Below are 72,089 nucleotides of genomic sequence, written 5' to 3'. Positions count from 1 at the left end.
GATCTAATGCAGGGAAGCCTAAAATAGCACCAAATTCTTCCGGCAAAGGGCTAATTTAATCATACCCTAATCTAAAGCAATGAGTATCCACATCCCAATATTCTAGAGCGATATGAATAAAGTCTAAATCAAGATCTACCCCTTTGACACCATAGATACCCCCCATATGAAAATCATCTAACTCTTTTCTCTCCCTTTAGTTAGAGACTGACAACAATCATGAGTGAAGTTGGTAAAACTTTTAGAGACTAGAGACATGATTGTTATTTTTTTTTTAAAAAAAAAAGAGCTAAGAATATAATTAATCTGCTGAAATTATGAAGAAATCGGCTGGGCAGGGGGCTATTTATACACAAAATCGGCGCAGTTTTAATCCAGGAAGGATTCGAAAACAGCGCTCATCAGCGCCAGACGTCAAATATTGGCGCCTGACGCCAGAGCCTGGCGCCAAACGCTAAGCGTAGCGCCTGGCGCTATACCAAAACGCGTGGCGCCAGGTGGCGCTAACGTGTCTTATTATACGCGCTTTCCAAAACTGCGTTTTTGGCCTGATTCGAGTCTGACCAATGACTTTACGGTCTTTTATTCTTTTTATACCTTTTTTCTAAATTTTATTTATTTCTTCTTCTTTAATATAACTATTATATTAATTTATATTATTTTTTGAATTTTATTTTGACTTCACTTCCAAGTTTTTATAAATCCAATATTTTTTGACTTTTATTTTTTCATTTTTTCTTTTTGGGGGAGAAAGTTTGATACCCTCCATCAATAATAAAAATGACGGAATTTATGCGCAAAATTAATTTTCACAATTCTTTGCACACACATACATGCACATTAAAAAATGAAAAAAATAATAATAAAATACTGAATAAACTCATAAGTAATATGTATATACAAGCATGTCTAAATAATGAGTCTAAATAAAGGCAAATTTCTATACAAAGTCAAAATAAAATGAAAAGCACAGGAACAAACTACGGCGCCGGGGGACGTACACCCATCATCTCATAAAACTGCGTCGTACGAGGAGTAACCTCTCCACTAGCTCCAGCTCCAGCTCCAGCTCCGGTCTCCTCTGGAGGTGGAAAACTCAGCACAGGACCCGCCCACCCAAGATCAACCTGAGGCTGCGGAGGATGCTGCGATGACGAGCCAACCTCGTACATCCCACCACCTCTAAGAGCCGAGGTAGCCTCTCCCTGGCCTACCGGCGCAACATGTGCACCCTCAGATGAAGAGCCTGAGCCCTCTACCGCCTCGGTGCGGGCAACCTCAGAACGACCGCCTCGAGCTAGACCTCGCCGGCTCCCTCCGCACCTCAGGTATCGTACGGTTACGAGAAGGAATGGGCTGACCCTGCAAAAGAAACTAAAATCAGAAACATGTAAAATAGAAGCAGTAATGAAAAAACGTAAGATGGGAAACTACCTCCTGGACGGCGTCGTCACGATGACATGTAGCCACGTTCCTCATCCGAACGAGCTTGCTCCAGAAGGCATCTATGCACCGTGCCATCGCCGTGACCACCTCGTGCGAGAACTGTCAAGAAAATAAGGTTAGTAAACATGCATAACACATATGGACAAAAGTTGCAAATAACTAAGTTTACCCGAGTCTGATGGCGAGGGATCGACCGCTCCACGAAGCGCTCACCCTCAGGAGCTGGAGGAATTATCTCCTCAATCGGCCCGTATGTCCCCTGATAATGAATAGACATACGAGGTGGCACGAACTCAGTAGGTTCATCCTGACAAAAGCAAATCGAAGTCAGTAAAGCATTACTTGGGGGCTACTTAACGAAAGGTAAAAGTTGAACATCATACCGCCATCTCCTCAGCCAGTACAGGGACTGGAGCTAACAACGGCAGTAGATCCTCCTCATAGCACCGCCCAGGGATCGTATAAGATTGCCAAGGGGTACCAGCTTCCTCTGACATGCTCACCAACCTCGCGGCATTGAACATATGATGCGGTGGAGGGGCAGGAACGACAAAGGTGTCCGAGGAATGCTAAATAGCAACCTTCTCTCCAAGATACGCGATCGCTCCATATGTCCCCAAGAAGTAGCGATGCTCAGCAGTATACTGCGCGGCTAGCCCAGGGACAACCAAGCCGACCCACGGCCGGTACAGCACATCAGGCTCCTACAAAGAACGCCTATCAGATAAGAATCTATCGAAGGTGTTACAAAATGCTCAAATATATAAAGAACCATACCGAGATGATCCAATCTCGGACATAAGCAGTGGACATCCCAACACGGCGGCTCCCCCAAGAAGCACTCACTGGAAACCTGCTCGGCGACGGTCTCGTCGGCGCAACTAAGGGAAAGTACTCGTAGAACCAAATCTATAAAAGGCAAAAATTATCAGCAAGTGTTAATCAAAGTTTAGAGCTAAACTTTATGGGAGATAAAGTATACCTCTACGACCCTCAAAAAGCCGGATAGAGCGACGTTCCCCATGAAGGACCGGTGTCGACACGAGTCTCGTAACGCTCAGACGAAGTCAGCATAGGCCAGATGGCCCAATCATAAGTCCCGATCAAGTGTAGATCACGGATTGCAGGCAGGTAGTAAAGCAACACTCTACTATCCTTGTCAGGGGAGAACGTCCCTGATAGCAAGATAAGTACAAAGATGCGCACCCGCTGCTCTAGGGTGGTCGCATCATCATCAAAAGCCGCTGCTAGAGTCGAACGACGAATCCCCTTCTCGCTGAACTGAGTCGACTCTACCTCAGCACGAGCCCGAACAGCGATCGGACCCAAGAGCTCCTCAACCTTGGGGGAAAATACGCTGATCTCGTTATCAAACGGCAGCGCAACAGAACTAAACTCCAGTCCCGTAATGAGACTGAAGTCGATCGGGGTGACCATCATCTCACCCCAAGGAAAGTGGAAAGTGTTGGTGGTGTCCCAAAAGAACTCCACCAGAGCTCGAACCACATGGTGAACCCCGCTAGAGGCAATTATAGCCTCTGAGGTCTCGTAAAGCGCAGTCAATCCGCAAGACTCCCATAGAAGTGTCGCCTCGTCGTCATTGCCAATGTACATCTTGTACAGGTCGCTCAAAATGTCGCAACCTGAACCATGGCAGCGCGTCCTACCACCAGTGATACCTTGTCACACCCTCTCAGAAATGTGAGAACAGGAGAAAAGTACAGAGTCCGCTCGTCCCACTCAGGGAGTCGGCCGAGTGAAGTGGTCGGGTCAGCATCGTCCTCTATGGGCTCGTGCTCCCGTCGAACGTCTCGCGACCGTGAACCCGAACCTTGCTGTCTAGCCATGCTACATTGTGCAGAATTATCATAAATTAAGGTTCTATAGTATCTAAGGTTTGCCTAGCCGCATGATACTATGTTCGCAAAAAAAAAAACAGAGTACGTAGTACTAAAACAGAGCACAAATTCAAATTGAGCATATACGACATTTTTCAAGCATTCAAACAATTTCTTGCAATACTACAGTAATTATTGTGGCAAATTGGACAAGAATTGCTAGCAAAAACATCAAGAACAAGCCACATTGTCTTCCCGACCTCAAGAGGTCCAACAATGGTTATTTGTTCATTTCTTCACCAAATTGAGTCAAACAAGTCTCAAATTACTCCCAAGGCAATATATAAATATAATCGAGCAATTTCATGGCATAAAATTTGACACACAAAAAGAATTAAGCAATCTAAGTTTCGAATTTTTAAGAAATTCGTGAACATACTTGTGTGAAATTCATTAAAACCGGAATAAGTTTGGAGAAAACTTACATAGATTGGGAAAATGGATGGAATAAGATTTGATTTGAAACAAATTTGAGAGAATTCGGTTGAGAAACGAGAAAGAACGAGCCAAATGAAGTTCAAAGCGAATTCTCAAGCAAAACACGAGCAGCGGCAGCGAAAATGAAGAAGAGAAGGGTATTTATGGAAAACTCGACTCTAGCACCAAGCGACAGACCTTAGCGCCAGTCGATAAGGCTTAGCGCCTGCCGCTAGTGCCAGCGTCTGGCGCTACAGCTAAATATGCGGCGCTAGCAATATTTCAGTGGCGCCAGATTGTCTAGCCACTCAGTGCGGTTATTCCAACCTCTTGCAATATATTTTGGGTTCCTTGGTACGCTAGTTAGCCCCTCTAAGCAATTTGACATGATTTTAGTAATCGCCTTGATAACAATTACATAAAGAGATCGACCTGATGAATGATCGTCTCACTTAGCTTAAAGCGCCTAAGCATTGGCTCATTGTAAAGCATCGACATAATGGTTCATTGCAAAGCCTCGACATAATGGTTCATTGTAAAGCACCAACATAATGGGTCATTCAGTAAAGCACCGACATACTGGTTCAAAATTCAGTAAAAGACACCGACATACTGGTTCGTTTAGCAAAAGGCACTGACATACAGGTTCAAAAGCAGCAGAAGCGTCGATGTACTGGCATAGCGGAAGCAAAGTTCAAGCGAACTTTTAAAGATCGACAAGCGTGGGTCTTTGGTAATTTTCCTTGGAATATTATCGCAACAAATAAGGATAGCTTCAAGCGAGGATATCTTCGGCAGTGTTCCCTAGCTTGCGGAGAGTTGTCACAAACAACTGAAGGTGATTTCAAGCGAAGTTGTCTTCTATCATGTTCCCTGGCTTGCGGAAGATGGTCACAAAATGCTAGAAGGTGGTTTCAAGCGAAGCAATCTTCGATGGGGTTCTCTAGCTTGTAGAAGTCTATCATAGCGGAATTGGAGGCAGTTACAAGCGTAGCAGTCTTCAGGCGGCATTCTCTAGCTTGCAGGAGGTGGTCAAAAATACAGAAATACATCAATACGGCAGCAAAATCAGTTACTTTCAGAGACGTGTGCTCGACGGTGCAAGATACGCGTTTCTTAACTCTTTTATCTGTTTAACTAACGCTAGTTTGAAGGTATCGGCGTTACAAGAATGATTTAGGATTGCAGAACATTCTGAATCATTCTCCGTCCCTATCGATACTTTGACTTTTGTTTTCGAAACTTGCGTTTTTCCAAACTCAGTCAAAGTGGGGGCTTCTGTAGACACCCATTTGTGTCTCCCCAAAACCAAACCCGGTGATGAGTACTTTTCACGTCGAATCATAATCGAATGAGGTGAAAGTGTGGAAAGTCTAGTGTTGCAGATAGTTTTAATTTCTTTTCTCTTCTCTCTGTTTTTGAAAACCTATTTTAAGAAAATAGCCAATCCAGTTTGGTTGGTCCATGATATGGGTCCAATAATAGTGTAGTTGGATAGGTCTTGAAAAGACTTTCCAACGATATATTATAAGCCCAATTCCGATGAATATTGAGGAAGTTATGGCCAAATTACTAAACTGGGCCCGATTTGAGCCTTATATGCGGCCCAATGATCTAGGGGAGGACCTAATATGGATTTATCATTCCTAATGCAATTAGGAATGGTTTAAGTCTTCTAGATTCTTCTAGACGGTTCTTTTCATTCCTAATTCAATTAGCATTGATAAATTGACTTTTTGTTGACTTTTTAGAATTTTAATCAGAATAAAAGAGTGTTTTTAAGGAAAATACGATTTTATCCTCCTGTACGGTTAAATTTTATCTAAATTTAGAAAAAACGCGTAAAAATTTCGATTAGCGCCTGGCGCTAGCGTTAGCGTATGGCGCTAATGTTAGTGTCTGGCGCTAATTTCGTTTTTTCACGTCAGAATTCTGGTTTATTTTTCTATCTTTTTGGCTGATTTTCTCTATAAATAGCCTCCTAAAATCTCCGTCTACAATCATGAATTCTCAAGAATTCTCTAATATTCTCTTCTCTCTAAGATAAAGCTTTCTTTCTCTCTTTTCTAAACCAACCTTCATACAAAATTCCGCATTCACAAGACCTAGAAACACCTAGCATAATTCGAAGTTGCCTTCGCCCTAGACGTGAAAGGTTTTAATTTCTGAGGGTTTGGTCCCAAATCTCTCTTTCAATTATTTAATTTAATTGTTGTTTATTATTTTCCTTGAAGTTACTAACGCGTGTACTTTGTTATTAGAAAGAGGTACGAGGCATCCAAGTAAGTGTTTTATTTATTTGCATTGATATTATGATGCAGAAATCATGTTTAGGTTGTTATTATGATTCCTAATGTTATGTTAGGGCGTTTTGATTTTCCTAGAATCATGTTTAGGGTAAAGAATATAATGTCAATTATGATTTCTATGATGCCCTTTATTGTCCTTCCTAGTATCATGTTAGGGTTAAAGCTTTGATCTTTATTGTTTAGTGACATGCTAGGGTTGGTTATTAATCTTGTTAGTATCATGCCTAGGATCTTGCTATTATTATGCTTTAACATGAATATTATAATTGTTATTATTATGATTATTATTGTTGTTGTTTATTATTATGTTGCTTGATTATATTTATTTTTATTGTTTGATCACATCTTTTATGCATGTTTAAAGGGAATTGGTACTTGTAATCACGCTTAATAAGATAATTAATAATCTTGTTTAGGGTTAATATGATTATAATTCAAGTGATCGCCAATAATAGTTTTATTTGTGCATTAATATTCAACCAATATAGATAAACAGGTTTAGGGTAAACCTATTGATTACATGTTAGTCAGAAAGCGCACATGAATACGATCAGAATAAAGTAGAGGCCTATTATTAGGGCAGGTTCAATCTCTTTTAGGTTGGATTTGTACCTTCATCCCCGAACTACCAGTCATGGTTCCAGACCTATTGGAGTTGACGATCTCTTGGATCGTTAAGGGATGTAACCTTCACCTCGTGAACGGTTTACAAGTTCCTAAAACTTGTTGGCGACTCTTTTGCTCTATCTTCTTTCCCTTTGGACGCCACCGTACTTAAGTGTATGATCACAGTGGTGTTCAAGCTAGGGGTAATGCTTGAAATATTTCCTACAGATTCATGGCTACATAAAGTGAAATTTATAATACCTTCGAGGATGCAATGGTAAACAAATATATAACTAAGGTTGGAGATAGAAAAAAATTAATCTTGTCACCGTCATTGATCGGATGTACAAGAAATATGTACCCGAATTATAAAGAAACGATATACTCTACACACTACATATTTAGGGATGAAAAACGGAATAGGATAATCTTGTCAGCGTTATTCACAGGAGACACACGATACATATATCAGAACTACAAAAAAAGAATAGAGTACTCTGCATAGATGGGTAGAAGAGAGAATTCTATTTGAAGCACACATTTTTTTTTTAATTTATAATTTTTGTTGATATAATAATAATAATAATAATAATAATAATAATAATAATAATAATAATAATAATAATAATAACAATAATAATAATAATAATAATAATAATAATAATTTATGATTTTAACAATTTTTAATAATTATTATTATTATTATATAATAAGACACAAATCTAAAATAATATTAAAAATAAAGTCGTGCAACGCACGAGCTTCACACCTAGTGTAATGGAATTTTATATAAAAAGTTACCATCATAATTTTAAATATCTACATATTTAGCACCGAGTTATTATTACGGATAAAATTATGTACAATATATATCAAAATACTTAATATTACAATCAAATAAAATAAGTCACATTAATAAGAAATTACTAATTTTCTTCACGGACAAATTTTATTCCATACCATTGACTGTTCTTAACCAATTTTTTATGAGAGTTATTTTATCGAAATTATTTGATTTGTACATAAATGTAAGAAAAGTGATTTTTTCAAAAAAAATAAAAATAAACAGAGACATAGAATTGAACCGGAAAAAAATGGGGGGAGGGGGGAGATTTGAACCTTGGACCCAAACTACACTAGAAAGTATTATTCACCTACTTAGTAACCGCTGAAACACCTTCAATTATCTTATTAGGTTTGTATTGTTTAAGCTTTATACCTTAATTAACAGGAGCCCTTTTTTGTAAATAGTTTTTTTTTAAAGGGTAGCACGTGCCCCCGAGTTACTACGTGGATCAGGGCCTTCAGGGGCGAAGCTAAGATTTTCAAATCTCGGGGGGCCGGACTTATTAGACAACAAATTGATTAAATAGGTAAAACATTATAAATATGAGTATATGACGTACTAAATTCAACAAATATAAAACAACATTGGTGAGATTCTACTCAACAAAAATCTACAATTTAAATCAAATTGAACAACGACAATGGAACTTTTAGAGACGGAGGGAGTAATTAAACACCTTAAAAGAATCAAACCATCGAATAGCCGAAAGAGACTAAACGGAGTCAGACTTAAAGGGGAAGCAGTGGAAATGGTGCCATTTAGTGGCGTCAAACCCTCTTTGTTTGGCTTTGGTGACAACACCCAACCTCAATGCATTAGCAACAATTTTGTCAAGTAGAGCGATTTGATTTTGCGTACTCGGTGACAAAGGAGGTCGCCATTGGAGGCCGAGCTTGGAGGTGGAGGTGGAGGAAGGAGGGTTTAGAGGTAGGGTTTTTGAAGAGGAGATGAGGGGGAGAAGATAGGAGAGGAGAGAGAAGTAGACGGTGAGGAGAGAGAAAGGTTAAGGTAGTAGTGATGGTGGTGGAGACGGCGACGATGAGCATTCAGGGTCCTGGGTTTGTGGAATTTGGGTCTGGGGGTTTTAGTAACCCGCCAAAGTTTTGACTATTACGGAAAACAGTATGAGTACTTTACGATGTTACTCCGTCCGTTTTTTTTTTTTTAAGTATCCCATTTGGGGATTTTGACACTATTCATTAAATATAGATCAATGTTTGTGAATTAAACATTTATATATAAAAAAAAATAAAATTTTGTGGGTAATGGTTGGAATCGTGTCAATGAATGGATTATTAAATATTCAATTGTTATAATTTATATTTAATAATAAATTTTTTTTTTTTGAAAAAAGGTAAAAAAATATTAATATTTAACTTCAAAAACGAGAAATGTACACCAAAGGGCAGAACAGCCCCGAGGAATCAAGCTACAACAAAACCAGCCTATAAAAAGCAAGAAAACTAAGTAGACAAAACAAACTATCTTGCTACCTAACAGGTTCTTGAACCAGTCCTGATTTCTTCTGCTGGTCTTAATCGGCATTGCAAAAGATATTTTGTGAAAGAGCTCAGACCAAAGGTTCGGAATCACCTTCTCTGGTTGCATAATGAATCTATCCCAGATGGCTTTATTTATCTATTTCCTAATCACATAGAGTAAACCAGCATAACAACTATACACTACCTGTCTTTGAAATCTGCCTTTGATAACTCTCATCTTGTCATTACAGTATTCAATGTTATAAGGCTCTAGCTTTATATTCATATTTCTTTGCACCAAATTAATACATTTGTTGTTGTAATCACATTTGAAGAATAAATGATCTATGGTTTCTTCACCATTCTCACAAAGAGGGCAGGAGGCATCAATGATCATGTTAGGAATACAGGAAAATATATTATTATGAGGAATCCTAACAGATCACCTCTATCTTAGAAAGATGAGCTCTAACTCGAATCCTTCTCCACATAATCATCCATCATACAAACTGACATGGTAAAGTCGTATCCCCTAATCAAAAGTAATACCTAAATCCTCTAACTAATGTAGATAGGGAAGTGGGTCGAACTCCACAGGGAAACAAGTCTTTTTACTCCTAATTATTTATTATAATCTAAATTATCTAAGTAACCAATAATTTTGGGAATAAATTCTATACTACGAAGAATAAGTTTAGGGAGAAAAGAAACAATAATAAGGAAGCCTAGGGTCACAGGTTCACCAATAATTAATATTCCGAGATAAAACAAAGTAATTAATAATTAATATTGCACAAATAACATGATTAACAGGCTCTCACAATTTATTAATCAACATAGATCTAACAGGCTCTCGCAATTTACTAGATCTAAGTTCCTATTGAAAATAGCCTTTAATATTAAATTAACATCTGCTCGATTCATCAATTCAATATTGCTAAACATTCACAATCAAATTACATCTGCTCGATTCATAATCTAATTGCAAAGAATTAAAACAATTCAATAAGAAATTATCATGCAATATCAATAATAACAAATTATCCCTTCATATTAATTATGGATCCCCATAAACCCTAGAATGAAACTACTCACACATAATCATAGCTAAACTAATCAAATAAGTAAAACAAAGCATAATCAAAGAAGTAAGTAAAATAGCTGAAATTAAAAGAGAAGAAATTGTTACCAAAAGAAAACTGGATTAATGGAAGTAATTAAGAACAAAAGTTGAGAGAGAATTTAAGAGAGAGAAAATATTCTAAGTAGAGAGAGAAAGTCTAAGAAAGAAGGTAATCAAAAATTACGTACAAATCTCGTACTTAAACAATCCCAAAAACAAAAATTACAACTAACTAATCAGGTCTTGAGAAAACACGCGCCCGATCGGGCTAGAGGCCGCCCGATCGGGCGCGCCTTTTTCCTTGCGTTCCTTCTCAGCAGTGTCGCCCGATCGTGCTAGACGCTCGCACGATCGGGCGCGCTATAGGCCACGCACCAGCACCAAGCATGTCGCGCCCGATCGTGCTAATCCTTGCCCGATCGGGCCCTTGCTTCACTTTGAGGCTCGGACTTCGATTAGGCTTGATTTCTCGGCCCAATCCGGATTTCCTCTTCGGGTCTTGAATACTCGGTCCAAATACCTCGGAATCCCGATTACCGAGCCCTTAATCACCGGCTCGATGACTCCAACCGGCCTTGGGCTTCAAAGATGGTCGTGCTCTTCTAATTCCCGTAGTCGCTCCATGAAAAACCCGAGAAAATGCTCCAAAGGCGCAATTTCCTACAAAACTCAATAAAGACTACGAAAACACTAGAAAACACAAATTAGTAATAAAAGTGCCTAGAAAGAGCCAAAAACACTACTAATTATGACCTAGGGACGGGGGTAAATTACTATATAAAATGGACATATCAAACTCTCCCAAGCCAAACCTTTGTTTGTCCCTAAGCAAAGAGCTCATCAATGAACATACAAAACATGCTTCACCCCAATAATCAAATCAAGCATAAACTATTCAAGGCAAATCTAATGAACATGATTCAACATCAATCAATCTTATTCATCTAATCACCCTTCCTCCCCAACAATTGTCAAATAGAGCAAACCACAAGAGCATATAGAATTCAAGACTAGTGCTCACACACTCAACTCTCATTTATGTGGCGAGTAAAAGATGTACTCGATCGCTCTCCAACCAACCCCTTTAATGTGAACAATGCCCTCCCAACTCACACTCTCGAGTGTATAAGAACAATGAACGCTCAACCTACTAGTCGACTCGAAATATGTCAAGTCATAACTTGCATTGATAAACAACACTTTCACATTTACACAACTTCTATGCACAAGGTCGGAAGGTCTTTAAAGCTTGTAATGTAAGGCTAGGGTAAAGGGTAGGAAATATTTGGGAGTATGTGAGAGAAAAGCTATGCATTAAGGGAGCCAAATCCTAATAAACTCATGATCACAAATAAATGATGATCATACATCTCCAACAACATAACTAACTCCAACAAGAACCACCAAATACAACTCCAAACAATATAAACAATCCCATTACTTACAAAATTCACTCATAAAAATATGATAATGTAGACCTTGAGTGAAAAACAAACTTTGAACTCATTCTTTTTTTTTTCTTTTCAAACTTGAATTTTTTTTCTTTTTTTTTTTCTTAAACAACCTTCAAATAGAACACTTGAGCATTAATTTTTTTTTCTTTTGCTCTTTTTTTTTTCTTTTTAACTCATATTGGAAATTTCAACCTTGAAACACAACATATCAATATTTTCCAATCAAAAATCAAAGAACAACCACTCTTCTTTTATTCCCACATTGTGCAAATAATGTGCACACCACAACTCCCTCACCTCACCAACTAATAGCTCCCCCAAGCCAAGCTTGGGACTAGTAACCAATGGGGCTCATATAGGCTTGTAATGTGGCTAAATAAACAATAAAAGGGCACAAGCAACAACATGGGTAACAAAAAGGGAACAAATGTATCTATATACTCCGAAGGCTACCTAAAAGAATGAACGCCTTCGTCCTCCTCATGTGCATAATAATAAGTCATGAAACACTACTCATAGTTGCAAATCAATACTCAAATTCATTAACATACCAGGAATTATGGAACTATCACACATTTCCTAACCAAATCAACTAGTCAAGCACTATATTCACAAGTAGTTGGGCAAAATTGACTCATGTTTAGGAATCCAAACAATTAAACTTCAAATCATGACCAACAAATCTACAATGCTCATTATCAATAACCAAGAATCAAAACAAATTTTCTCAAGTAAGGGGCACAGGGAAGCATGATTTATAATTCATTGGAACGTATTTTTGAATTTTTTTATTTTTCAATTTTGTTGTATTTTTCATATATAAGAAAGAAAATAAAAAACTACACTAGGAAAGCAATAAAAACTATACTAGAAAGTAAATAAAAAGAGAAAAGGAAGAGAATTACCAATCGAAAGATCACCCCCCCCCCCCAAGCCAAATCAAGCAATGCCCTCATTGACTTGGGAGTGTAGCCTACTCCTCATCCTCATCCATCCTCGAATAGCCCCCTCTGTGGCTAGAATCGGCTCCTCCATGGCTAGAGCCACCACCTCCATAACCCGAACCACCTGCAAAGTAGTTAGGGTCCACACTCCCCCCAAGCCCACCAAAAGGTACATCGGTCCCATAACCATGGACTGATGAGTAGTCTACATAGGTACCGTAGGCACTTGGGTCCGTATATCCACCTTGCGGATATTGGAACCAATCGAGAACAAGTGAATCGGGGTGAATAGCCCCCCGACAGGCATAATCATCATACATGGGGTACAAACCCTTCCCGAGGTTCCTCTCCACATACCCCACCCGTCTATCTAGAGACCCTACTGTAGTGTCCAAGTCCCTAACCATACCCTCAACTCTCCCTTGCCCCATCTCAATCCTATCTAATTGGCTCCTAAAAGCCGAAAAGTCATAAGGGGCGTTAGGGTCAATGTTGTAGTTGGTTGAGGAAGTGGGAATATCATATGTAAAGGGTGGAGGTGTTGGGTAGTGTGGTGAATGGTGATGAGGTGAGTGGTCTATGGGAGATTGGTGGGGTTGAGGTGAAGGGTGAGGTGGTTGAACCTCACCTTGACCGTTAATCTCGAAGGTATAAGAAGGCTTCCCCTTCTCAAATTTGGTCAAGGTGGGATTGGGCAAAGTGAAAGCATTGTCCCTTCTACCCGATTCCTGTTGAATCACCCACCAAGTCTCACCTCCCATGACATTAATCCAATTAATGCCACCTAAATAGGGTAGGTCCATAATAGTTGGGCCGGCTACCTTACCGTCGTTGTTAGGGACAAAGTTAAGGTGTTTGACCGCTATATGAGTTACTAGGCCACCAAAATAAATGGGTACCCTAGACCAACCCGCCTCGGCCGCATTGGCCACCCTTTGGAAGTGGTTGGCCATCTTGTGGAATATGTTGAGCTTATCACTCCTAGGTATCATATATGACCCTAACAATTCTAGCTCATCCCGCCTAACATTGGCGGGTTCATGCCTTCCAAAGATGGTAAGGTCAACAAACCGTTGCCAAAACTTTGGCACGGGATATTGTATCCAAGTGCCCTTGGCATGTTGGAGGTTCAAATTAGCATCCCCCGTAAGGGATTGATAGACAACGACAATGTTGTCTTGGGGAGGTTCAATTGGCATATCCGATTTTAACTAAAAAATTTTGCCAAATTCTTTCAATGACAATCTAACATCATTATTAAGTAATCTAAATTGAACATGAGAAATTAAAGCATTAGATTTTATGACATTAAAACTAGAAATGAATTCCAAGGTTAAGTAATCATAAGTATCGTAATGCATGTTAAACAAACCACTCATGACAATTCCCTTAAACAACTTTTCTACAGATTTATCAATTCCTAATTTAATAAGGGTGGGGTGATGAACAAAACGAGTAGGAATTACCTGCCTCGAAGTGAGGTTGATCATCCTTTGTTTTTGCTCTTGGGTGGTGATGACCACTGTAGACACCCATTTGTGTCTCCCCAAAACCAAACCCGGTGATGAGTACCTTTCACGTCGAATCATAATCGAATGAAGCGAAAGTGTGGAAAGTTTAGTGTTGCGGATAGTTTTTTTTATTTCTTTTCTCTTCTCTCTGTTTTTGAAAACTTATTTTAAGAAAACAGCCAATCCAGTTTGGTTGGTCCATGATATGGGTCCATTAGTAGTGTAGTTGGATGGGGCTTGACAAGAGCTTTCCAACGATATATTATAAGCCCAATTCCGATGAATATTGAGGAAGTTATGGCCAATTTACTAAACTGGGCCCGGTTTGAGCCTTATATGCGGCCCAATGATCTTGGGGAGGGCCTAATATGATTTATCATTCCTAATGCAATTAGGAATGGTTTTAGTCTTCTAGATTCTTCTAGAAGGTTCTTTTCATTCCTTATTCAATTAGCATTGATAAATTGACTTTTATTGACTTTTCAGAGTTTTAATTAAAATCAAAAAGCATTTTCGAGGAAAAGATACGATTTTATCCTCCAGTACAGCAAACTTATCTGATTTTCGAAAACGCGTTAAAAACAAGCTTGGCGCCTGACTCCAGGCATTGGCGCCTGGAACCAGGCCTGGCGCCTGGTGCCAGCCATTGGCGCCTGGTGCTAGCCATTGGCGCCTGGCGCCAATTAGCCAGGGTTGGCGCCAGCTCTGTTTTGCGTGCGCCAATCTCGTTTTGCGTGCGCCAAGTGCTTTGTTTTGATATTTTATGTTTTTGGCTGATTTCTCTATAAATTACGTATTAAAAACTCCGTTTTCATTAACCAATTCTCACGAATATTTACCTACAACCAGTTTTCAATTCTCTTTCATTCTCTTTAATCATTCGCTAATTCTCATCAAAATTCTCTCCAATCATTCATCCATCTCTTTCTTTCTTTCTTCTTTTTCAAACCTTGCTTTTTGCATACAAAATTCCGCATTCGCAAGATCTAGAAACACCTAGCCATATTCGAAGTTGCCTTCGCCCTAGACGTGAAAGGTTTTAATTTCTGAGGGTTTGGTCCCAAATCTCTATTTCAATTATTTCATTTAATTGTTTGTTTATTATTTTCCTTGAAGTTACTAACGTGTGTATTTTGTTATTAGAAAGAGGTACGAGGCATCAAAGTAAGTGCTTTATTGGTTTTAATTGATGTTATGATGTAGAAATCAGGTTTATATTGTTATTATGATATTCCTAGTATCATGTCTAGGGTAATTTTAATATTAAATATGATTGTTACGATGCTTCCTATGTTCTTCCTAATATTTATGATCGTTAGTATCATGTTAGGGTTAAAGATTTGATCTTGATTGCTTAGTGACATGCTAGGGTTTGTTATTAATCTTGTTAGTATCATGCCTAGGATCTTGCTATTATTATTATGCTTTAATATTAACATGAACATGATTATGATTATAATTGTTATAATTTATGATGATTATGATTATTATGAATATTATTATTGTTATTATAACGATTATTTTTATGATTATTATTATAATTGTTATAATTGTTATGATGATTATTTTTATGATTGATGATTATTTATAATTATTGTGAACATGATTATTTTTAATTATAATTTGTTATAATAATTGTTCATGACATTGATTATTTATTATGTTGCTTGATATATATTTATTATTTATTGCTTGATCACACCTTTTATGCATGTTTAAAGGGAATCTATACTTGTAATCACGCTTAATAAGATAATTAATAATCTTGTTAGGGTTAATTATGATTATAATTTCAAGTGATCGCCAATAATAGTTTATTTGTGCATTAATATTCAACCAACATAGATAAACAGGTTTAGGGTTAATCCTATTGATTGCATGTTAATCAGAAAGCGCACATGAATACGATCAGAATAAAGTAGAGGCCTATTATTAGGGCAGGTTCAATCTCTTTTAGGTTGGATTTGTACCTTCATCCCCGAACCCTTATTTGGTTCTAGACCTTATGGAGTTGACGATCTCTTGGATCGTTAAGGGATGTAACCTTCACCTCGTGAACGGTTTACAAGTTCCTAAAACTTGTTGGCGACTCTTTTGCTCTATTTTCTTCCCTTTTGGACGCCACCGTACTTTAGTGTATGATCACAGTGGGGTTCAAGCTAGGGGTTAACGCTTGAAATCTATTCCCTACAGTTTTTGGCGACTCCGCTGGGGAGGATTTCTATTTTAATTCTTGAATTTGTTTTGGCAATGATTTAGAATGAGTGGATGAGACTCGAAACGTTCTAAGTATTTCATGTGCGTAATTTTGATTAACATTATTGTCATATGCATAAAAAAGATCTCATTGGAAAGACCATCCGTAATGAGTTAAAAACATAGGATTTTACACGTAGGAAATTTGAGAAATATCTTTCACAACTAAGACCGAAATAACACCGCGCGAAACTGGAAAATTTTATCGAGCACAGAAAGCTGCTGAGGCATGTGGGAAGTAGCGTCAGGAGCTAGAGCATTGGCGCCAGCATTTTAACCGTAGCGCCAGGCGCCAATATTGGCGCCAAGCGCTACAGTCAAAAACTGGCGCCAGTCTCTGATTGCTGGCGCCAACCTCCCCCAATACCGAGCCAGAAATATGCGTTCTAATTTCGACCGGTTTTTCGTATTGTTTGCTCGATCTTACTTCCTGATTGAATTTTTTCTCACTTTTCTGAATCCCATATGTGTTCTACATATGGACATAACCCTCTGGGAATTCATGCTCCATCTACTGGATTGAACGCTCCGTGCAACAAAGGGTACATCCGAGATGTTGAATTCACCAAACCATGGAAGCAAGTTTTTTCTAAAACTCGCGGTGTCTTATCCACTCGCGCCAACCCTTCACGGTTAGGCTTCCGCGCGGTGCATCCGGACAATTAACCATGGAACCTCTATTGACTAAGCCATATCCCGAACTTTAGAGAACTAGAGCCATGGTTAGGTTGTGAACTCATTGCATCATATTGTGCCTACTTGACTAATTGTGCATTATTTGTTGTGCATACTCTATGTGATTTTTCCTAACCGTTTGTTTGACTTGTGTTAAGACTAAATAAACTGATTAATGACTAAAGGACTTTGTTTAATTAACTAATTAATTAATTTGAGCTAATAAATAAACATAATATCGAGTCATAGTTCCTTTAAGTCAACTCGGATTTTTATTCCCGTATACTGCACAAGCATCAACTTGTTTTGGTCATAGCTGGAGTTCTAGAAAGAACTACGAGTCGTACAGCCTATGGATCTGTATCCCCGAGTTTTATCTTTAATTTGGCGTTGGTTTGATCCCAATAGGAGTCACAAATCAAAAGTTATGACTAAAATATCACCGCTTGTCCAGTTTAATGTATATACGTGAAGTCTTAACTTAGTCTTTGCTTGAGTCTAGTCACATAGTCTAGCCACATGGTCATGACACGAGTATTAACATATCACCTACACTCACTAGTATTATCACACACTTTGAGTACATATCACCATGACCATGTCTTAGGTTCATGCATGAGTCAGTTTTTTCCGTCATTTGAGTTGGGGGGTACATTCTATTCCTAATTCTTCATATCCCTCCACTTCCATCTACATCATTTTCCTTCACGCTCTATTCCAATCTTTCTTCACTTCCTCCATCCATTGCATGTTGAATAAAGTTTGAGTTAAATAATTAACAATTAATATCCCCAAATTCCTTTTCCACAATACTTGGTCGAGGAGAGAAGGGCGATTAATCAAGGACAACCTCTTTATTCAAGTCTTACTTTTTGATAAACCCATTCGTCAAAAGAGGAAGGCTAAAAAGATAATGGCAACTCAAGAGGAAGTTAATGAACTTAGGAGTCAATTGACTAACGTGACTGAGACGTTAAAGACTTTAACCCTCAAGATCGATGATCCCGTGAAGCAACAACAAATGAACCTCATGCAAGAAAGTTTGAGCAAGCTATCTAGTGACTATAAATTTCAGGGCATGAGTTCACAAGGGGTCTCGCTGGACAAGGAACTTCTTCCACATAAGTTCAACGCCAGTGACATCCCTAAATTCAAGGCAACAGATAACCCTTACTTCCATCTAAGAGCTTTCGAAACTATAATGAACATTAAAGGTATTGATAAGAAGGTTTTCCCCTCTCTGTTCCCACTATCTCTCGAAATCGTTTGTCAACAATGGATCGTTTGTCAACAATGGTTCTTTTCTCTCGAGAAAGAAAAAACCTCTTCTTGGGAGTCGATAACAAACGCTTTCATAGATAGATATAAGTGCAACATCCAAGACGAAATGGACCATAGACAACTTGAGATGTTAAAACAAAAGGAAAACGAAGGGTTCACTTCTTTCTTCAACAAATGGAGGGAAACTTCTGCTAATATGGTCAAAGCTCCCACTGAAAAAGAATCTGTGAGGATGTTTATCAAGAATCTCCAAGGGAAGTATTCAAAGCACTTAAAGTACCAACACAATTTGAATACTTTCAAGGCTGTGTATAACATAGACATTGACATCGAAGATGACCTTCTGAAAGATAATAGTGCGAAAGGAAAGAAGAACGACCATCCTTCTTCTTCCTCTCCCATTAATGAGGTACATGCCACGAACACCTCTAAACCACGAATCCAAAGGTAAAAAAGATTGTTCACTCCACTTGGTATGAGTTATGAAACAGATTTCGAGAAGCTACATCACAAAGGACTAGTCATTCCCATAGGGCCCATCAAAGATCCGGTTCCAGAAGCCAGGCCACCCAAGTGGGATCCTAATAAGCACTGCAAATATCACCAAGGAAAGGGTCACGACACTGAGGAGTGTTGGAAACTCAAAGAAGCTATTCAAGATCTGATCGATAACAATGAAACTTCCGAGATTCTAGCCATCGAAGATGACCAAGCATCCTTTGATCCATCACTTCTTATCACACCTGTAGGAGCGCCCATGATCGAGACAACTTATATGACCTCTCTCCATGAAGTGGCCATGATTGGGGAGGATGAAAGTCTTTTCTTAGAAAATACCAAGTGTAGGCGTCGCTCGAAGTGCGCCTACGTTAAAAGCATGTGTGAATATGCTTGGCACTCATAGGAAGTGGGAATTGACATTACGATTAGGGACAAATAAAGTAGGGAGCCGCCAACAAGTTTTTAAGGAACTTGTAAACCGTTCACGGATCATAAAAAGGCAACCACGATAAGGGACAACGAAGGCAACAACGATTGACCTGTGAAGGTTACACCCCATTCATAATCCATGAGATTACTAACTCCATATGGTTCGGAACCACGAAAGGAGGATCGGGGATGACGGTACGAAGTGAGTCATGGAGTCACATTCGCCCGTATTGGCCTCTACTCGATTCTTATATTGAAAAGCATTCCTGTGATCTCAAAGGCATACAAACAATAATTCAATTCGCTCCAAACTATTATTTAACTAAATTGGTTCAAAATTAATGCACACATAATTCTAAAAAATTGGTGATCACTTGATTAAACAACAAGATTAAAAAGGATCCTAAACCGGTTGTCCAAATTATCTTATTAGTCGTGATTTTCAATTACATATTCTCTTTAAACATGCAATATGGTGATCAAAATAAATAATAGAATCAATATTAATATAAAATCCAATTTAATCATAATTCCAACAACATAAAAATTATTAGAAAAATAACAATAGTAAAAAGAGCATGATCCTTACTTTGAATCTGTTTGTTTGCAACTACAAAATAATAAACGAGTTAGTAACTTCAAGGAAATAATAAAACAATAATTAAATTAAATTAAATAAAGTAAGGTTGATTTTGGGGCCAAACCCTCAAACGATTCTACCTTTCACGCCTTGGTTTAAGGACAGAACCTCGAGTGAAATATGGACTCCTTTGAGTGCTTGAAGAAGGAATTTTGAAGTGAAAAGGGTAGGCTAGTGTTTAGGTTAAGAGCATAGAAGAGAGAAAAATAAGAATAATCGAATTCTGGTTGCCCCGTACATCAGAAATGAGGGGGTATTTATAGGGAAATGTGCTGAGGAAACACACGGAACCCTAAAATGATAAAAACCCTAAAAAAGTATCCCGTGACACGGTCAGACTGTACCGTGACACGGTCAGACTGTATCGTGACACGGTCAGACTGTACCGTCAGACGGTACAAGTTCCCGTGACACGGTCAGTTTTGGAGTGACGCGGGAAATTTTCAGAAAACGGAACGGAAAACGCGTTAAGGGTTTACGCGGAAAGGACACGGAACTCTCCGTGTCACGGCAGACCTCCCGCGTCACGGGATGTCCCACCGTCAGACGGGAAGATTTCCCGTGACACGGTCAGGATGTACCGTGACACGGTCAGTTCCAGTCCATTTTTCCGTCTAAATTCATTTTTAACCCTAATTTCTTTCGGCTTTTTAAGTGTCGATTGATAGTTTCGGGCTTTTTTATTTTTTGGACTAAAATAATAAAATAAAATAAAAAGTTTGGGCCAAATAATAAATAATAAATAATAAAATAAAAAGGTTTGGGCTTATAATTAATTAACAAACTTTGGCTAAAATTAAAACTATGCTTTTACCAAACATCAAGACTGATCCATAGACCTTTCAAAAATATGAATTTAATAAAATACGATTTTTTAAGCACTCTCGGGATTAAATACTAAACCCGACCAATAGTGGCGGTGAAAGGTTATTTATCATCGGGTTTGGTTTTGGGGAGATATTTTTAGGTGTCTACACCAAGGAAGACTCGTCAAGTCTAAAAGAGGACGTTCGAAAACTGCAAGATGTCGTTGCCATGCTCTTGAATGTGGTAGAAGGATTAGCAAATCGGGTGATGGCCATCGAACAAAATTCTCGCCAAGAGTTTAATGAAGAACTCAATGCTCCTAAGCCACTAGCAAAACGGACCATTGAAGGATACACACCAATAGGAACGACTTACAATGAAGCTTTTGACTGTCTACATGATCAAGGTCATATTCGCTCCATTGGTCCCAGTCAAGACCCTCCATCTGAAAAACGTTTTCCCAATGGGGATCCGAATTCCTATTGTCAATACCATAGACGTCGCGGTCACACTATCGAAAAGTGTCTCGCCCTCAAGGCGTGTTTAAGACTCCATTGATTCAAATCTCCTTCATGTTCCTCCGCGCGACAAGAAGGCCAAGATTAGTAACAATAGTAACAGTGGCTGTAAAGGAAGGAAGAACGACTATCCTTCTTCTTCCGAAAATACCTACTCTGGTAATAGTGTTGGTACTTTCGACCTTAGTGAGATCCTAGCCATGGGTAATTGAAAGCAACCAAAAAGGGAATTTACCCCTATTGGAATTAGTTACGATGATGCTTTCGATCGACTCCATGCCAAGGGAATCATTACTCCCATTGGACCTATTCAAGATCCCCCACTCAAGAAAAGATTGCCTAGTTGGAATCCAAACGAACACTGTAAGTACCACCAAGGTAAGGGTCATGCTACTGAGAGCTGTTGGAAGCTAAAGGAGGATATCCAACATTTGATTGATAATAACAAGCTTCCCATACCTCCAGTTTACAAGAAGAGCGAGTGATGATAAAGGAAACAACACAAGACAAGAGGCGAGCTTCAACGACAAGATTTCGTGACCTCTTTTTTCTATTTCTTTTTTATTTACCCTTTCCCAAATAAGTCTAGCATAGGCACCTTTTTATTCTCCTTAGATTTATTTTGTAGGATCATTATTTATTTTCTTTTAATAAAATGAGCATTTATTTCCTTATATATGATCATTTCATTATATTGCATTAATAAAAAAAAAATAAAAAAAAATCCATGTCGAATTAAGCACAGGGTATAGCAATGATTTAAGGCAACCCTTGTAGCCACATCATATCTCCTTTCATCTTTCAAATTTACAATCCTTTCTTCATAAACCACTTTGAGCCTCGTCTAACGATAGACCTTTCTTTCTTCAACCTACATCTACCTAACCTTGGGATGGGATGGTGTGTAACTTATTCTAAAAAAGCTTGAGTGTATCAAAAGATCAAAATAAAAATAAGCAAAAAATAAATAAATAAAAGTGTACAAAAGGGCAAGTGTTCCAATGTCTTTGATATGAAAATGTCTTTGATAAGAACACGTCTCAGATTACGTCTCTTATCGAGTGCTCGGTACCGTGCCTGAGAAACATGAATGCCAAGTGAGTGATAGACCGCATGATCGGGATTGCCCACGCTTATTAAAAATAAAATAGATGCTAAAGCAAAAGAAAGAGCTAAAAAAGAGTGGAAACTCAAGCATTAAAATATAAAGATTCAAAAGCAAGGTTGCACACCTTGGGGGCTTATCTAGGGTCTTGAGCCTTTATCCCCTTCTTCTTCAAACCTTTAGCCTAACCACGTTACAACCCTTAAAAAGACCTTTTGAGGTATACATACACTTGTGCGAGGTTCGGCTAGAGCTACTTTCGGCCTGATTCCTAACGGATACGTAGGCAACCTCACATCGAGGTGCGGCCGTAATAAATATGCATTCATATTCACATTCACACTTGCACCATGATCATATAAAGGGATCTCCAATGCTCATCCCTATCTACTTAGAGCTAGACTTGGGGGCTTGATCCCTACATAATTAGCTTACCTAGCCTAAGAGTCACCACCATTTGACTGTTTTAACAAATAATATCTTTCCACACACTTAGCTCTTGCGGCCTAACTTTAGTGTCACTATCACACACATCACACATACATGACCAAATATACTTCTCTTAGGAACCCTTTGTCATGGAATCTTAACACACCGCTGAAGCATGCCTTGTCATATCAACATCACTCATCAATCATAATTGTCATTGCATCATGAAGTATGAACTTCTTAGCCTCCGTGCCTAAGTTACCTAAATACTTTCATCATTGAGTCAACAATTGGCATAGCCTAGGATGAATTAATCCTTGCACCTTGAGAGATAGTATCAAATGACATTTGACTAAGCTCATTCAACATGCATCTTCAACACTTCGATTCTTTTTTCACGTCTTTCTTTTTCGGGAGAAAGTCGGTACCCTCCACAAAAGTTACGGAAAATTTTTTCTTTTTTGCATTTTCGAGTTACACGATCACATTACAATGCACACACGGGTCATGAGTCACACGTGTCTTTTCGCTTCGAGTCGAGTCAACCTCGAGTCAGTCAATCATATCGAGTCAAGTTTATACTTTGAGTCGTGTCAAGTCGATGAGTCAAGCAATGCTAAACCTTAGGTAAACCCTAAGATAATTAAAGAGATTGGCAAAGTTCTATAGTCAAAAATAAATACAGGTGCAGCAGAATAGGGAAGACCCTATCACAGCATTCGGCGACAGAGTCAATTCTGGGCGCCAGAGATATTTCAGCAGCGACAGAGATCGAAACCTCTCAGAAAGGTGATTTCGACCTCAGAACAGCAACTTCGGGTTCCTTGGTACGCCAGTTAGCCCCTATAAGAAATTTGACATGATTAAGTAGTCAGTTTGATTACAATCACAATAAGTGATCGACCTGATGAAAGATCGTCTTACTTAGCTTAAAGTGCCTAAGAATTGGCTCATCACGGAAACGCCGACATACTGGTTTTAGCGGAAGCAAAGTTCAGGCGAGCTTTAGAGATCGACAAACGTTGGTCTTCGGAAATTTTTCTTCAGAATATTATCGCAAAAAACGTTCAAGTACCGAAGCTCTATTGTTCAGAGACGCGTGAACATCTTCAATCAAGCTCTATTGTTCAGAGACGCGTGGACATATTATCAAAGCTCTTTGCTCCAGAGACGCATGGGCATATCAATCAAGCTCTATTGTTCAGAGACGCGTGGACATTTCCTACAAGCTCTATTGCTCCAGAGACGCGTGGGCATATCATTCAAAAGCTCTTTTGTTCAGAGACGCGTGGACATATCATCAAAGATCTCATATTTTCAAGCTCTTTTGTTCAGAGACGCGTGGGCATCCTATTAATCAAGATCTTCGTTCAGAGACGCGTGGACACATCATTCAGAAGATCATATCAAAAAGAAGCTCTTTGCTCAGAGATGAGTGAACATCGAAACAGCAAGGTGGCGTCCCCTAGCTTGTGGAGAGTTGTCACAAACAACTGAGGATTGTTTCAAGAGAAGCAATCTTCGATGGTATTCCCTTGGACGTGGAATATTATCAAAGCGGAGAGGATCGTTTCAGGCGAAGCAATCTTCTAATTTGGAAGCAGTTACAGGCGTAGCGGTTTTCAAGCGGGATGGCATTCTCTAGCTTGCAGGAGGTCATCAAAACAGTGAAGCGGCAGCAAATCGATTACTTTCAGAGACGTGTGCTCGACGGTGCAAGATACGCGTTTCTTAACTCTTTTATCTGTTTAACTAATGCTAGTTTGCAGGTATTGGCGTTACAAGAGTGGTTTAGGATCGCATGACATTCTGAATCATTCTCCGTCCCTATCGATACTTTGACTTTCGTTTTCGAAACTTGCGTTTCTCCAAACTCAGTCAAAGTGGGGGCTTCTGTAGACACCCATTTGTGTCTCCCCAAAACCAAACCCGGTGATGAGTGCCTTTCACGTCGAATCATAATCGAATGAAGCGAAAGTGTGGAAAGTTTAGTGTTGCGAATAGTTTTTTTATTTCTTTTCTCTTCTCTCTGATTTTGAAAACTTATTTTAAGAAAACAGCTAATTCAGTTTGGTTGGTCCATGATATGGGTCCAATAGTAGTTTAGTTGGATGGGGCTTGACAAGAGCTTTCCAACGATATATTATAAGCCCAATTCCGATGAATATTGAGGAAGTTATGGCCAATTTACTAAACTGGGCCCGGTTTGAGCCTTATATGCGGCCCAATGATCTTGGGGAGGGCCTAATATGATTTATCATTCCTAATGCAATTAGGAATGGTTTTAGTCTTCTAGATTCTTCTAGAAGGTTCTTTTCATTCCTAATTCAATTAGCATTGATAAATTGACTTTTATTGACTTTTCAGAGTTTTAATTAAAATCAAAAAGCATTTTCGAGGAAAAGATACGATTTTATCCTCCAGTACGGCAAACTTATCTGATTTTCGAAAACGCGTTAAAAACAAGCTTGGCGCCTGACTCCAGGCATTGGCGCCTAGAACCAGGCCTGGCGCCTGGTGCCAGCCATTGGCGCCTGGTGCTAGCCATTGGCGCCTGAGCCAATTAGCCAGGGTTGGCGCCAGCTCTGTTTTGCGTGCGCCAATCTCGTTTTGCGTGCGCCAAGTGCTCTGTTTTGATATTTTATCTTTTTGGTTGATTTCTCTATAAATTACGTATTAAAAACTCCGTTTTCATTAACCAATTCTCACGAATATTTACCTACAACCAGTTTTCAATTCTCTTTCATTCTCTTTAATCATTCGCTAATTCTCATCAAAATTCTCTCTAATCATTCATCCATCTCTTTCTTTCTTTCTTCTTTTTCAAACCTTGCTTTTTGCATACAAAATTCCTCATTCGCAAGATCTAGAAACACCTAGCCATATTCGAAGTTGCCTTCGCCCTAGACGTGAAAGGTTTTAATTTCTGAGGGTTTGGTCCCAAATCTCTATTTCAATTATTTCATTTAATTGTTTATTTATTATTTTCCTTGAAGTTACTAACGTGTGTATTTTGTTATTAGAAAGAGGTACGAGGCATCAAAGTAAGTGCTTTATTGGTTTTAATTGATGTTATGATGTAGAAATCAGGTTTATATTGTTATTATGATATTCTTAGTATCATGTCTAGGGTAATTTTAATATTAAATATGATTGTTACGATGCTTCCTATGTTCTTCCTAATATTTATGATCGTTAGTATCATGTTAGGGTTAAAGATTTGATCTTGATTGCTTAGTGACATGCTAGGGTTTGTTATTAATCTTGTTAGTATCATGCCTAGGATCTTGCTATTATTATTATGCTTTAATATTAACATGAACATGATTATGATTATAATTGTTATAATTTATGATGATTATGATTATTATGAATATTATTATTGTTATTATAACGATTATTTTTATGATTATTATTATAATTGTTATAATTGTTATGATGATTATTTTTATGATTGATGATTATTTATAATTATTGTGAACATGATTATTTTAATTATAATTTGTTATAATAATTGTTCATGACATTGATTATTTATTATGTTGCTTGATATATATTTATTATTTATTGCTTGATCACACCTTTTATGCATGTTTAAAGGGAATCTATACTTGTAATCACGCTTAATAAGATAATTAATAATCTTGTTAGGGTTAATTATGATTATAATTTCAAGTGATCGCCAATAATAGTTTATTTGTGCATTAATATTCAACCAACATAGATAAACAGGTTTAGGGTTAATCTTATTGATTGCATGTTAATCAGAAAGCGCACATGAATACGATCAGAATAAAGTAGAGACCTATTATTAGGGCAGGTTCAATCTCTTTTAGGTTGGATTTGTACCTTCATCCCCGAACCCTTATTTGGTTCTAGACCTTATGGAGTTGACGATCTCTTGGATCGTTAAGGGGTGTAACCTTCACCTCGTGAACGGTTTACAAGTTCCTAAAACTTGTTGGCGATTCTTTTGCTCTATCTTCTTCCCTTTTGGACGCCACCGTACTTTAGTGTATGATCACAGTGGGGTTCAAGCTGGGGGTTAACGCTTGAAATCTATTCCCTACAACCACCCTCTCCCATCCCGGAACTTGCAATTCCCGGTCAATTCTAGCCTCTTGTTGCCTTGAGCTTTCCCCCCTTACAGTTCTTGATCTCTTGAGAGCCATTTGTGATTAGAAAAGGTAGGAATTGAAGACTTTCTATATCTTAGGGTTTAGAGAAAATTGAGAGAAAGTGGTAGAAATTAGGTGTAGATTGTAGAGAAAGATGAAAGGATTAAAAATATGCAAAAAATTTTGAGTTTTGATGGAAGAATTGGAGAAGATCTTGAAAATAAGGGAGTTTGAAGGTATAAAAATGGAGGTTTTAGAGAGAGAAAGTAATGGTGAAGAAGATATAAGAAAAAGAAAGAAGGGGAAAGAATATAGAGGACGGCCAAAATAAGGTGCGCCCGATCGGGCGAATTTTTCTGAATTCCAGAAGCCTGGTTGCGCGCCCGATCTGACGAGCTCCGCCCGATCGGGCGCGAATACGAACGAAAATTTCGCCCTTTCACTCGCCCGGTCGGGCGAGCTTCACCCGAAATTTCTTTTCCTTCACTCGATTTGCGCCTGATCGGGCAACCTCGCCTGATCGGGCGAATTAAGCTCGAATTTCTAACTTGACTTGCGCACCCGACCGGGCACCCTCGCCCGATCGGGCGAATTTAGCTCCAGTTTCCAACTCCATTTGCGCGCCCGATCGGGCAGCCTCGCCCGGTCGGGCGAATTTAGAGCTGAAAATTATCCTTGCTTGCGCGCCCGATCGGGCGAGCTCCGCCCGATTGGGCCCGTGCCCAGTCGGATTTCCTTAGCTTTTCTTCGATTTCTTTTCGTCTTCAAATTTTTCTAAGTCTCTTTACCTCTCAAACCTATACCTGTACAAAAACACTTATAAATGGTAAAATTTCACTCTCCTCGCTTCTCTAAAATAAAAAATAAAAATAAAGAAAAAGGAAAACTAGTCTAGAAAGCAAGAAATACGGGTTGCCTCCCGCAAAGCGCTGGTTTATCTAGGTCTAGCACGACCTTCTTACCACCTTGATGCTCAGGTTGGAAGTGGAGTTAGGAGGGTTTCCTCCACATCTCTACTAGTAGCGCCCTCATGATACACTTTCAATCGTTAGCCATTTACCTTAAACTCTTCACCCTTGTCATTGACCAACTCTACCGAGCCAAATTTGTTCACCCTTGTGACAGTGAAGGGACCGGACCACCTAGATTTCAACTTTCCTGGGAAAATCTTTAATCTAGAATTGAAGAGAAGAACCTTATCACCCGGTGCAAACTCTCTTGGTAAGATCCTCTTGTCATGCCACTTCTTGATCTTCTCCTTGTAGATTCGCGCACTATCATATGCCGACAATCTAAACTCATCTAACTTATTGAGTTGGAGGAGTCTTCTCTTACCCGCGACCTTAGAGTCCATGTTAAGCTCCTTGATCGCCCAAAAAGCTTTGTACTCCAACTCCACGGGAAGATGACATGCCTTACCATAGACTAATCTATAAGGCGAAGTACCAATTGGTGTCTTGAATGTTGTTCGGTATGCCCAAAGTGTGTCATCGAGCTTCATACTCCAATTTTTCCTTGACTTGGCTACTACCTTTTCTAGGATCGCCTTGATTTCCCTATTAAAGACCTCAACTTGACCACTAGTTTGAGGGTGGTAACTAAGCTCGGTTCTGTGATATACACCATACTTCTTAAGGAGGTTATCCAATTGTCTTTCATGGAAGTGAGTACCTCCATCACTAATAATAGCCCGTGGAACACCAAACCTTGGAAATATGGTCTTCTTGAAGAGCTTGATGACTACTTGGCATCGTTTGTTGGTGAAACTATGGCCCACTTAGACACATAATCGACGGCTACGAGTATGTAGCAATTCCCATTGAAAGATGGGAACGGCCCCATGTAATCAATACTCCAAACATAAAATATTTTTACTTCAAGAATCCCGGTTTGGGGCATCTCATGCCTCCGCAAAATGTTGCCAGTCCTCTGGCAAGAGTCACAAGCCTGCACAAAAGTGTTAGCATCCTTAAACATAGTAGGCCAATAGAAGCCTGACTCATTAATCTTAGCCACCGTTTTAGTGGGGCCGTGATATCCTCCATAAGGTGAGGTATGACAAGCGGTAAGAACGCCATGAGCTTCCCATTCGGGAACACACCTGCGAAATAATCCATCTGCACACTCACGAAACAAAAAAGGATCATCCCAAAAATAATGTTTAACATGAGAAAGGAATTTCTTTTTCTGTTGGTAGGACAAGTCAGGAGGTAGAGTACCACCCACTAAATAATTAGCAAAGTCCGCATACCAAGGGTGTTGCTCTACAACTGCATACAGGTTGTCATCAGGGAATGAATCATCTATAGGAAGAGAACCCTTACCCTCATCATACCTGATTCGTGACAAGTGATCTGCCACTACATTCTCTGCTCCCTTTTTATCTTTTATTTCAATGTTGAAGTCTTGGAGCAAAAGAACCCATCGGAGTAGCCTTGGCTTTGATTCCGCCTTGGCTATCAAGTACTTCAATGCTGCATGGTCAGTAAAAACAATAACTTTAGAACCAACAAGGTATGATCTAAATTTTTCTAAAGCATAAATAACAGCAAGGAACTCCTTTTCCGTAGTGGCATAGTTGACTTGAGCTTCATCCAATGTTTTTCTTGCATAATAAATAGCATGCAAAACCTTGTTCTTCCTCTGTCCGAGCACGGCTCCTAGCGCAAAGTCACTTGCGTCACACATGATCTCGAAAGGAAGGTTCCAATCGGGAGCACATATGATGGGTGCTGATATCAAAGCCTGTTTAATCCTGTTGAAAGCCTCAAGACACTCGTCAGTAAAAATAAAAGGGGCATCCTTGAGCAAAAGCTAAGTCAGTGGTTTAGCAATTTTAGAAAAATCTTTGATAAAACGGCGATAAAACCCTGCATGACCCAAGAAACTTCTAACTCCCTTGACATTAACTGGGGGAGGTAATTGCTCAATCACTGATATCTTAGCTTTGTCTACTTGTATGCCCTTATCAGATACAATGTGACCTAGGACTACTCCCTCTATCACCATGAAGTGACATTTTTCCCAATTAAGAACTAAGTTTCACTCTTCACATCTTTTCAAAATTTTAGCGAGATTAATTAAGCATGAATCAAATGAAGAACCATATACGCTAAAATCATCCATAAAGACCTCCATAATAGACTCTATGAAATCAGAAAAAATGCTCATCATACAACGTTGAAAGGTAGCGGGTGCATTACATAAACCAAAGGGCATTCTACGATATGCAAAAGTGCCATAAGGGCATGTAAAGGTAGTCTTTTCCTGATCTTCAGGGTGAATCGGAATTTGGAAAAATTCCGAATACCCATCCAAATAGCAAAAGAATTTATGATTGGCTAACCTCTCAAGCATTTGATCTATAAAGGGAAGAGGGAAGTGGTCCTTTTTAGTGGCGATATTTAATCTACGATAATCCATGCACATACACCACCCTGTTACAGTTCTAGTGGGAATTAATTCATTTTTTTCATTGGTTATCACAGTCATCCCACCTTTCTTCGGCACTACCTGCACAGGACTTACCCATTTGGAGTCAGAAATAGGATAGATAATACCTGCATCAAGTAATTTCATAACCTCCTTCTTGACTACTTCCTGCATGTTGGGATTCAAACTTCGTTGGGGTTGAATGCAGGGCTTATAGTTGTCCTCTAGATGTATCATGTGCATACAAAAATCAGGGCTAATACCCTTAAGATCATCAATACTGTACCCAATAGCTTTCTTATGGGTTTTGAGAACCCTTATAAGTTAAGAATTTTGTAGGTCAGTAAGTGCAGTACTGATGATCACGGGGTGTAGTTCCTGTTCAACAAGAAAAATATATTTTAAATGAGAAGGGAGGGGTTTTAGCTCAGGTTTCTTGACCTCTGCAAGTTTTGATTCCTGAACTAAATTTACTACCTTCAATGTTTCCTCGGGGCTTAACTCTTTTAAGGAAAGAGCCTTTTCAATATCTTGTACCTCATTACCCCAAACGCTTGCATTGTCTATAGATAAATTCCCGCAGAGAACTTCCTCTAGGGGATCCTTCGCAAGAACCTGTGGCAAGCTATCATCACAAATATCATCCATTATATCAATTACATCAATATAGCAACAATTCTCCTCTAGCATAGGCCCTTTCAAAACCTTCCCTAAATTAAAAGTAACATTGTCGTCACCTACAGAAAGGGTTAGTTTACTATTTTTAACATCAATAATCGCTCCTGCAGTATGGAGAAAAGGCCTACCTAATATAATGGGTATTGTGTATCCTCTGCCATGTCTAAAACAACAAAATCAACAGGAATAAAAAATTTACCAACTCTGACAGGTACGTCCTCTAAAATACCTAAGGGGTATTTTACCGAACGATCTTCCATTTGAAAAGTTATATTAGTAACTTTTAATTCTCCCATATTAATTTTAGCACAGATAAACGATGGCATGACACTGACACTAGCACCCAAATCACACAAAGCTTTATCAATAAAAACATTCCCTATATGACAAGGGATAGAAAAACTACCGGGATCCTTTAATTTAGGAGGGGATTTGTTTTGCAATAAGGCGCTACACTCCTCTGTGAAAGCTACAGTTTCTACTTCATTAAAGTCCCTTTTCCTAGTCAGAATGTCTTTCATAAATTTAGCATAAGCAGGAACTTGAGTGATTAAGTCAGTAAAAGGAACTGTTACCTGCAGGTCTTTCACAACCTCTAAAAACTTACCGAATTGTTTATCAAGCTTACTCTTTAGATGTCTATTAGGGAATGGAAGCTTGATAACTGGGCTCTGCACATCTCCTCCCTTATCCTGCGATTTACCCTGCACAGAAACATTAGTAAGGTTAGTATCTATTTGTAGCCCTGCAGGGCTAGCAGGATTAGTGTTTGGTATAGAGGAATCTAGATCAAGAACTGGTCTATCTTCCTTTGGCATAGGAGGTCCATCATAATGTGAACCACTCCGTAGAGTGATTGCATTGGCATGATCTGTAGGATGGATAGGTTGTGATGGTAGAGCTCCCTGCTGGCGGGATTGTAGGGTAGATGAAAGTTGTACAATTTGATTGTCCATGATTTTATTATGGTCTAGGATAAAATCAATTTGCGCATCCCTACTCTCCATATGCTTTTGCATATTGGTAAGCGTTGCTCTAAATTCTGTCATGGCAGGGTCGGAAGATGATGAGGGTGATGCTTGGCTTTTCTGGCCAGAATTAGGATGATAATATTTTGCTGTGGTGGGGTTTGCTGTTGTGATTGCTGTGGAGGTGGAGGATTTTGTACATTGGTGCTCCGGTATGAAAGATATGGATGATTTTTATAACCGGCATTGTAAGAATTGGAATAGGGGTTATTCTGCCTATAGGTTTGAAAGGCATTAACTTGTTCCATAGAGCTCCTACAATCTTGCTCCCAATGACCTACAATTCCACAATTTTCACAAAAAGCTTCATTGTTAGCAACAGCAGAAACATTAGCTACAGAGTTAGGAGCAACAGTAAGATTATCTAATTTTTGACAAATAGACGTTAATTGAGCTTGCAAAAAGGATACGGAATCGACATTATGTTTTCCTTTATTTGCAAACCCTCTCGGATTCCCATATTGGGAATTGTGTATTGCCATGTCTTCGATAAACTGTCCTGCATCGTCCACATTTAAATTCATGAACCTCCCACTAGCTGCAGAATCTAGCATTGATCTAGAAGAATTTCCAAGTCCATTATAGAATGCTTGGATCAATTGCCATTGTGCTAGATTATGGTGGGGGCACTCTCTCTGTAGATCCTTGAACCTCTCCCAAGCCTCATATAACGTTTCATCGGCCTCTTGAGCGAAGTTCTAAATAGCACTCCTTAGCACCGCTGTTCTCTCTGCAGGATAGTATTTATTATAGAAATTCAAGGCAAGAGTTTCCCAATCAGTAATACCAAGTGCAGTTCTATTCAAACCATGAAACCATAATTTATCTTTGCCACATAATGAAAAAGGAAAAAGAATCTCCCTGATTTGGTCTTGCGTGACCCCGTCTTGTCTAATGGTGTTACAATATTGGCAGAAATCTGCGATGTGAAGATTAGGATCTTCACCCTTAGCTCCACTGAATTGCTTCCTCTCTATCATAGTGATAAATTGGGGCTTGATCTCAAATTGAACTCCATCTAGAGCCGGAGTGGGAGTAAGGTGCGGGAAATCTATGAGCTTCATTTGCGAGTAGTCACTGAGTTTCTTCTGGGCCGTCATCTCTGATTCTGAATCTGAAGGAATATCTGTGTCACTAGAATCAGAGGGAGGATCTCTTCGACTGTTGTCCTCCTCAGAACCCGCCAGAATTTGTCTATAGAGTTTCCTTTGCCTATGAAAAGAGCGCTCGATCTCAGGGTCGAATGGGATGTAACCTGATCTGGAACACCTGGGCATAAACAAAGAACTAAAAGACAAATATGAGAATTGCCTCAAAGAACTAACGTTCTCTGAGACAAAAGGGGATAATCTAGACTACAAAAAAAAAAATCAGAAAACAAAAAATAAAACCGTTTCCCCGGCAACGGCGCCAAATTTTGACAAGGTAAAGTCGTATCCCCTAATCAAAAGTAATACCTAAATCCTCTAACTAATGTATATAGGAAAGTAGGGTCGAACTCTACAGGGAAACAAGTCTTTTTACTCCTAATTATTAATAATAATCTAAATTATCTAAGTAACCAATAATTTTGGGAATAAATTCTATACTACGAAGAATAAGTTTAGGGAGAAAAGAAACAATAATAAGGAAGCCTAGGGTCACAGGTTCACCAATAATTAATATTCCGGGATAAAACAAAGTAATTAATAATTAATATTGCACAAATAACATGATTAACAGGCTCTCGCAATTTATTAATCAACATAGATCTATAGGCTCTCGCAATTTACTAGATCTAAGTTCCTATTGAAAATAACCTTTAATATTAAATTAACATCTGCTCGATTCATCAATTCAATATTGCTAAACATTCACAATCAAATTACATCTGCTCGATTCATAATCTAATTGCAAAGAATTAAAACAATTCAATAAGAAATTATCATATCAATAATAACAAATTATCCCTTCATATTAATTATGGATCCCCATAAACCCTAGAATGAAACTACTCACACATAATCATAGCTAAACTAATCAAATAAGTAAAACAAAGCATAATCAAAGAAGTAAGTAAAATAGCTGAAATTAAAAGAGAAGAAATTGTTACCAAAAGAAAACTGGATTAATGGAAGTAATTAAGAACAAAAGTTGAGAGAGAATTTAAGAGAGAGAAAATATTCTAAGTAGAGAGAGAAAGTCTAAGAAAGAAGGTAATCAAAAATTACGTACAAATCTCGTACTTAAACAATCCCTAAAACAAAAATTACAACTAACTAATCAGGTCTTGAGAAAACACGCGCCCGATCGGGCTAGAGGCCGCCCGATCGGGCGCGCCTTTTTCCTTGCGCTCCTTCTCAGTAGCGTCGCCCGATCGTGCTAGACGCTCGCACGATCGGGCGCGCTATAGGCCACGCACCAGCACCAAGCATGTCGCGCCCGATCGTGCTAATCCTTGCCCGATCGGGCCCTTGCTTCACTTTGAGGCTCGGACTTCGATTGGGCTTGATTTCTCGGCCCAATCCGGATTTCCTCTTCGGGTCTTGAATACTCGGTCCAAATACCTCGGAATCCCGATTACCGAGCCCTTAATCACCGGCTCGATGACTCCAACCGGCCTTGGGCTTCAAAGATGGTCGTGCTCTTCTAATTCCCGTAGTCGCTCCATGAAAAACCCGAGAAAATGCTCCAAAGGCGCAATTTCCTACAAAACTCAATAAAGACTACGAAAACACTAGAAAACACAAATTAGTAATAAAAGTGTCTCGAAAGAGCCAAAAACACTATTAATTATGACCAAGGGACGGGGGTAAATTACTATATAAAATGGACATATCACAAACTTATGCTTAGGAATGTTCAACCTATTCCAAACCCAATCACTCCACTCAACCTTACCGTGTTGAGTGTTCAGCTAATTATAACCACTTGCTATGTTTTATCCTTTTGGATTATCATTCCAGACATTTTTGCATAATTAAGGATATTATTGATTAAAGTTTTGCATCGATATGCGTGGAATGTCACTAGGGGGCATTTAAAAAAACGAAGGAGTACTTATCTAAAGTCTAAACCAATGCTCCATTAAACAGTTCACTACGTGATGTTAAATCTGAAGTTTGAACGAATTAAGAATACTATAAAATCTTGTTGCCAAACTTTCTCATGCAAGAGTAAATATTGTCGCTCAAACCCTTATGCTCGATTACACCTTTTACAACATGATTAAATATATCGAGCAAAACTGTTCATGTAGAGGGAATATAAAATAACACATAATCTAGTATTTCCACCTTTCACACTTGTAATTCCTGTAGATTATCATCACCATACAAATCATCAATAATACCAAAAGTTAATCATGCACTTAAAGTTTGGCGTAAAGTAAAAATTTGACAATCTTTCTAATCCATTTATACTACGGATAACATACCCAAACCAGAGCGAAGAAAAGTTATGGCGGCGACAAGATCTTAGCTCCCAAGTAAGTCTTGACGGGGTTTGTCTTGCAGGTTTCCGTCCAAATGTTCGCGGCGGCAATGCTCTCCTTTACATAGGTTATATTACCAAAGCTTGTAATATATTTGTCGTGTGTGCTTTGTATTTTAGTTCCTTTGTGTTAGCCTAGGTTGTAATTTGCTCTTTATTTATATTTTTTTGAACGGGAAAAAATATAAATAAAGAGCAAATTACAACCTAGGCTAACAGAAAGGAACTAAAAATTTATATAGTTCTCTTTGTCAAAAAAAAAATAAAAATAAAATAAAATAAAATTATATTACGGATATGACACATATGCCGTAGTTGATTTCCGTGATAAAATAAGGTGTCGTTTGGTTGCTATGGGAATTTACTTTCCATAGGAATTTTGTATTTCATGGGAATTAAATTCCTAAATCAAATTCATGGGAATTGCTTAAAATTGTTTGGTTGACATGAAGGAAGTTGCAAATCATGGGAATTTTGACTTACCTGGGGGGTTGGGTAATCAACTTCCCATGTTTTGTGGGAAGTCACAATTCCCATGAATTTGCAATTCCCTCATTTTCACTTTTTAGTGTCAACCAAACAACTCACCCATTTTCAAATTCCCATGATTTTTGACTTCCTTCATTTTCTCTGTGTAATCAAACAACCCCTAAGTTTTGTTTATCACGGTAATAAACATGGATTTTCTCATGCTCTTATTAGCGGTTCTTTAGGTTAATTACTGAGAGCATCCCCATCAATGAGCATTTTTTTGCTCATGAGCAAAAATGGTGAGCAAAAATGGTAGAAGATGTTCCCCATCAATGAGCATATTGAAAAATGCTCATGAGCAAAATGAAAATTGCTCATAGGATGAGCATTTTTTAAGATGAATAGTAATCATGTGGGGTCCACAATGCAAGTAAAAAAAAGAATTAAAAATAATATAGTAGAGAGAAATATAATAGGATATTAGTAAAAGTAAGAGAGAAGATGTACTAGAGAGAGAATGGGGAAGAATTTTTTTTTGATCATTGGTAAGATAAAAATATGATTACAAAAATGCTCATGGGTTAAAAGAGAGAGAAAGTGGGTAGAGAGAAAATGAGGAAACCAATTTTTGCTCATTGTTGGGAATGCTCTAAAAGCAAAAATGAACATATCTCATCTGATATTCTGATCACACGTGACACGCCCGTGTGCCTTAACTGCCTGGTACATCTGAAAGCAAAAATGAACATATCTCATCTGATATTCTGATCACACGTGACACGCCCGTGTGCCCTAACTGCCTGGTACACTTTTTGAGTTTCTTGTAGCAAAAACAGTTCATTTGCTCAAACACAACACCATCAAAGACCAATTTCAAAATTTCTCACTAAAAATGCAAAGGGGAAACTATAATCCTCACATAAATCCCTTCCAAACCCACCAAATTCATCAATTTTCCCCTCAAATTCCTCGAAATCCACCAATTGACAACCCCTGTAATCCTCCATTAAACCACCCAATTCACCATCTTCCTCCTCCTCAATACCCCTTTTCACCAGAATATGAAAGAATTTTAAGGGATGAAGTTATTTACCTTCATTCTTTATGGCATAGAGGTCCACCATCTTCAACCTTAAACCTTAATTCTCAAACACCCCATTATCTTAAACCCTCAATTCCATCAATTTTCAAGAAAACCCAGAAAATTTCAAAATCCCTTGAACCCCATCTCATTTCTGATAAAGAATGGCCTGTTGAATCAATACCCAAATGCCCATCTTCTTCTGGGTCGATTTGGCCTGAGTTTAAGCCCCAATCGGCCCCGGCTTCTCGGCCTGCGACGTCCGAGGAGAAGGAGAGGGTGTTAAGTTTGAAGATTCATCTTAAGGGTTTGGATTGTTGTTCTGAATTGTTTGATAGTGATAATGATGATGATGATGAGGAAGATGATGGTGATGATGTTGAGGAATTCGAGTTTTTTATGAAAGTTTTTGAAGAACAAGAGGAATTGAGGGGTTATTATAAGAAGAATTGTGAGAATGGGGAGTTTTATTGTTTAGTTTGTGGGGCTTTAGCTGGTAAACTTTCTAGGAAGTATAAGAATTGTGTTGCTGTTGTTCAGCATTCTGTAACTATTTCTAATACCAAGAAGAGGAAGGCTCATAGAGCTTTTGGGCATGTCATTTGTAAGATTCTTGGATGGGATGTTCATCGGCTTCCGTCGTTACCGTCTAAGGATGGGGGTGCTAGTAGTCAGTCCTTGGGGAAATCCTGTGTATTTCCGGTGAGCTTTTTATTGTAAAGCTATTTAAAGTTTTGGTTATTTATATATATTGAATAAGTATGGTTAGTTTGGATACTTATTTAAAGTATGGTTATTTATATATATTGAATAAGTATGCTTAGTTTGGAGCATAATGTAAAGTGTAGGATTATTATTATTATTATTATTATTATTATTATTATTATTATTATTATTATTATTATTATTATTATTATTATTATTTTGAAAGAGTAAAATGTAGGATTATTGTATGATGGAAAATTATATTCTTCTGCTTTAACATATGTTGCTGTCCTTTTGGGTGTTGAGGGATGTGGGAAGGAACTGAATTTGATAGACATAGATTAGTGTAGCATTTCGTCAAATAATAATTCTTAAAAAAAAAATTAGTGTAGCATAAATGATTAATTATTAGCCTCTATGATCTACTAGAGTATTTTTGTATTTTTTGAAAATATTCTGAGTTATGCGTCTACAGTTGCACATTGTACAAGGGAAGTACTTAAATGTGTTGTGAGTTCTGCAAAGAGATTTTGTGTGTGTGTTTTCTGTGCTTCTATTTCCTTGGTCATGGGTGTTTAGTGCTTTACTGAAGTTCAACAGTTGCAGTACTTAACTGTTGCTTAGTGTTTAATTATTGATTAGTTTGTTAGGTTGCTTTTGATGTTGTGGGTGTTTAATGATCTTATAAGAATTTGGCTAATATCTACTTACTTGATCCTAGCCAGGACGGTATCTTATTGTCAGTTACCATGATATCCATAGATAAGTTTGGTCAAGCTATGTAACATCCTAGGTTCATATGCTGTAAACTTCCAGAATTTCATGAGTCATGATTCTATGAAAAATGGAATTATTGGCTTTTATAATTTTCTGTCAGTGCTAAGCCACACATATTCACCGAAGATTTGTTATTACCTCTAAATACTGGGCAGATACCTTTCTAACTGATGAGTGATGAACATGTAAGAGGGAAATTATGAGAAACTGTATCAATGATCCAGTGCTGGCTGCTAGTGCTATATAACTGTCTATGGTGACTGGTGACAAGTGTAACTGTGAAGTACAACTGAGGTATTTTTATTGATATTTCTCAAAAAAAAAAAAAAAAAAAGGTATCTTTATTGATAGACTGGAAGCTACAAAAATAATCTTGTAGTAATTAGTCGTAGCAGGCATAATAACTGTGAAAGGAAGAATTTAATTTTGAGATATTATCTATGCCCAGAAAAAAAGGAATATACAACTTGATTCTGGACTCTGTAATTTTCAATTGATTCCTTCTTTCTTTTCTTTTCACTTTACCTAAATATCAAACAATGACCTCTTTGCATTACGAAGAGACTACAATGACTGTAAGAAAATTAAGTCTGACTTAGCTCCAAGATCTGGTCTATTATCATCAAGCTTAAAAAAACAGTGTGTGAATTACCGGTATCCCTTCGGTGTATTCATGCTTGGGTGTAAGAGCCGAATTGGCTACTTCCTATAGGGTATATCAGTGATTGATTTACCAAGTGTGTCATTTACTACTAGTAAAAATTATCTTTTAAATTTAGCTTAGTTTTGTTCCATACTAATAACAATACTTAAGTAAATAATTCGTCCTTGAAACCAAGCTTCTTGGCAATTGGATTTAGGTAAGTGAGCGGAGAGGGTAAATGGGTAAAGTAATCAAGACAACTTATTACCCTAATAACACAACCCATTTCTCTTACATTAAATTTCTAATTACCCATTTTGTTTCCTTTCTTCAGAAATGAGGGTAGTAATAAGCAGGGTTACAAGGTTCGCGGTACGTTGGCCCGAACCGCGACCTGGTTCGTTCGTACCGGAACACGGTACAAACGTGACTCAGGTCGCTGAAGGTCGCGATTCGGGTCGCCAGAGTCCACGAACCGATTTCATAGCTTTTTAAGGGAAAAAGAAAGGGAAAAAATGGAGAAACCTCCATTAAAATCGATAGAGTTCTTGAAATAGGAGAGAGAAACTAATTGTGCAGGTGAGATAATGGGTCTTCTTTTGGGTAGGTGGGGATAGTGAGTGGGCCTAAACAACCCCACGTGTACTTTTCTAGACCTCTTGTCTTACCTTTTAATTTAGTACTCCGTATTATACAGCTGTGTAGTGTACTTTAATATTATTTTTTAGTGAAATTCGAATTTTATAGGACTGGATCACTGGAGGCTGTCAATTAGGCCAAAAAGCCTTAAATTTAATTAATAATTATAAAATAAAAAATTTTAAAAAAATAAAATCTTAAAATATATTTTGTTCTTATCCCTTATTGGTTAATAATAAATTACTTAAAAATATAATATTAATTATTTATTTCGTACCCAATCTTTCCGGATTCACTAAAAGTAAAGTTTCACGTATCCGTTTCCGTACCACGTTTCGAATCGAACCCCGTACTATGTAACATTACTAATAAGTTTCACTTTAGCCTTGTTTGGTAAATGGCTTTTCGGTGGCTTTTTGGTTAGCTTTTGGCTTTTGGCTTTTTTATGAGGTCAAACAGCCAAAAAATATGTTTGGTAATTGGCTTTTTAGCCAGTGAAAAAGCTGGCTTTTAAGCCAAAATGAAAAAGCTACTTTGAGTAGCTTTTTTGTTGCCTTTTGGCTTGTTGGCCCACAAATTATCTAATAAACAGCCAACTACCAACAATTAATTTACCAAACACTTTTATAAACAGCCAGCTTTAACAGCCAATTTCAAAAGCCATTATAAACGGCCAAACATTCCAGCTGGTCAAACAAGCCAAGTGAACCAGCCAACAGCTAACCGCCAACAACCACTTGCCAAACAAGGCCTTCAGCAAAAAAGTAAATTGAAAAAATAGCCTTATATAACAATGAACAACCTAAAATTTTGGGAAAAGCTCTTCAAACTTAGTGCATTAAGATATTGAGTCAAAAGTAGCAAGTGATAGACTGATAGTAATTGATAGGAGAAGGGATTTAAAGAATACGGTGAAGAATTCAAATCACCATGTGTATTTTGGCTAAGATGCTTCCATTGTTATATTGTACTTTATGCAATCAGAAATTTGTATTACTAGCACCTTGTTATTCTATATTAACTAAAGGTGATCACAGATTGGGCTGGGTTTTGTTAAAAAAAAAAAAAAGAGGTGACCCATTTTGGGGACAAGTTTTTGGCCTGGGCCAAGCCAAAAAACCATGCCCAAACCCGCTAGTTCGGGCCAAACTCATGTCTAATTTTAACTAAAAAACATAAAATAAAAATAAAAAATCTCCGGGTCCCAAAAAAATTTGCCAAACCCCTATCAAGAGGTAAGGATTGTCATCTCACAACCATGAATTGTGAGATCAATTCTAACCCCGGCTGGGTACTTTGTGAGAGGCTCCGGTTTGGTAGGGTTTCTTTTTCTTACCTAAAAATTCATATGAACCCTAGAAATAATTGAATTTGCTCGAACAAGAATTTCATCTTGGGTGGGGGAGAGACAGAGACAGAAAGACTAACATGCAAAAACTAAAAAGCTGGAAAGATTCTACAGAAACCTAGAGTTTTGTCTTATTCCTGAATCAAGATGTCAAAAGATTATAGGTCTTGTCCTAAATTTATGAGGCTAATAGTTAGTATTTTATAACATTGAAGGCATTATCAGTGCAATATATTTTCCAATAAAACTCTAGGCCTCATATCTAGCTACATGTCTACTGCTCAAGTTTTCTACAATATCGCGTACATAATGAAATAGGTCACTGGAATCTGTATAGACAGACTAATCTTGGTTGAAACTCTTTCACTACTCAATATTTTAACCTGTGAAGGTTGATTAATTACCGTGAGTTGATGTGTGCAGTGTGATAAATTTGGTTGAATGTATATTGTAGGGTGACAACCATGCTGATGGTTCGAAGGACAGTTCTGCCGCTGTTGAAAGGGAAGGAGACTTTGCAAATGTCAGTAACAGTGATGCAGGCCCAGGAGATAAACTTGATGCTGTTGAGATGCAAAATGATAGCGCTACAGATACAGGATATGTAGCTAGTGAACTGGTTCAATGTGTAGTAAGTTACAATCTCAGTCAATAGATAGGCTTGTAGCATGTATAAGTTATTAGCATATTTTGTATGGCCTTTCTTTGTTTTTATTAGTTGCAAGACTTGCAACATGTCAATTTTTTACGCTTGCCAGTGCATAATTCTGATCATTAATATCTTTAATCATCAACATTGTTGTGCTTTCTGAATTTCTTAAGAGTTCTGCAAATTATATATATTTGAGTTGACCGATTAGTTGACCTTTCACATTTGAATTAATGCTGGTGATCATTTTTCTCTTGTTTTTCTTATCCGTGGCTGCCTGTAGGGGTTATTAATTTCATATCATGCACTTGTGTTCTATTGCAATTAAATTGATTTGTTTCTATGCATATTACAGAGTGAGAGTAAGGTCAATGCTGATGGATGTGAGGCAGATGTGCATGGAAGTTTGAATAAGGAAGATTGTAATTCTGAGAATGTTCAATTGGAGCAAACAGCTATTCTTGATTCAGCTCAGAAGATTGAAAATATAATGAGAGGAGGCTCTGCTTTTGGCATCGAATCAGTTAATTGCGAGGTGAGTTGAATACTTGGCTTTTATGTAGTATGACTGTATGAGTTATAAATAGAAACTGACAGTTCATTTCCTCTCTACTCTCATAAATTGAAGTTATCATCAATGGGAGATGCTGTGAAGTAGTGATTGGATGGTTTGCCTAAAGGGTTTCTGATTCAGGATCATCTGTGTAGCCAATTATAACGTAAGCTTCTCACTTGCTCAATATTCATAACTTCTTATCTTCTCATTCTACTAGTACTACTGTAGTACTACATATATTTGTTATTGAAGTGCTTTCTTAAATGATGATATTTTTTGTTAAAAAGTATGATTCGGTACCCTCTCTAGGATGAGGAAAGGTCAACTGATGTTTGATTAGTTTCTCTTTTGCATATTGCTGTGTAATTAATAGCAAAATTGGCATCGGCTTAGCATTAGTAGATTGAAAATCTTTGAACTAGTAGAACAGACTTTTGTTCTGGATCTCTTGAAAATTTTTACATTGGGCTATGTTTAAGTGTGAATCATCTGGTACTCTGGCCTTAAACTTGATAGGATTATGTCAGTCACATGTAATTGCATCTTTGTTTTTGTGCCCAGCCTCTTCTTCGTTTACCTTAGGTTGTGGTAACAACAGAGTTTCATACCCTGCAAATTCATATTACCTATGGCACTCCTTAAGTCCTTAACTCTAAAAATCTTTGTAGTGCTTCTTCAGCATATTGTGAAGTTACTCTAGAAGTCTAGATAGGGGACTCTGTTAAAACTTTGGCAAATGTCATTATCCATTCTCACATTATTTTGCTGCACATCGTCATGGTCCGGCATTATAGGGCGATAGAATATAGTGTGTTTGAGCGGTAGATGGCATCGGACCTTGTTTTGATTGGTCTGTATGTCTGCCTGCATACCTATAATTTTCACTATCATATCTAATGTGATGACCACTGTCACATTTCTTTCTGTTTGTAGGCCTTGTAAATATTGAATGAAGATCGCCTTGTGTTTGAGCAAGCCTCCTAACAGAAGATTAGAACAGAAATGTTTCAGATACTCCTTTCTAATTGAGTTGTAAGAAAGACATGGGAAAACTAAAGAGTTTGTGTTTGATGTAGGTATTTCCTACTGTAATATGCTTATATACACTAGTTAGTATCTTCATATCTTGTACATTGTCACAAATTCATTGTATGGGATTGTGGGTGTACTAGTGAAACGGAGTCAGATCAGTCTAATTGTTGGGGGAAAATCAGCTACTCTCTTGTATGCTTAATAGCCTCAGCTATGCTTGCATTTTACATTGTGACTACAGCCACATGGCTTATTTAGCTATCTGCTAGCAATGCAATCAAAAGTCATCAATTTGTATATCATTTTTCCAGCTTAATGGTAACTTGTCGAACCAATACAGCAAATGTAGAATTTCTTATATATACTTCTGTAGTTTTCTCAATCAAGTGTTTAACCCATAACATTTCTGTTTAACCAGTGGTGAAGTTCTGTGATGGATCATAGTATTGGTGAGTTTCAGGATCCTGTCTGTATCAGTGTATTGACTGTGTATGCATTCAATCTCTTTTCCTGTGGAGAAGAGAGAATTATGAAAACGGGCTGCATAAACCAATTGTTAATGTCTTCCATTTTGTTTACAAAGCTTCCGAATCTTTTTTTTTTTTATTTATTTTTATTTTTTAATTTTTTTTTTGGGTGCGTGACTAGTTCAGGTGAAAATTCATTGATATAGTGAGATAGCTTGACTTCAGTTTTCAGTAATGGAACCTTGTTGGAGCTAATGCCTTTGTGCATGGTTAAAGGTGTAAACTGTAAACCACTCAACCAGAACCTGCATCGCCAGCTGCAGCACCTCTTTAATAACAATCGTCTAATCAATTGCGTTTAGCGCCGTATGAGGTACATACACAGATACACTGACATTGTTGATTCGAGGTCCAGAAATTGTTTCTGAAGTCAGAACTTGTGGCTGAGGTTCCGTAGCAAGCTACCAGAGTTATTCGAAGATTGTTAGGTGTCCGGCTTGTATATAGCAGAAGTCCATTAAAATCATCAGGGACCAGTAAGATTGTTGATTTCTTGCTAATTTTACATTTTGATACCAATTTAATATGGATCATACAATTCAACGGATAATTAGAGGACAACAATACTTAATCTTTCAAACACTAAATGGAATTATCTCATTTAGTGATTTAGGTTAAAGCATAAAAGCTCAACTCATATTTTCATATTCTTAATCTTTGCATGATAAAAGAATGTAGAATTTTTTTACATGGGATTATTCAATAAACAAAAAACCTAAAAGATATATCTAAAACACATTCAAATCATAATGAAGTAAAATAAATAATTTAACCACTCCTTATATATATATATATATATATATATATAGGGGGAGGCTCTCGTGAGAATTTTTCTTATGTGAGAATTTTTTTTATGTGAGAACACTCTTTATGTTCTAAATTTTTACTTGTATGTTCTAAATTTTAAATATGATGTTCTAAACTTTTCCTTAGGTGTTCTAAATTAAATCAAATGTTCTAATTTAGTATTCACATGTTCTAAACCATAAATTAGTTAAGTTTAATATCATAAATTTTAAATAACTTGTTACAAAATTTTAACTTATATGTTCTAAATTTTAAAATGTGTGTTCTAAGATTTTTAATTATATGTTCCAGATTTTAAAGCGTATGTTCTATATTTTTACTCATATGTTCTAAATTTTTTACTCACACTTTCTATATTCTATATTTGTTTGTTCTAAATTTTTATTCACATGTTCATAATCTTAAATCAAATGTTCTAAATTTTACTCATATGTTTAAAATTTCATAAAGCAGATTTTATAAATTTTTAATCACTTGTTCTAATTCTTAAATCAAATGTTCTAAACATATTACTCACTTAGATGTTCTAAATTATTACTCAGATGTTCTAAATTTTAATTTCAGACGCATGTTCTAAATTTTTACTCGTATGTTCTAAACTTTTACTCACATGTTCTAAATTTAAAATCAGTTCTCATATATAAGTATGAATTCTCACATATGAACCTATTCTCACCGGATCCCTCCCCTATATATATATATATATATATATATATATATATATATATATATATATATATATATATATTGAAACCAAATGATTTAAATATATCATTTTTATGAATTTAATTGGTTGTTGCTATTTGAAATAATAATCTATTATAATTAAATGTAGCCATGTAGGTGGTGTATATTAAAAGGGCAGTGAGAGAAGATTGGATTGAATAATTCTTTTTAGGAAAAATTGATTCTAATAATCCCACCTTTAGCCGGTTCAATGTTAATAATCCCACCTTTGGATTATTACTTATTAATCCCACCTTTTAAGGGGTTCTGCTTCTATTGGTCCATAACCTGTTGGTAACCGATTTTGATGAGGCTTTCCAAAGGGAGGTTTGATAGGTACTTGTATATACATATCAAGGGGCATTTGAGACATTTCGCATGGAATTTACCCGTCTCTCTCCTCCTTTTCTCTCACCCCCACGTGCTGGATTTAAGTGTACAACTGGGTGATTAATAGTATCGCTACATGATCAAATAGTATCATTGAACATTCAGTGGTACTATATATTCATTCATATTCATTTAGTGGTACCAACTACGTATAGAAATAATATCACTACATAGTCAATGATATTATATAAGCTTTCAGTGATACATTTAAATCCGGTCCCACTTGCCAATCTCTCTCCTCCTTTCTCTCACCCCCATGTGCTTACAATACTTTTTAATATTCATTAGTACTTCCTCGATTTTGATAGGTTAAGATGTCACATGTCATTTTGTAATTGGTTGGAAAAAAAAAATAAAAACTGAAAAAAATAAAATAAAAAAAATCAGCCTAGCCCTCCACCCACCGTGACACCATAACCCTCACCCTAGCCCCACCGTAAACCGGACTACCGCCACCATATACCTTCGAAAACGGCCGGCCAGAATCAAAGACCACCTTGCGGATCAAATCCACCTCCAAAATCACCCCTGACCCAAATCCCACCCTCGAAACCACCATAACCACCATAGTCGAAAACCCTCGAAACTCCATCGGAAACCGCCATAAAACCCCAAAATTCACTGAAAACCGCCATAAACACCAGAAAATCCATCGAAAACCACCATTAACTCCCGAAACTCCATCGAAAACCTCCTCTAACCGTTATTGAAGGTTTTTTTTATTATTATTTTTTACTTAATATTTTTATCAAAAATCGGGTGGTTTTTTCTGGGTGGGGATGGACATGTGTGTTCCGGCGGTAGGTGTGGCCTGTATGGGGGTTCCGGTGGTGGGGATGGCAGTTCCAGCAGCGGGGATGGGGAGAAAGGGTTCCGGAGGTTGGGGGTCAGGGTGGTCGTGGGAAAAAAAAGTTATGTTTTCTTTTTTAATTTTTTTGGACCAATTATTTAGTGCCATGTGTCACTTAAATTAAAAAAAAAAAATTACCCAATGTATAGGTTACCGATCATAAGAGACCAATATGAGAAGATCCCCTATAAAGATGGGATTATTAAATAATAATCCAAAGATGGGATTATTAAAAGCGAATCGGTTAAAGGTGGGATTATTAGAATCAATTTTTCCTTCTTTTTAATAATTATGCTTTTATTTGTCGTATCAGATTACTAGTGAAAGAAAAACTAGTTTGGAGCCCGGACGCTGGCTCGGATTATGTTTAAATACAAAATGAAAAATCATCTTGAATTTAAATAATATTTTGGAATCAATACCCTAAGTTTAAATAATAAAATGGAAAAATTGAAAAGAATAATCACACCTTTGCTCCATCTGCTCAAAACAGGCCAACCTTTGCATATTCTGGGAACAATCCCACCTTTCACCCCTATTTTCTCAAAACAAGCCTTTTTACCTATAACTTGCTTAACATGTTAATTTTTTTTTTTATTTTTTTTTAAAACCTCTCTCTAAAAAATAAAATAAAATAAAAATAAATAAATAAAGTTAAAAACAAAAAACCACCTTATCTCTCCTCCCCCTGGTTCCCCACCATGGCCACCAGCCACCACTCTCTCACCTTACCCCACCTCCGTATCCCCACCTCCCCGCTTCCCCTTCCCCAAAAAACTGCAAGTCACACCACTGACCCACCACCTACACTACCTCCATCCATTTCACCACAAACCCACCACCAACGACACCTCTTATCACCCACGAAACCCCACCCCCTTAAACCCACAAGCACCACTGCATCTCAACCGCTACGTACACCACAGTTGTCTTCCACCTCAAAACACCAACCACAACCTCGGCCCCGAAACCCCACCCAACGCGGCGACGCCTCACATTCGGCATACCACCCTTCTTTGATGCGTACTCCACCAACCTCACATTATCATTCCTATTAATGGCAAGCAAGGCAGATTGTAGCTTTTATCCACAATTCTAACACACAATACCCAAAAATATTCAATTACAAACTTAAATTAAACAATAAAGGAACAATAAAATCCTCAATTTTTTCAATTACCCACGAAAATTCACATTTACCCGATTTCACAATCAACAAAAATAAATCAAATAATGGGTAATAAATTAACCATGAACAACAATAATTATCAAGGGAAGGGGGAGATGAGGATGGTCGTTCAGGTGGCGGGCTTGTTTTAGACCGAAAGGTGAGGTTGGGCCGCGGACGGTGGTAGTCGTTCAGGCAAAGGCGGCCCAGTGGTTGGAATGGGTGTCGTTCAGGGGCTGGGCTGAAGTTGGGGAAAATTTTATTTTTTAATTTGTTTTTTTTTAATTTTTAATTATTAAAAAATATTAGGCCAATTAGTTAGTGACACGTGGCATATCACTTGCTAAAACCGGTTAACAATATAAAAAACAGGTCAAGGGCTTATTTTGAGAAAATAAGGGTGAAAGGTGGGATTGTTCCCAGAATACGCAAAAGTTGGCCTGTTTTGAGCAGATGGAGCAAATGTGGGATTATTCTTTTCAATTTGTCCTAATAAAATAAAAATCGTAAAATTAGTTGGGGATGTAAAACTGTTTTACAATTAAGTAAGGAATAACGTGTAATGCTTTAGTTACAATTTTCATATATTAATGTTAATTAAGTAATGAGAGTGAGGGATAGCTCAAGTAGTTAGAGCTATCCTCCCGGTACCAAAATTGTTAATGGCGTTAGTGATTCTACCATGAACAATGCACATTTTTTATAATATCGCTAATAGTGTTAACGGTTATATAGTGTAAATTTTTGTTATTCATTTACAGTTTTGCCATTAGATAAACACGTGATATTTGCCAAAAGATCAATAAGGGCGCCCACCAGCAATACGAGTTCTTCTTTCGGCTGTCAACTGAAGAAAGCTAGGAAGTCTAGAAAGAGGAGAGAGAGTCGTACTCTCTTTAACAATTCCAACCATACCCAAAATAAACAAAAAAAAAAAAAAAAAAAAAAAACTAAAAAAAAAAAAAAAACTAAAAAAACAAAAAACTTTCCAGTTCCAAAATTGAACTTACAACTTCATTACTTTAGATAGTACAAAAATGGCGGTATCCTACTGGTTCACGTCATCACCTCTCCAAAAATTTCCGCCATTTCCATCATCATTCCAAACTCAAACTCCATCTCTTCAACTTCATCATCATCGTAGTCGTAGCAATTCTACAAGTTTCGTCGCTGAATCAATTCATCGTAGAAATCATATTTGTTGTAAGCAACAGTTTCGCCGCCATAGCCGTGATCTTCGTGTTCGCTGCAATCCTGAAACTCCTATTAATCTTAGTGGAACCACTGATTCTACTTCTATCCAAGTTTACCGCGATTTTGAGAGGTATACTATTCTTTTTGCTTTATAATTGCTATAAATGTTATTTATTATTATAATTGTTTTCAATTTAATTTGATTGAGGTTGCACTTTGGTTCAATTTTATGTTCCGAATTTGGAAGTTAAATTTTTATTGTAAGGGTTTGTGTTCATTTGCTGATTTTGATTTCATTGTTTGTCTGTCTTTGTGCATGTTTTGTTTGGATGGTCAATTTCAGAATTAGTAGAGGTTTTGGTGAGGTTGAATTTCTAGGAATTGTAATTGTTTGTGATGTTTGGTCGACAAATTCATAGGAAGTAGAAATTCGTAGAAAATTTCAAGTCTTACAAAATGGACCCAACTTAATTACCTAGGTAAGTAGAACTAACCATCCAATGTTAAACAAACAATATTAAGCATTTCCTAAGAAACACAATAACACATGAAGATAGATTTCTTAAGAATTTGCACTTCCTACATTCATCCAAACAAGCACTAAATTAAGTAGTAATCCCTACGATGATTTATCAAAGGAATAACAATATAATTTCCTTTCTGTTTCTGCCTGAGAAATATGGTAGGAGGGGATCGGGAATTCGGATGAACTGTCTATATGCAAGACGAACAAAGTTAACTTAAATAGATCGCCCCAATTTCCTTTTTGGTTGTCCCTTTGAGTTTGTCTCATAACGTTTTTGGTATGTTGTCTCCGCGTGTCTCTCCACTACTATTTCTAATAATAGTAGAAAAACACAACCCACTTGCATCTATTTTTCCCTACTCTTAAAGTAGTTATTAAAAAATAAATCATTCTGGCCTTCTAAAAGGGACAGAGGGAGTATCAATAAGCTCTTTGGGAATAAAGAAGATGTCATCATGTGAAGATATAACTTAATACTTCACTTATGGAATAGTACATGAACCACGGGTTACTCGCTTGTTAAGGTTTTTGTGTCCTTGAGAGAAGGTTGGTGCTTATGTTACATGTTGTTTCGCGTTTAGATGATGGAGAATATAACTTTGGGAGTGATGAACTATATTTGTGCAGAAGGGCTGTTTGCTTGAGACGTAATGCGTTCAGTGTTGATTTATATTTTTGACTCGCTTGTAGATATGATGTATATTTTCTTCTTATTATAATGAAAGGAAGTTATTGTGGGTTTTTTTTCTTTAACCTAGTGAAACTTTGTTTGGCTCTTTTTAGTCACGTTAGTCTTGTGCTAATTTCGCTTATTTTATCACGAGATTGATATAGTACTCTAGAAGGATCCTAGAGCCTTGTCATTCCTTATGAGGAAAAATGGAGAGGAGCACACCTTGACAGAGTAACTGTTTATTTGTTTTCACTTTTCAGTTAAAAGGTCAACTGCAATTACATATATTCCTCATTATTTTGCACTCTTGGACTTCTACGTGGAGATTAAGAATAATGGGTTGAGAGAGATTATGTTATCTATCGAGACAACAAATAAACTAACGTGTACCTAATGGTATGGATTCTATGGAATGGAGTATAAAATATACTTTATTTTCTCGAGAATTTATAATACGCATTGAAATGTCACATATTATAAAAATTTGACATCCATATGCTATTTTTTTGAACTTTTACAAAAACGAGAGGAGGAGATTTACCTTTTGTGCTAAATCACCTTCACCTCAAGGCAACCTACTAGTGATTTCTCTTGCACTATTGGCCCCACCAGACACCCACAGTTCTTAATGTCCTCGAGTTTTTAAGATGGCTAATTTACTTTCACGTGGCTTTATTTGTTCATTGAAAGAGATGTAAGGCATCAAAATCTGTAGTTTCTGTTATAAGGTTGTTGATTTTTATAAGAAAAAAATGTCTGTTGTAGGATTCAATTATAAGGGTAGTGATTTCATGTGTCTACATGCTACTTTTCCTATGATTGCTCATTATCTTACTAGAAACTTAGCGTGTAACATAATATATCAATGCCACTCATCAAAGTGAAATCTTGAATTAAATAGACCAACAGATCTTTTTCCCCCTTGCAGATTAATTACAGAAACAGTAAAACAATCACAAGATGCCTGGGGTGGAGCTAGCAACTGGAGTGAAGTTGAGGTGCCGTCACATTATTTTGTGCAATTTGAAATAGTAAATGGTCATAGGTTCTATGTTTGACAATTGAGATTTGATATGCATCCTTAATGAGATTTTCACAAGTTCTAGAATCTTAGTTATTCCAAAATTAGCGGTTATTTATCGTTTTCAATTAGCGGTTGGTGAAGTATCAACGAGGTTCTTTGTGAATGTCAAGAACTCCCTCTATCCCTTTTATTTGCCCTTAAACCTTTTGTTGAAGTTATTATGCAAGTACCAAAAAAAAAGAGGGAGGGGGGGGGGGGGGGGGGATGTGAATGTGGGATCAAACTCAAAACTCAAAGTAGAGAGGATTAGAAAAAATTTGCTGATGCAGTCATGAGTTCGGTAACAATAATCCGATTGAGGCAGAAAGGACTTTATAAATAACTCTATAAATTAATAAAAATATTTTGGTCAACCTAAAATTAGAACGGATGTAACGGGTGAAAAATTTTGTTCTAGCACAAAGTACGATGAGTCACACCTTTGTAACAGACAAAGCGGGGAGAAAGACGTGCTTTCTGTGTTAAATTAATGGGATTTTGCAGAACTGAAAACTTTAAAATATGTAACAGGCGGAACGACTGGGTTTTGCAAAGCAGCAATTCCAAATTCTTATACAAGATGGCCATTCTGGAATGGCCGAATTTTACTTTTGTGATTGGGACATCAAATTAAGGAAAAATTGGGTGCGGGGAGGGGGGGGGATAATTAGGGATGAAGGAAGCAATGTTAACATGACATGGGTTAATTAAAGTAGGAATATGTGATATGTAATAGTTCTTACACCGTTATTACTTCAAAGCTCATATAATGATATAATTAAATTCTTAATGCTGTAAAAGCTTTTTTAAAATTTTCAAAATAATCTTTCTTATAGCTTTATCATCTAGATGTCTCATTGAAATTTTTTGGTCGGAACTTCAATAAGCTAACTTAATTATATAATACCTAACAGTATTTTATTTTTATAAAATCGATAAATTCTTAGGGTATGGCTCACATATCTTCCTTTCCCTTTTTATCCTTAACCCCTTTATGGCTTTTTTTCCCTCCTTGCTTGTACCATATTAAATAAGATGCAGCCTTCTTTATCATTGCTTTGTTCTCTACTTCTCTTGGTTCACTTGGCTTGATTTTCCAGCTAGTAATTCTATTCATTTATAGGGGATTATGTATGGTAATTTGTTGGCTGTTAGTTTTTTACTTTTTTTTTTTTTTTGAAAAGTGATAAAGATTTCCAGATTTTGGCTGGAAAAGCAACCCCCCCCCCCCCCCCCCCCCCCTCTTCTCTCTTTTATGCTCAAGTCAATATTCAGTTGATTTGAATTTCATTTATCAACCATTTTATTTGTTTTTTTGACACGTTCAGCACATTAACAAGCTAAAGGCCAAAAAGCTAAATGGAAAATTGCCAAACCAATAAGGCCGAGATTCTGTGATTAATGGTTGAAGTAAAAATGTAAGGAGGTTTCCTTGTGTTATTGGAAATCTAAGTCACTAAGTCTATACGTGATCTAAAATTGTTGTCAAGTATTTGGACTTTTGGAGTGTTATAAGGTGAAGAGTGAATCTATGCTGTGATCCGGCTTGATATCAATGTAAAAATATCAACTTCTGCAGTCCAATTTCCTAAACCTTCTAAAACACCCTTCTGTTAAGGGTGCTCAGTCCTGAAGTGTAGTGTTTGATTCAGAATGAAAATCAATGGGATTTTACCTTTCCATAGAACTGTAATGAGTAAGAAATTGATTTGATTCATGTCTTTCTTCGTTTATTTTTGTAAGTACTTATGGAACTAATTTCAAATTGGGGTTGATCTAATGGTGATGACTGATTGTTTCAGTTGTATTGCAAGAAATCTCTGAGCTTGTGCTGTTGTTCTTTTATGGAAGAGGAACCATTGTCTCTTTTAATGCTATTTAAGACTTTTAGACACCTTGCTGAACTCATTGATACTTACATTTGCTTGCTGAAGCTCTTGCTAAGAAGTTGTATCTTTAATGGCAGATAGTCTTTGAATTATGTGGTTGATTAGCAGTTCAGTAACGAGTTTGGATTGCTGTGTGCTCATTGAATTGGATTCAGATAATTTTTTGTTTATCATTATTAACATATACTTAAGGTGTTTTCCTGTGTAATATATGTGCATTTATGACTTTCTGCTGGATGTACATATGTTTTATTTATCTGATTACAAATACTCTTCCAAGTTTGGTTAATCTTTAGTTTTTCAGGGTGCTTGGGTGCTGGGACCAAAACACTCAAAACCATGGTCAGTTGTACATTTTATTGGTGGTATATTTGTTGGAGCTGCTCCACAGCTTGCCTATCGTTATTTTCTTGAACGCCTCTGTGAAAAGTAAGGATACTTTTATTGTAAAACTGATAGAATTTATCATCTTGTAAAAATATTAATTCTGTTTATATATGCATATATAATTTAGGGCATGACAGAACATTTTCAATGTCACAGGGGTATATTGGTGATTGCAACACCATATGCTAGTGGATTCGATCATTTTTCCATTGCAGATGAGGTGCAATTTAAGTTTGACCGTTGTCGTCGATCTCTACAGGAAACAGTGAGTTTTCAATGTTATTGTGTTTCTCTTGTTGGCTTGTTGCTATGTAATTTTGCCAGTACATTTATATATATTTTTTGTGTAGGCTGATGAACTTCCTACTTTTGGCATTGGGCATTCACTGGGCTCTGTCCTCCACCTATTAATTGGTATTTCACTATGTATATCTAACCACTATCTCTAATTATTTTCCATCTTCCAACTGTTTTATGATATTGATGTGGTTCTCAGGGTCAAGGTATGCTGTGCAGCGAAATGGGAATGTATTGATGGCATTCAACAACAAGGTACCTTTCTCCTTTGGCTATGTGAATCTGTGACTTAATGTCTATATATTACATCGGGACACAGATGAAATGCTTGTATGCATGTAGAGTTCTTTTAGTTACCTAGTTGGCCAAATCTTTGGATTATTTAAACATGATGTGTGTTGTTGAATGACTTTGCTTTGCCTAATCATTGAGTTGTACCTCAGTAGTTGATCCTCTGCTTTCTTTTAAATGTATCACTTTGACTTTTACACTGTTCGTATACTCCATTTTGACTTGCTTTTATGATTTATAGTTAAGAAAAAATTATAGTTGTGTGGGATCAAGTTAGATTCGTTTTGGCTTATGCTTTATTGATGTCAAATTTATATAATTTTTACATGCTGTAATTAAAGATATTAATGATTGAAATGACAGCGTGTAATGTGTTGTATTCAAAAGAAAACAAAGGCAATATATATATTTTTTATGAGCCTTCAATTTATTTAGCTTTGAACTAAACAAGATAGGATACCTTGCACATGAATGCCCTATCAAACTCACTAACTTCTTGCATGATGTCGACAGAGCTTCCCGACTTCATAAAGATCTGATAAGGCCTTGTTGGTACAATATTGATGCCAAGTAGACCGCTCTATTGCACAAAACTCCCCGCCTCCTCTCTAGGGCTTATGTTCTTAGAATTGATGGTATTTCTCTCTAACCAAAGATGCCAAATTATATACCCAAACCAGAGCCATCCACCCCTTGTGTCTCCCTAGTCCAATGTCCCAAATCTGACATAATTTACCTGCAAAATGTAAAAGCACTGAAGGCTTAAATTCTAAAATAATCTAGCATCGCTCCTTGCTTGGAAGTACATTTATGGGGACCCTACTTCTTAATGCTTGTCTCCGGGAAAGGACATGGATCATTCTACTTGAAAGTTTCAATTTTATACCACATCAGTCATTTGGCTGTTAAGCCTAGCTAATTAAATGTATCATTTTTAAATATGCTGGTTTTGATATGCCGTAGAAATTGTAGCTCACAGAAAAAGTGTGTTTTAGACTAATTGAAACTGAATTCTATTCTTAGCTTGAGGTCCATTCCAGAGTCTTGTTCATTGTAGGCCTCTTCCTTTCCTCCCCCCTTGGTTGATTTTTTTTTTTTTTTTTCCACTTCAATTTTATACTGGCAATTTTTTTTTTTTTATTTTATTTATGTACTCATGTACCTTTTGTTGTCTGCTTTTTACACTGGCTACATCTACGTATTATTTATTAGTTTTCAGGGTTAAATATAAATTATGCCAGTCCATTGTATTATTACATTGGTTGTGTCTGACCAAAACAACATTACACTATAGATAAAAATAAAAGATGTGCTATTTCTATCCTCCCTCTGCTTCTTATCACTGAGAAATATTGTTGCTTGTTGCTGAGCTGACAGGACCCAAGCCAAGCTATTCCACTGTTTTCACCTGTTTTCCTTCCAATGACTCAAAGTATGGGGCCACTTCTATCACAAATAGCATCATCAGAGACAATGCGGCTTGGAGTAAGTAGTACTTCAGAGTTTTTGTAGCAATTGCATGCATAAATGTATATATAATTTTCTGTGTGCTTGAGGTCTGTTATTCTCTTCTACATCCATCATTTAAATATTTATGTTTATGGAGCATCACTATAGCATATTAGCAGGGTAGCTTGGTTAAAAACCCATCTTCAATAAAGAAGATTAGATTTCAAAACTTTTTATACTCCTTTTAGAAACAGAATTATGGTAACAAATTGAAGATGCAGTTAATCTTCTCCTAAGAACATAATTTGCTACACATCTTATTGCAAGACTGTTAGTGTTACCTATAGCTGTCGATTCGAGGCAGGTCATGTCAGTCTCGGTTATATATGGGTTGGGTCATGTCAGTCTCGGTCATATATGGGTTGGGTCATGTTGGGTCTGGTTAAGTTCAGTCAGGTTATATCATTTCAGGCTATTGAGTTTAAATCGAGTCAGATTCTGGTCAGGTTCATTTTCAGGATACAGTTGTGTCGAGTTGGGTTTAAGGCTGGTTTTGGAAGGTAAATTTAAGGCCGGGTTAGGTTTGGGTTGGATAACTATCGAATTAGATCAATTTCTTAAGCTCTCAAGCTCAGTTTAAGTTCGGGTTGGATCAATATTAGGTATGCTAAAGTTTGAAGGTGGTAGAGATGGAAACATAGCTTTTTGAATGTTTGAATAAAAGAGTGAACTTGTTAGTTTTTATTTATTTATTTTTTTTATTTTGTACTTCTAATAAGTTCATGGTTAAGAATGATATTATCCAGTGTCAACAATAATTTGACTAGTGATGAACTCAGGCTCTCAGATGGGATAGTTAAGCCACCATCACTTGAGAAAGTCTGATTAGTGTGGATTTTATTCCTTGTAATAGTGTAACACAAGTGACTACGGTTAGTAAATCAACTGTATTCACTCAGCCAATTTTAGGAATACACTAACATTTGCCTGCTCAATTTCTTTTTCCTTTTTTTATTATTTTATTTGAGAAAGGGGCAGGTGGTTTATGTGTGTGCTTTTCTTCTATGGAAAGTTTACTCTTCTTGCTATAATTGAATATTTCCAAGATTGACTGCCGAATAACAGGTGTTTTTATATAGGCTGAGACAACTTTGAAGCAGTTGGAGAACCTTAGCCCTCCTATCATGAAGCAGGTTCTTCCCTTGATTGAGCAACTTCCACCCTTGTACATGGACTTGGCTAAAGGAAGAGAAAACTTCAGTCCAAAACCTGAAGAAACTCGACGCCTTGTATGTGGAACCTCCTCTTTTAATTAGTCTATTTCTGCTTTCATCTGATTTGTGTTTCTAGAGTACTCTCTTTCCTTTTGCCCTCCTCCCTCCCCTTCAGCTGGGGATGATTATGATCCTAAGTAATTTCAAATCTCTGGGCAGTTCTTGAACAGATAACCTCCACTCTGACATTAGTTATCTAGTATTGGGTGTAACTAATAACCTTTTGGAGATATAATGGAATTAATTAAGGTTTTGTTTTACTTCTAAGTGATATAATTAACCTAAAGTATGCCCTTTTTGAATTTTGGCTCGAAACATGATAACTTGCTGAAAATGCTTGACAGTTCACCTGTCTACTAAATTTTTGTGTGTACTATATTCATACAAATTTACCTGATTTATTCTTCTATTGAGTGTTCCAGATTAAAACGTACTATGGCATAAGCAGGAATCTTTTAATAAAGTTTAAAGATGATATTATAGACGAAACGTCAACACTGGCGCAAGTATTGAGTGTTGATTCTGCGATTAGTTCTGAGCTGGATATGTCCATTCGTGCAGTGCCGGGCGACCATGGTACACCTTTGCAGCAGGTGAATTTTGTCTAAGCATTAGGCCTAAATTTTCTCATGTACTATGAATTCTATGATTGCTTAAGACTGGTCTTCCTAATGTATCAGTGTACTTTTCAGTGACAAAATATGACTGACTGATTAACCTTTTGTTTGGCAGGCTCTCCCTGATGTTCCTCCTGCAATGGCTGATGCAGTTAATCGTGGAAGTGAGCTTTTGTCAAATTTGATTGCAGGGACTCCATGGGAGACGGTGGCTAAGGATGTCAGCACTTCACTGGGAATGGACTCTCAGATTCTTCGTGCAGAAACCTCCAAGGACATGGAGCACCTTATTGATGTGCTCAGTTCTTGGATGGCTTCCAATATTGGCCCAAAGCTTTTGAGGTGATGCCATGTATAGGATGCTAGCGAGTGATGGGCATTAGATATTTTACGAAGGGCCGCAGTTAGATGTAATTGTTGTAAAGATAAATCTTTTAGTGCATTACATAAAATTGGTACGAGGTTTGAGTACCTTTATATCTGGCTGATTAGTATGTTAATATCTATGTAATTATTTCAAATATACTACTTCAAAGCTCTAAAAAAACACAAACTCTTATATTTGGCTAGACACATGGTGTGGCCAATGTTGAATAATTTTGAGAATTTAGACAAATCCATGTTAATTAATTAGTCTACTTAGGCAAAGGTGTTGTAAACTAATTAATAAAGATTATTAATGGCAAAATAATTTTGAAGGAAATTCATGTTCTCGGCAACGAGAAACATGTTTCTCTGTTTTAAAGAAGACAAAGTGTCTGTCCTCTTAGTGCCCGATCAACAGCCCGGTCAGGGTGGTGCTCGCCCGACCGGGCGCGAGGCTGGCTGAAATTTTACCATCTCCACCGCCCGATAGGGCGCGAGAGGGAGGTTTAATTTTGCTGGGTTTTTGACCGATCGAGATACTTTCGCCCGATCGGGCGCGAGAAGGGTTGTGAATCGTCACTCCAAAACCGCCCCGATCGAGCGGTGGCAGCCCGATCGGGCGCGCATGTCTGGGTGGTTGAATTGAGACGGTGTCCTTCAAGTGTCGGCAGTTATTTCATGGTTGGTTTTCTTTTTGGTTCTAATATATATATGTACTACTGTACATATGTTGGGATATACGTTCAAAGAAGAAAAAGTAAGGCAATTTTCTTAATTCTTCTTGAAACCTTCATTTGCAATTCTAATTATCATCATCATAATTACACAAGCTTTTATACATTGAATTGTAATCATCTTATCATCCTACTTGTGATTACAATTTTTCTTCGTTGTATCTCCTAAGTAAATTTCCGTGAAAACCCGGTTGTAGTATAGGGTCGGAATTATACTTTTGGGAAAGTGATTCCGTTCACGCCTCAAAGGTTTTCCGTTCTAATTTGTTTGCTATTTTTGTGACCCTTGTTTAAACACAAATTTCCCCAACAATCCAAAAGTATAATCAACAAAGATGGCAAATGTTAAGGAATTGATGGCCAACATTCAAAAGTTGGACAAATTCGAGGGTGTTGATTTCCGAAGGTGGCAGAGGAAGATGCATTTCTTCTTGACTACAGTTGGGGTGGCTTATGTTCTTGCTACTCCGAAACCCCAGGAGAAGGAGGAGGAAACTTTGGATGAAGCAAGGAAACGCAACAAGTGGGAGAATGACAATTATATTTGTTGTGGCCATATACTCAATGGTATGTCTGATGAACTCTTTGATATCTATCAGTTTAATGATTCTGTTAAGTCTCTATGGGATGATTTAGAGGCTAAATATATAGCTGAAGATGCTTCTAGCAAGAAGTTTCTTGTTAGTAAATTTAATAATTATAAGATTATTGAGTAGGCCAATTATGGAACAATTTCATGAGATACAAAGAGCATTAGGAAGTCTTAGACAACATAACATAGTTCTTGATGAGACCTTTGTAGTGTCATCTATAATAGACAAATTACCTTTTTCTTGGAAAGACTTTAAAAGTGGTTTAAAGCATAGGAAGGATGATGTTAACCTTGAGAGTTTGGCTTCTCACATCCGGATTGAGGAAGAAATCCGGGTGCAAGAGGGAAATAAAGATGCAAATCCTAGTTCTACTACGATAAATGTAGTGGAGGATGCCAAACAAAATGTGAGAAAAAGGGGTAATGACTCAAACAAAATAAAGGCAAGAAGCCTAAGTTAAGCGGTGATGGTTCAAAGTCACGTGCTTGTTGGGTTTGTGGAAAACCCGGTCACTTCAAGAAAGATTGCACAATCTGGAAGAAAAGGATGAGCAAGAAGAAGGCTCAAGATGGGAATGGCAATGCTAGCCAATCCCAAGACAAACAAGGTAAATCTTGTACACAAATTTCATTTAATTCATTTATGAATTATATGTGCATGATTTCAGAAATCAATTATGTACAGGCTGATTATTCGTGGTATATCGATTCGGGAGCATCGAGGCACGTGTGCAAGGATAGATCATTGTTCAAGACCTTCTTGGAGGTTGATGATGGAGAAATTCTCTATATGGGCAATGACTCTATAGCTAAGGTGCTTGGCAAAGGACAAGTGGAGTTAGTCTTTAGTTCGGGAAAATCTCTTATTTTAAGAGATGTGTTGTATTCTCCCGAACTTAGGAGAAATCTTGTATCTGGTGCGATCTTGAATCGATTAGGTTTTAAGATGGTGTTTGAGTCAGATAAATTTATTTTGTCTAAAGGAGGTCAATTTGTAGGACTTGGTTATTTGTGTAATGGTATGTTTAAGTTAAGTATATCAAATACTTTGAATGATGTTGTGTATGTTGTTAATGATAATTCTTCTCTATGGCATTTGCGACTTGGTCATGTTAATTATAAAAAGTTGTATTTTATGTCAAAGCATGATATGATACCTGTGTTTGATCCAAGAATAGAGAAGTGTAAGACATGCATGTTAACCAAAATCACAAGGAACCCATTTCCTAATGTTGTTGAGAAAAATAATTCATTGCTTGATTTAGTGCATAGTGATTTGTGTGATTTTCACAACACACCTTCTTTAGGGAATAAGAAATGTTTTGGGTGTTTTTGTCCCTAGGGAGAGTTACAACACGAAGACTGATCTGGCGTGAGCTGTACCTGCAAAACAAACGGAGACACCGGTTGGGTGGTGCTCCGCCTCCGACGAACAAGTTAGTAACTTGAAGGGAGAGAAAAAGGTGCGGAAATTTAGGTGGGTATCTGCTCGGATTCCAAGCTCAGATGTCTCTATCACAGGGACAATGTGTAATAAATGGTAAAACGTGTCCTCCACAAGAGGGGAATCCCCCTATTTATAGGGCCCTTGGGATTTGTGCCCCTGATTAGGTCACTGAACCCTAATCATTGGTGGGCTGCGCCGCATTGCGGCTTTCTCGGGATTTGGGCCTGAAGGCCGTTATTTCCCCCAGGTTTCTGGAGTGACACGTGTCAAGCAGGGATAGGTCCACTTTGGGCCATCCTGGGACTGACACGTGTCATCCTCTAATTGGACCACGTGGCAGGGTAAAATTACCCTAAACATTTGCCCCTCACAAATGTGACGTGGCACGCCACGTGGCATCTGTGACACGCGTCACGCTCTGGTTGGTGGTAATTTTACCACCAAAGAGTAACCGTTCACCTTCCGAGTAAATTACGGGAATGCCCCCGCATTTACCCTCTATATATAGCCGTTTACCCTCATAATTTTGTACGTTTACAAAAATTTTCTAGAGAAACAACTTTGAGAGAGCAGAAGTCATCCGTTTGAGTCAGGCGCAAGCAAGAAAGCTCGTTCTTTGTCAACCCAGCCGAACCCGTCTATCTTCAGATATCAAATCTAAAGGTACCGTCTCTGCCTCTCTCAGCTCTTTTTCTTGTTTCACCGCTTGTACATATTTCTTACAATAAATGGATGCATCACCAACACACGCGGCACAACCTAGGTTAGAATCCAGCCGGTCACCGGGGACGGCTGAGTCTAGGACTGGGAGTGCCACCTCGGGGTGTTGGGACCACCCCTTTGCTTAGATTCCGACCATTTATGTGTTTGTGCAGGACACAATGGCTCGGACTATGCAGACGGTTGTCGATCCGGAGTACCGAAGCGAGGGCTCAGGCAGCCAAACGCCTGAGGGAGATGCGTCTGGTCAGATAAACCAGACGGCTCTGGAGAGATCCCCTCCGCGTGCCCCTTCGACTCCCGCGGACTCCTTTTTGGAGGAATGCGACCAAGACGGCGATGAAGCCGTCTCAGCTCCTTTGACACAAAATGAGGAGGAGACGGAGAGCGACAGCTCCGCCTCCACCTCTGAGAGCAGCGACGACTTGCCCCCGCTTGAGGATAGCGAGGAGGAGGAGAGGAAGAAGTGTAGTGAGAAGGACGACCCCTTCAAAATTCACGTCTCCACCAAGGACAGAGTTCAAATGGAGGAGAACTTGAAGAACTTTACACAGATGCACCCGTTAGGAGACGGGTACAAAATCAGAGTGCCGCCTGAGGATGGCACCATCGCCTGGGAAGACGATCAACAAAACGCCAACAGCTACTTCAGCTGTTATGAGGCGGCGTTCAAGGCCGGTCTTCGCTTTCCCCTTCACCAGGCGGTGAAGGCAATCTTGAGAGGCTACGACCTCGGAGTCTGGCAACTTACCCCCAACTCTTGGGCAAACATCTTGGGGTATGTTGCCGCCTGCGAGTTCCAGGGGCTCCATCCCGGCTGGGAGGCTTTTGCTAAGATGCATTATCTTAGCCGAAGCCCAGGTGGCTGGAGGGCGTGGTACACTCTAACCACGTATCCCCAATACATGATGACCTTGGACAAGGTCTCAAAGTTCGACGGCTGGAAGCACAGGTTTTACCTGATGTCAGCTCCCAGCAAGCGGGAGAACTATGAATTCCGCCAGTACAATAAGAAGCCCGACCTGATGGGCCGGAAGTGTGCTCTTCCCCGGATCCCGGATGAGGATTTTGACAAAATCATCGAGGCGGACTTTTTCGGCCTCACAGACGCGACCTTGTCATTCGGGAAAACAATAAAAGTCCCCAAGAACTGGATCCCCAAGAGCACCTGGTTTAGGGACGAGTGTTTCTTGGCCGCCTGCGGGCTAGGGCACATGTTTACCAAACGTATGCGCCTGAGTTTACATCCGCCTGTAGTGCGTTTGTATCAGAATTGATTGAAGATATATTGGCTGATCTTTTTCTTTTTGCAGAAGAAGCTTTAAACATGTTGCAGACGGAGAAGACTCCCAAGCGGTCCTCTACAGTCATCCGCAAGCAGCTTGCGGAAAAACATGCGGCCGCAGTCAAGGCCAAGGTAAAAAACGCTTAACCCTTTCTTAGATTGGTCTCAAAGATTATTTTCTCCGGATGCTAACTTTAACTTGGTTATTTTCGCAGGGGGGAGAGGTAGGAAAGACGTTTGAGAAAGATCTCAAACGGGCTAGGGAGGAATCCACCTCCATTCTTAATAAGACCAAAAAATCCACCTCTGCCTCAACTCCTAGCGCCTCAGCCAGGAACCAACAGATGTGGATAGGGGGGCAAAACGAGAGGATAGGCGGCAGTCTGTGCCTCAACCTCGTCAACCCCTTATCAGCAACCGAGGGGTTCACCACGCCTGCAAGCGGCTCCCGCTTGGCCGGCTCTGAAGGTAAGAACCCTTTTGAATCCCTGCCTGAGCTGGGGTGGCCTTTGCAAGTGAAATCCCACTCCCAACAGACGTCATCCTCAGACGGTCGGCAACAGATAGGTGCTGCCTTAATTTTGCACTCATCAACTATTGATTATGGTGCAGATCAATCTCCCCGCTGGCCAGACGTCCAGAAGCATGCTAAAGCCATGCTAGAGGCGGTGAGCAAGAAGGACAAGAATGCTATCCCTGGGATAGAGAAGTTCAACCTGGAACGAATTTTGTCCCTTCTGGCTGAGGTAAGAAACTTAACAATTTTTTCCAATCTTTTCCAAGTGCTTTACTCCGCCTGCAATACTAACTTGATATGCTTTTTTGCAGGCGATGCTGCGGGTAGACGGGCTCAAGCGTCCTTATTCCCGCAAACGGGAAGAGGTAAAAAGGGCCAAGAAATCCGCCACAGACGCTGATAATGTTGCTTTATACTCCACTATCGTAAATGAACTTGAAACTAAAGCAATAATAATGAAACAGGCGTAAAAAATCCAGCAGCTAGAGGCGGATCTGAAAACGACCAACCAGCGGGTGAGCGACGCTGAGACGTCTCAGAAGGGGGCGGAGGAAGCCAATAAAAAGGCGGAGGAGAGCCTCAAGAAGTCTGAGGAGGCGCTAAAAAAGGCCTAGGCGGACCTTGGCACATTGCAAGGTGCTTCTAAAGAGAACACCAACCTGAAGACCAAGGTCGAGAAGTTGGAGAAAGATGCTGCTCAGGCTCAGGTGAACTTTGCAGCAACCCTGGAGGCAGAGCAAAACCGCCTGGTTGCTGAGAGTGATGCGGATAATGACGCCCGCATGAAGATCGCCTGGGCTGCCTTGTATCCAGACCAGGATTATGGCATCTGGGCACTTGCTCACAGGTACGCCGAAGACGTGGTGTACTTGAGAGAGAAAGGTGAGCCAGAGCCTGAGTCCTTCGACGCCTGAGTTAACGCCAACAATGAGCCCCCCGCGCCTGAGCTACTTGGTCCAGGTGAAGCACTAGAGATTCCCTCAGATGGTGAGGAAGAGGACCAGGAGGAGCCGCCTGTAGGCCAGAAGTGATTTTTCAGCGGCAGTATGCCAATCCCTCTTTTTTATTTTTTCTTTAATTCTGCGGCAGTATGCCAAAACTTGCTTTTCCGGCCTGCGTGCCGAGTATTCTTGTTTTTACCGGCTGCGGAGCCGGGTTAATTAACAATTTCTCTTTTCCCGGACGGGGTTCGGTTAACGTTTGATCCACTACAACCGTTTGGTTGGGTGGACTCTTAATGAATGTACCGACTGAGTCGGTTTTGATCATTAGATTTCAAATTTTCAATTTTTGCATATATGCCTGATTTTTGCCTAACTTATCAAAAGCATGCGGCGATTTTTTACCTAGCTTAGCTTATCAAAAGCCGGTTGTCCTTGCCCCTGGACGGCTGTGTGGTTGATTTCAAATGGAGTTGGTTGATTGACTTGGGGACGTCTGATGCTGCAAAGAGCATGATACGTTTGTAAGTCAATCAATCACAGTAGTGATTGCCCCAAACCAAGTGCACAGCCGTACACTAACAGGCGTTCCAGTCACTAACCAGACGGTGTTTGTCCGTCTTGGTAGAGATTTCATAGTCATTGCACAATTCTTTTGCCCCAATTGGGATAGAAAGTGCAACTTTGGAATAAATAACCTAAGTGAGAATTTCAGCCGGTGACCGACTGATGCCCCAGGGCATCCAGTATTCGGTAATTTGATTGTTCCTCACAGATCATTCTGGTCAGACGGCTATGAGTTGACCAATTCGGTCGTTCAATTTTTGCCGTCTGCATAGGTACGTAGAACCGACGAATAGTCTGTTCTCTGCGACGATTCACTAGTAGAATAAATGTAATGGCAAGCGGTTCAAACCCCCTAATGGCAAGCGGTTTTGAACCGCATGGGTTTAAGGGGCTTGCCATTTGCCATTTAAATGGCAAGCGGTTCAGAACCGCTTGCCATTACTAGAGAAAGGGCAGCGGTTTTGGCGCCAAACCGCTGCCCAATATGGGTATAAAAATTATAATTTTTTTTTTTTTGGATTTTTCACATAAATTGATACACAAATCAAACATATGTAAAAGCATTAATATTTTTATTAATTATTTGTTCTAATATTACATTTACATAAAAAAAATTAATACAAGTAACAAAATTAATACAAATAATATATTAAAAAAAAATCTCATGTTGCTTCGTACCACCAGCCACGACCACCAACACCACCGGCCCACCACGACCCACCAATACCAGTACACCCACCAGCCATGACCACCCACCATGACCCTCACCAATATACGACCACCCACCAGCCACGACCACACACCAGCCACCCGTCCACACACGACCCCCACCAACACCAAACAACAAATAAAAAAAAAAAACACCACCAACACACACCGGCCAACACCACCACCCACCACGACCCCCACCAACAACAAATCGACCTAAAACAAACCAATTCAACCACCCATCACAATAAAATAAAATAAAAACTGAAAAAACAAAATAAAAGATTAAAAAAAAGGAAATACCTTGAATACAACCAAAAAATCGAAATTGGCTTTAAATTTGGGTTTTATGGGTCAAATTCGACCATAAAAACTCTAGATCTAGAGTTTTTATTGTCGAATTCGACCATAAAAACCCACACGCAACACCACCGGACTACCACCATTTAAACCCACACAAATTGGCTTGAATTGGCTCGAAAACCCACCTAATTTCGCTCGAAAACCCATCGGAATTCGCTCGAAAACCCACAAGAACCACCTGAATTCGTGTGAGAAAGGAAAGAAATAGATGAGATAGAAAGATAAGAGAAGGAGATGGAAAAAGGAGAGTGGAGAAGAAAGAAGATGCGTGACAATGGAGGGGAGAGAGGAGAGAGGAGAGAGAAGTGAGGGAGTGAAAGAGAGGAGAGAGAGAAAGAGAGCTGCGCTGTTAGCCGTGAGTGTGAGTTTTATTGGGCTTAGGGTTTGTGAGCCCACTTTTTTTTTTAAAATGGCCAGCGGTTTAAGGTTGAACCGATTGCCAATTTAACTAATGGTAAGCAGTTCAACCCTAAACCGCTTGCCATTAGTTAAAAGGCAAGCGGTTCGCGCCAAAACCGCTTGCCAATTCATATATATATATTTTTTTAATCAGTAATGGGAAGCGGATAACACAAACCGCTTGCAAATCATAGCTTCCCATCACATTTATTCTACTAGTGATTGCACCCGGAGGGGTGTCGCCGGACGCCTTTGTCCATGCTGGGACAGGCGATTTTATAAAATGAGCAACCATCCGGCCATTTTAGCCTTTGGTCTTGTTTGAGACCGGTTGTATAGCCACTAAGCGTTTTTGTGCTTAGTTTTTAATCGGATCATCATTAAAACATTAAATTTACACCAAGTGTCAAACTTAGTTATTTTAAACAAATAAGCCCGTTTGGGTATTACCCAGACGGACAGACAATTATCAATTCATACCAAGTATCAAACCTAGTTAAATAAACAAAGGATCCATCTGAGTATTACCCAGGCGGTCAAGAAATTATAACCTTTACTAAGTATCAAACTTGGTAAGTTAAATGGGAAGTCCGTCTGAGTATTACCCAGGCGGGACAACAAAATAATTTTGCAAACGAAGTCTGAATTCTCATTAATTGACTCACTGTTTACAAAAAACTTACATTCTCAGAAGTAGTACTTTTTCAAATTGTCTACATTCCAAGTTCTAGGCAGGCGCCTGCCGTCTGGAGTTTCCAGGCGGTAGGTGCCGTCTCTTACTTCCTTGTAGATCCGGTAGGGGCTTTCCCAATTTGGAGTCAGCTTTCCCAGCTCATTGTCCCTACCGGTTGCCTCCATTTTCCGTAACACTAAGTCGTCCACTTTCAAGGGACGCTTGTGTACTTTTTTGTTGTAGGCTCTGGTCATTCTTAGACGGTAAATCTCATGACGCAAGGCGACATTGCCCCTGCGTTCTGGGAGTGAATCCAATGCCAGGCGCATTGCTTCCCAGTTTGCCTCCTCATCATATAGCATGACTCGGAGAGTCGGCTCGTAATGTTCGATGGGCAAAACGGCTTCAGCACCGTAAACCATGAGAAATGGGGTTTCACCGGTTGCCCCCTTTACTGTTGTCCGGATATCCCATAGGACATGGATTAACTCTTCTGCCCACAAGCCACCGGCTCTTTCAATTTTCTTCTTAATGCCGTCTGAGATTAGTTTGTTGAAGGCTTCAACTTGGCCGTTTGCTTGGGGTCGGCCGACGAATGCAAAATAGCTTGAGATCCCTTGATCTCCCAACCAAGTTTTGAGCTGAGGCGTCTCAAACTGAGGACCATTATCGAACACCATAGACATAGGTACCCCATACCGGGTGATAATTTTCTTCCAGATGAAGGAAATTACGTCTGAGGTCTTGATGTTCTTAACCGCCTCAGCCTCCACCCACTTGGTGAAATAATCCACAGCCACCAAGATGTAGCGCTTTCCGCCTGGAGCAGGCGCGTAAGGACCTAAAATGTCCATGCTCTATTTTGCAAACGGGATTGGGTTGTGGATGGCCGTCAGATCAGTAGCCGGACGGTGAATAAGTTTGCCAAATTTTTGGCATTTGTCACATTTCTTCATCAACTCCTTGGCGTCTGCCTCAAGAGTGGGCCAAAAATAATGTCGTCTGGCTCTGACGGCTAGGGACCTGCCGCCTATGTGGGAGGCGCAGAATCCCGAGTGCAAGTCTTCGAGAACTTCCTTCCCCTTTTCTGGGGTGACACACTTCAACAGGGGCTTTAGAAACCCCGCCTTGAAGAGTTCTCCGTTTCTCAACTCGAAATTTGCAGCTCGCTTCTTCAGGACGGCTGCCTCCTGTGACGAATCAGGAAGTGTACCGTCTGATAGATAGGCCCGGATGCCATCCATCCAGGTAGAGCTTTGGTCCAGAATTCCAATGGGATCTTCATAGATGCTTCTTTTTTCAAGGACTTCCCAAAAGACTGACCGAGGTGTATCATGGCAGGTGGAAGATGCCAGTTTTGACAATGCATCCGCCTGGTTGTTTTCCAACCTAGGCACTTGTTTCAGACGAAATTCCTCAAGTGCCCCAGCCTCTTCTTTGACTGCCTGAAGATATTTGATCATAGCCGGATGAGTTGCCTCATATTTTCCCTCATACTGGCTAACGACCAATTGTGAATCAGAGTAGGCGTCAATTTTTATGGCCCCTACCGCCTTACACATACGGATACCAGCTAGCAGGGCTTCATATTCCGCCTCATTATTAGAGGCCTGAAACTTGAAGCGTAGTGCATACTCAAATCTGTCCCCTTCAGGAGACTCGTAGATTACGCCTGCACCACAGCCGTTCTCTGTAGAGCTCCCGTCTACGTACACTTTCCAAACCTGATCGAGGTTATCCAGAGCCATCGGACGAGTCATTTCAACAATGAAGTCGGCGAACGCCTGACCTTTCACTGCTTTTCTTGGTTCGTAAGTGATTTCAAGACTTTTCATTTCAATAACCCATTTCAACATTCTCTCGGATGACTCCAAGGTAGACGTTGGCCGCTTGAGTGGCTGATCGGTATAAATCACCACCGGATGAGCCAGAAAGTAAGGCTTCAGCTTTTTGAAAGCCATATACAAAGAAAGGCCAAATTTTTCAACCATGGGGTACCGGAGTTCAGCATGTTTGAGGACATGAATAATGAAGTAAACCGGGAGCTGAACGTCGTCTCGCTGTACAAATTTTAAAAATAGGAAATAGCTAGAATACAGTAATTGGGGAAGGTTCTGGTAATAGTGTTTAGAATAACTATGGTAATTTTTTTCTTTCTTCTTACTGTTTGCACTGTTCATTCCATACTTTAGGTAAAGAATTCCAGCTGCTCATTGTACTTTTATATTACTTTTTTAAGATTGCAAAAGTTTATTGTTTTTATAAGTAATAAAATAATAATATCTTGATTTTATATAATAGATAACCGTAGCCTAGAAAAATGTGGAGTACAATTTTCCTTTTTTTAAGGGATTGGCTTATATATATATATATATATATATATATATATATATATATATATATATATATATATATATATATATATATATATATATATAGAAATATAGAAATGTCAAATATTGTACAGCTTTTAATATTAACTTTTATTTTATGCTAGAAAGCTTAATTTAAACAGTTCACCTTAGTAGGCTGTAATTTAAGCGTATATGGTTTTTTATCTCTTTGTTGTCACATGAATACTGATATTTGTCATCAACCTATATAATATAACAATTCATATACTCACTAAACATGATTGAACAAATCATAAAAATACTTAAAATCAATGCATAATCAACTTTTATCTACATGAGATAAGAAATTATGATACCTTTCCTTTAATGTTTGGTTCTACAGCCTCAAGACAAAACATATCATGCTTTGTTACTTAAAATTTCTTCTAATTAATTTGGTTTGCCGTGAAACCTGTCCAAAGAAATCAGTTTCTTTATACCACTGTTTATTGAGCTTGAATGTGATCCTAGTTTCACCCAAGCTGAAGCCCGGTCAATCTTTCATATGCTCATAGATTGCATAGGTATATGACCTGGATGAGCCACGCAGCATTATAAACCTAAAAGTTTAACGATTATTGGTTTAAATTACATTATTAACACGACAACTAATTCAAGAGAGAGGGGTACTAATATATAAAGGAGGAAGTGTGCTCTATAAAAAGTAGAAGTTTATATAATATGGTGAAGATTAAAGCAACTACCTTTTATCAATATTCAATGGGAATAACTTGCCCTTGAGTGAAGGATCCCACTGTCTACAAAAGGAAACTTCCACCTGGTCATCATCTGACATAATCACCTGAAAAGTTGTTGCTTTAATCTTGCATACAGTTAGCAAATAGCCTTAGTCAAATCTGTAAAACAAAGCCTAAAATTTACAAGTTTATCCATTTAATTTTGGTAAACTAAAAAAGAAAAAGGCGAGAGGAACAAACATGTCAAATGTCCCTGGTGTATTAGCATCATTCCAAACAAGATCCCAATACATGCATACATAACACAGTTAAATATATCATTAAACAAGCGAAAAAAATAAAAAATTCCACATGTGATGATCAACTTTTCTTTCATTATCTTGAATTTTTTTTTCTAGATTGTATATAGAGACTGATTGAAGTATTGAATTCATTAAGCAAAATGAATGTACAAATCTGATTATATAGAATGTTTACCCTTTATTGTCCTCAAGATTTCGAGATTCAAGCAAATTGTCAATGCCATTATAAGCTAGTCCAGTAACAATTTCTCGTGGTTAAGATATTGTCACTCGAGCAATGCCATTGTCTAACACTACCTGCAAGTAGATACTCCAGTTTAAAATCCATGCAGAAATATAAACTCTTAGAGAACTAAGGTTGAATATATAATACTCCATGTCAATATGTCATTGAATTCATTGAATAAATTCAAATATATGAATCCATAGATGTACGAACTTGTAGACCACATGATCTGAGACGGCTAAATACATGTACAACGTCTCCCTAGGCAAAGGACTGACCAGCCTAAGGAGAGAATGCAAATGTTCTTTTAACTTCTGGAATGCCGTCTCAGCATCATCCCCCCATTCAAACCTGGTATTCTTCCTGATTGCTTGGAAGAAATAAAGGCATTTTTCGCCTGACCGGCTGAGGAACCTCCCCAAGGCGGCCAGACAACCGGTTAGTCTCTGAACTTCCTTGACAGAACGGGGTGACTTCATGTCAATCACCGCCTGTATCTTTTCGGGGTTAGCCCCTATCCCCCTTTGATCAATCAGGAATCCAAGAAACTTCCCAGACTCAACACCAAAGTCGCATTTCTTTGGGTTTAACATGACTTTATGCCGTCTGAGGGTGGTGAATGTTTCTCGAAGATCAGCAAGGTGATCCGTCTGTAGCTTGGATTTGACTATCATGTCATCAATGTACGCCTCCACATTCCTCCCAATTTGATTAATGAAGACCGTATTAATCATCCGTTGGAAAGTGGCAGGCGCATTTTTCAAGCCAAACGGCATCACTGTATAACAGAATAACCCCAAATCAGTGACAAAGGCCGTCTTCTCTTGATATTTCTTCCAGAGGGGTATCTGATGGAAGCCAGAGTAGGCATCCATAAAGCTCATCAAGGCGTGACCGGCTGTAGAGTCGACCAGACTGTCGATCTTTAGAAGTGGGTAACTGTCCTTTGGACACGCCTTGTTGAGGTCTGTGTAATCAACACACATGCGCCAGGTCCCATTCGGTTTCTTAACAAGGACCACATTGGCCACCCAGTCGGGAAAATTACAAGGCCGAATGAACCTGGCGTCTAGCAGCTTTTTGACTTCGGCAACTGCCGCCTGACTTCTTTCCTCGCCGTGGTTTCTTTTTTTTTGCCGGATGGGCTTCTTTTTGGGGTCCACGGCGAGTTTGTGGACAGTGAGATCCGGGCTGACGCCTGGTATCTCTTCCACTTCAAAGGCAAAAATGTCTTTGAATTCCTTCAGCAAAAGGTGCAAGCTTGCACCCAAGGTAGCATGAGCAACCGTCCCAACCTTTATAGTACGTTCTGGACGGCTGTCATCCAGAACGAGATCAATATTTTCACCAGCCGGTTGGGGACGAAGCTCGTCTGACCGTTCACAGGTCAGTGATTGCTATTTTTTCTCTTTCTTCACCTCCACCAGCAGAGGTGCCTTTCTTTTCTTCCCAACTGCTGGTGGGGCAGGTACTGGTTCGGCATCCTTGACATTGTCAAGGTCTATTGGTTCCTGGCCGCCTGGGGCCACATTATCTTTGACGGCTGAGAGATAGCACTCCCGGGCCGTCTTCTGATCCCCATTCAAGGAACCAACAGAGCCGTCATCCCTCTCATACTTAATGAGCATGAGAGACGGGATGATTACCGCCTTGGCTTCGTTGAGAGTTGGCCGACCAAGGATAATGTTGTAGGCGGTCAACTCTTCAACGACCAAGAATCTGACG

The 72,089-nt window shown here is 38.5% G+C and overlaps 2 protein-coding genes and 1 non-coding gene across 4 annotated transcripts; all 3 read left to right on the top strand.

Annotated features, from left to right (window-relative positions):
* Positions 1 to 32,545: 32,545 nt before the first annotated feature.
* On the top strand, positions 32,546 to 32,652 carry LOC145629684 (small nucleolar RNA R71). Its single transcript, XR_014111841.1, has one exon. It is a non-coding gene; the product is annotated as a small nucleolar RNA R71 (small nucleolar RNA).
* Positions 32,653 to 36,727: 4,075 nt separating this feature from the next.
* Positions 36,728 to 43,896, top strand: LOC145627117 (uncharacterized). Of its 2 annotated transcripts, none has more exons than XM_081679515.1 (5): positions 36,728 to 37,658; positions 41,523 to 41,699; positions 42,073 to 42,252; positions 42,346 to 42,436; positions 43,724 to 43,896. In XM_081679515.1, the coding sequence occupies exons 1-4, from the start codon at positions 36,768 to 36,770 to the stop codon at positions 42,373 to 42,375; spliced, it is 1,278 nt and encodes a 425-aa protein (XP_081535641.1). In that variant the 5' UTR covers positions 36,728 to 36,767; the 3' UTR covers positions 42,376 to 42,436; positions 43,724 to 43,896. The 2 variants fall into 2 exon arrangements, with proteins under 2 accessions (XP_081535641.1, XP_081535640.1); XM_081679514.1 differs by lacking the exon at positions 43,724 to 43,896 and adding an exon at positions 43,207 to 43,618.
* A 4,813-nt stretch (positions 43,897 to 48,709) lies between these two features.
* On the top strand, positions 48,710 to 58,114 carry LOC145627116 (uncharacterized). Its single transcript, XM_081679513.1, has 10 exons — positions 48,710 to 49,097; positions 51,095 to 51,164; positions 53,423 to 53,547; positions 53,662 to 53,770; positions 53,856 to 53,919; positions 54,002 to 54,057; positions 55,471 to 55,578; positions 56,682 to 56,831; positions 57,239 to 57,409; positions 57,549 to 58,114. Exons 1-10 carry the CDS (start codon positions 48,811 to 48,813, stop codon positions 57,777 to 57,779), a joined length of 1,371 nt encoding a protein of 456 aa, XP_081535639.1. The 5' UTR covers positions 48,710 to 48,810; the 3' UTR covers positions 57,780 to 58,114.
* The last annotated feature ends 13,975 nt before the right edge of the window (positions 58,115 to 72,089 follow it).

The sequence above is a fragment of the Chenopodium album genome, chromosome 4 (genome assembly GCF_948465745.1).
Source record: "Chenopodium album chromosome 4, dcCheAlbu1.1, whole genome shotgun sequence".
NCBI lineage: Eukaryota > Viridiplantae > Streptophyta > Magnoliopsida > Caryophyllales > Amaranthaceae > Chenopodium > Chenopodium album.
This window is presented reverse-complemented; position numbering and strand designations above follow the sequence as displayed.

Coding starts and splice junctions, on each gene's coding strand:
- LOC145627116 (XM_081679513.1), top strand. CDS start 48,811: ATGGCGGTATCCTACTGGTTCACGTCATCACCTCTCCAAAAATTTCCG. Junction 53,771..53,855: donor GTCGATCTCTACAGGAAACA/GTGAGTTTTCAA, acceptor TTTTTTGTGTAG/GCTGATGAACTTCCTACTTT. Junction 55,579..56,681: donor CAGAGACAATGCGGCTTGGA/GTAAGTAGTACT, acceptor GTTTTTATATAG/GCTGAGACAACTTTGAAGCA.
- LOC145627117 (XM_081679515.1), top strand. CDS start 36,768: ATGCAAAGGGGAAACTATAATCCTCACATAAATCCCTTCCAAACCCAC. Junction 37,659..41,522: donor GGAAATCCTGTGTATTTCCG/GTGAGCTTTTTA, acceptor TGTATATTGTAG/GGTGACAACCATGCTGATGG. Junction 42,253..42,345: donor TCGAATCAGTTAATTGCGAG/GTGAGTTGAATA, acceptor CATAAATTGAAG/TTATCATCAATGGGAGATGC.